Here is a 72,089-nt window from a genome sequence, read left to right on the forward strand (position 1 = left end):
GACAAATATGAGGTAATACATTTTGGAAAGTCTAATACAGATGGGAAATATACAGTAAATGTACTTAAGAGTATTGATAGGCAGAGGGATCTGTGTTTACACAGGTCACAGAAAGTGGCAATGCAGGTGGAGAAGGTAGTCAAGAAGGCATAGGGCATGCTTGCCTTCATCGGCCGGGGCACTGAGTTCAAAAATTGGCAAGTCATGTTGCAGTTTTATAGAACCTTAGTTAGGGCGCACTTGGAATATAGTGTTCAATTCTGTTGCCATGCTACCAGAAGGATGCGGAGGCTTTGGAGAGGGCATAGAAAAGATTTACCAGGATGTTGCCTGGTATGGAGGGCATCAGCTATGAGGAGCGGTTAGAGAAGTGTGGTTTGTTCTCACTGGAACATCGGAGGTTGAGGGGCAACCTGATAGAAGTCTACAATATTATGAGGGGCATGGACAGAGTGGATAGTCAGAAGCTTTTTCCCAGGGCGGACGTCAATTACTATGGGGCAGAGGTTTAATGTGCGAGGGGGAGGGTTTAAAGAAGATGGATGAGGCATGTTTTTCACACAGAAGGTGGTGGGAGCTTGGAACTCGCTGCTGGAGGAGGTAGTGGAGGCAGATACAATAGTGACTTTTAAGGGGCAACTTGACAAATACATGAATAGGATGGGAATAGAGGGATATGGTCCCCGGAAGGCTAGGGTTTTATTTCAGAGGAGCAGCATTGGCAGTGCAGGCTTGGAGGGTTGAAGGGCCTTTTCTAATGCTGTAATTTTCTTTGTTCTAATAGTAGCACAGTGGTTGGCACTGTTGCTTCACATTGCTGGGGACCCAGGTTTGATTCCCAGCTTGGGTCACTGTTTTTGCGGAGTATGCACGTTCTCTCCGTGTCTACGTGGGGTTCCTCCAGGTGCTCTGGTTTCCTCCAAGTCCCAAAAGACGTGCTTGTTAGGTGAATTGGACATTCTGAGTTCTCCCCCTGTATACCCGAACAGACACCGTGTCGTGGCGATTCGGAGATTTTCACAGTAACTTTATTGCACTGTTAATGTAAGCCTACTTACGACACTAATATAGATCGTTATTAGAAACTAAGCTGTTGAAGACATTGATACCACTGATCGTCAGCCAGTCCAGAAATGCATTGATTTAAATGCAATTCTGGACTTCATGCCCTAGCTTCTTCTCTGAGAAATGGGATGTGAAGAGGCATGGAGATAGTGTACAAGTGACCTGGAGAGAAAATTGGTCGATTAAATTGTGCATTCACATAGCAGAGTGCCTTCCAAACAATTAATTACACATATTGCCCTTCCTTTGTTTGGGGAATGTTGCTTGTGGAAATGCAGATCATTGATGTGATCAGAATTAAACAACGTCTATGTGAGGTCCTGCGAGGATTTTCGTTGTTCTGCACTGATTACCATCGCTAATTCTTTTGGTACACACTTAAACCCATTAGGACTGAATCCACACTTCATCGCGTGGAAAATAGCAAAGCAGGTGGCAATGCAAGCAGTCCCAGTTTGTTTTCAAGATTTGTTTTCCCAATTCACATGTATGCCAAAAAGAGAACCACTTGCATGACGAGAAAGCCAAACCTTTGGAGAGTGAGAGGAATATTTCTCTGTGACTTGTTCAACAATTTAAAAGAAATGCAATTATCCAACCTAAGGCAACATATTGTGCATTTTCACAAGAATACGTCTGTTCAGCTCGTTGGGTGAGAAGGCAAACAATGGAGTCTTTCTGGACATGGAGTCAGAGGTTTCAGTCTGCAGAGAAATGAACCCCTCCCAAAGTTAAGGAAAAATATGTTTCACATATTGATTGAAGAACGAGAGTAAGATTCTGTCTTTTTCCAACCATCTCACATTCATAAAAGGATATATCAGTTCAAGAAAAGGGGAAAAATGAGAGTGAGGTATGTCACGTGCACTACCTTTTAGGATTGTGTTTGCTCACAATGCTTAGTGATCGAATAACCATGAACCCTGGGATAAATTGTTGACAATCTCTGGTGTTGCCAAATCAAAATGATGCTGCTCTTAGCAGTATTACCAGGAAGAAAATGGCAACGTTCTGTATCCTCAGTCAGAATAAAGCACTTGGGATAGGTCTGTATCTGGGTGCAATGCATACCAATTTCTACCCCTTGATATTTTGTCAAAGGAAAAGGTGAAACAGAGCGGGCTGCATGCAAACGTACAGATCTCTACTCATTTTGTATTTGGCATGTACTGTGGCTGGCATTATCACTCGACTCATAATCTAGAGACCCAAGCTACTGCCCTGGGGAGATGGATACAAATTTCACCATGACAGCTGGTGGAAATTAGAATTCAATTGATGAAAAAAATTTGTAATTGAATGCTAGCCTCAGTAATGCTGATCATAAACTATTTTCATTTGTCATAAAAACCCATCTATTTCGCAATGGTCCTTTAGGGAAGGAAATCTGCCGAGACTGGCTTATGTGACATTTTTTTTTGTTTTGTCACAGGATGAGGGCATCGCTGGTTGAGCCAACATTCATTGCCCATTGCCTAATTGTCTTTGAGAAGATGGTGCTTTCTTGAAACGCTGGCATCCATGTGGTGTGGGTACACCCAGGGTGCTGTGCGAGTGCGCTGGTGCTGACAGATGTGACTTCAGATCCATGTTAATGTACTTGATTCATAACAAAGAACAAATAACAAAGAACAAAGAAAAGTACAGCACAGGAACAGGCCCTTCGGCCCTCCAAGCCTGTGCCGACCATGCTGCCCGTCGAAACTAAAATCTTCTACACTTCCAGGGTCCGTATCCTTCTATTCCCATCCTATTCATGTATTTGTCAAGATGCCCCTTAAACATCACTATCGTCCCTACCTCCTCTGGCAGCGTGTTCCAGGCACCCACTACCCTCTGTGTAAAATACTTGCCTCGTACATCTCCTCTAAACCTTGCCCCTCGCACCTTAAACCCATTCCCCCTAGTAATTGACCCCGCTACCCTGGGAAAAAAGTCTCTGCTCAAGAGTATTGATAGTCAGAGAGATCTAGGTTCTCTTTGGTGAATACCAATGCAAAGTATTCATTTAGTACCTCGCCCATTTCCACTGGCTTCACACATAGATTCCCTCCCCTGTCCTTCAGTGGGCCAACCCTTTCCCTGGCTACCCTCTTGCTTTTTATGTACGTGTAAAATGCCTTGGGATTTTCCTGAACCCTATTTGCCAATGACTTTTCGTGACCCCTTTTAGCCCTCCTGACTCCTTGCTTAAGTTTCTTCCTACTTTCCTTATATTCCACACAGGCTTCGTCTGTTCCCAACCTTCTAGCCCTGACAAATGCCTCCTTTTTCTTTTTGACGAGGCCTACAATATCTCTCGTTATCCAAGGTTCCCGAAATTTGCCATATTTATCTTTCTTCCTCACAGGAACATGCCGGTCCTGAATTCCTTTCAACTGACATTTAAAAGCTTCTCACATGTCAGATGTTGATTTACCGTCAAACATCCGCCCCCAATCTTGGTTTTTCAGTTCCCGCCTAATATTGTTATAATTAGCCTTCCCCCAATTTAGCACATTCACCCTAGGACAGGGGTGGGCAAACTACGGCCCGCGGGCCGCATGCGGCCCGCCAAAGGTCTTTATGCGGCCCACCAAGATCAAGTCATAAAAAAAAAAATTATTTTAAAAAAGTTTTTTTTTTTTTTTTAATTTTTTTTTTTATAAGGTTAATGTGGGGGGCTGTTAGGTTACTGGTATAGGGTGGATATGTTGACTTGAGTAGGGTGATCATTGCTCGGCACAACATCGACGGCCGAAGGGCCTGTTCTGTGCTGTACTGTTCTATGTTCTATATGAGGCGCCCAGAATCATAACCGGGTGAAGCGCCATTTTTGAAAAGTAGAGATAAAGAGGGCTAAAGGCAGGATGCCACCGGGGGAAGCGCTGAGGTATGTGCCGCATGCTAATTGGTTACAACCGGGACTATTAATACTATGTGGCCCTTTAAAATTGTGAATTTCTGAATGTGGCCCTTGCACGGAAAAGTTTGCCCACCCCTGCCCTAGGACCACTCTTATCCTTGCCCACCAGCACTTTAAATGTACTGAATTGTGGTCACTGTTCCCGAAATATTCCCCCACTGAAACTTCTACCACCTGGCTGGGCTCGTTCCCCAATAGCAGGCCCAGAACAGCCCATTCCCTAGTTGCACTATCTACATATTGTTTTAAGAAGCCCTCCTGGATGCTCCTTACAAACTCTGTCCCGTGTAAGCCCCTAGCCCTAAGTGAGTCCCAGTCAATATTGGGGAAGTTAAAGTCTCCCATCACAACAACCCTGTTGCTTTTACTCCTTTCCAAAATCTGTCTACCTATCTGCTCCTCTATCTCCTGCTGGCTGTTGGGTGGCCTGTAGTAAACCCCCAACATTGTGACTGCACCGTTCTTATTCCTGATCTCTACCCATATAGCCTCGCTGCCCTTGATTCATAACTGCCCTCTGAAATGGCCTACAAGAGACTCGGTTCAGGTGCAATTAGGGGTGGGCAACAAATGGTGGTCTTCCCAGTGACACCCATATCCCGTGAAAAAAGTAGCAATAGTGGTGTTATTTAAATCGCAATCCCAGTGTTCGGAGTTTGTGCTTCAAAGGTGGCTAAATTGGACAGCTCCCCAAAACAGCATAGGGAAGACGATAAGCCAGTTCAATGCATGATCCAGGCAGTATGGTATCGTCATGCTACTTACCATTTTGGTTGGTAATCCCTGGGGCTTAATCGTCTGAGTGCATTTCACAATGGGACTGCAGCGACAACAGGGAAAAGCAGCGTTAGGAGTGGAGAACTGAAGCAGGCATTAGGCCTCTTATTAGTAGATGTAAAGGACTGATGCACCATCAATTGAACGCGAGATGAGTTGCTGGACAAAAGTATGGCTTTAATCAGCTAGATGTTAGCCCTGCGGTCGATTACAGTATAAGGACGACCACCGGGAGTACTGGGTATTTATACCCCGCCCTGAAGGCGGGGTTAACTCAGCCTCTCGACCAATCGGGGAGCCGTCACATGACTGGTCTCAACCAACCGGTCGAGAGGCACATGACCGACCAGGGCCAATGGTAAGCCGGTGTTCTGCACCAATGGCAGGCAGCTATGCTAATCATACCACCACAATTACCTCATGTTTCAAGTAATAGGAGAGTCGGCAAGCTTCCCAATTTGAAACCTTCATGGACCAGGCAGTGCCGATAAAACAAACGCTATTTATGTAGCCCACTTTTAGGCCACGGAATTTTCAGGGGGAAGATAGTCAGTCCACCATGTCTAAATTTGTTCTCTAAAAACCTATCCACTTTGTTCCATTCTCCTGTCCTCTCACTTTTTGGGGGGGGATTTTTCATTCAGTTATCCATTACCCATTGAAGAACTGTTATGGATTTTGATTCTGACACTAAAGTGATACCATGCCCAAACAAACATCAGTACAAAGAAACGAAATTCTCCTAATTTCACCTTTCACTTTATGATTTTACATTTACACAAGATCTCACTGGTGGAGATTGAATTGACTTAAATTTGTGTTTCAACTGTTCCTATGTTCAGTGCCGGAAACAAATATCACCAAGTGAGAATGTCACAACCAAAGTAACCCTGCAACAGGAGAAATCACGGTGTCCTGATAATTAATTGTCTGAGTTTAAATTGTATGTCATTCCATTCAGCTCTCTGAGCTTGCTGGCGTACAAGTATGTTATGCAGGAGAATATTCTAATGAGGAATTTCACAGATAGTGAGGTTACTGCACTTCTAAATCATGCATCATTCAAATTCATTTTGCACACTATTTGCATTTGTTTAATGTAAAACATGTCCACCACCTCCAGTCATTATACCAGATCAGTTCCAATTCATCATCATAATGTAGGTACGATGGCCAAAAATGGGTATGCAATCAATTATGCATTTTCTTTGTTCTCATAAGAACAAGTGAATAGCACAGTGAAGCGTGGACAGAATGACAAATGGTGCTTTGTGTTAATCGGCAGTAAGCAGGCACAATCTGAACAGGCAATGCCAATGAAATGGTTACAGAACAAAGTTACAGCTGCACAACAATGCCTTTTGTCACTGGATTCCAAAAGATACAGGGGGCGATTCTCCCAAATGGAACCCAAGTGTTCACACCGTCGCATTTCACGACGGCGCGAAACGGGCACAGGGACGACCGATTCTTGCCCCCAGCATGGCGCTGGAGCAGTTCACACCGCTCCAGCCTCCCTTCCCAGTGCCAAATGGGCGCCGCGCCAACCCGCCCATGCGCAGTTGGGCCGCGCCAACCTGCGCATGCGTGGGGGACTTCTTCCACGTGCTGGCCCCGACTCAACATGGCATCGGTGTTCAGGGGCCGGCTGCGCAGGAAAGTTGGCCTTGGGGGGGAGAGGCCGGCCCGCCAATCGGTTGGCCCCGACTCGACATGGTGTCGATGTTCAGGGGCCGGCTGCGCAGGAAAGTAGGCCCGGGAGCAGGGAGAGGCCGGCCCGCCGATCGGTTGGCCCCAACTCGACATGGCGTCGGTGTTCAGGGGCCGGCTGCGCAGGGAAGTAGGCCCGGGGGGGGGGAGAGGCCGGCCCGCCGATTGGTTGGCCCCGATTGCACAGGCCAGACCCCATCGGAGGCTGCCCCCGGGGACAGAGCCCCCCCCCCCCCACAGGCCACCCCCCCAATCGCTCGTGCAGAGTTCCCGCCGGCAGCGACCAGGGATGAATGGTGCTGGCGGAACTCTGTTGTATCTGTGCGGCCACTCAGCCCATCCGGGCCGGAGAATCGCCGGGCCAGCCGATTCCAGCAGCCTGCGGCCGGTGCCGTGCTAGCCGCGCCGGCGCAAATGGCGCCAATTCTCCATACCTCGGAGAATTTGGCGTCGGGGCGTCGTGGCACGGTTGCGCCAATTCTCCGGCCCGGCATGGGGCTCGGAGAATCTCCCCCATACTATTTCTTCAACTCTGTGGGAGACGATAAGATTGTACACTCCAACGCTTTGATTCATATACATGAACAAATCCATGCAAATGTTCACAAATCTGTAATTGAAACCAACAGTGCTGGATGATTTCAAAAACCATAGCCAAATATTGCTGTGTTTCTGAGTTAGCCAAATTACTTCTGTGGACAAACAAACTTTCATTTGTTGAGTAGGCAGGAGGCTTATTTCGTTTATACCATAATTATACAACCAGTGCCCCCCCCGCCCCCCCCCCACACACACACACACACACACTCACCCATAGAAAGATAGGATTTAGCAATTCTAAACTATGCGTCAAAGCTGGAATTCAAGTCACTTTGATATGCTCAAGCCTACTGTTAACAGCCTCAGTATTTTATTGCATAGGCTGATGATATTGTTGATGTTGCAGCCTTCTCTCTGCTTGGCAACTGATGCAAGAGTAAATATTATAACCACAATGGTGGTCCTGGGAAGAGGGCCATCCAATTTTCCATGACCTCCTCGGAATATGAACTTCCGCTTTAAGGGGAGGGAGCTTCCCCTTTACAAGGAGAGCCCCAGCTGTATAAAATTGTATTGGAATAAATCTTGTTCTCTAATTTCTACCATCGTCTGTGAGTTCTGCTTATCGCAGATTCAACAGTAAACCTATTCTATTCAGGTGTAAATCCTGAGGCCAGATTTTCAAAGTGAAGCATGGGAACCAAGATAATTTCTGGATCCTGACCCTGCACTGCAATTGTATCTGCTGGTGACATTACCTAATGGACCAGGGAAAGGTTCAGTGTCCAATTAAAGGCACCAAGCACCTCCAAATCGTGGTGGCTTCCTGCAGAGGGTGAACTGAATAGACAGACAACTGCCATGATGGGGCCTGTGGCTAGCTTGCTGAAGGGTCAGCAGGCAAAAACCTCATACGGCCAAATGACAGCTAATGTGCGTGATCTGGTGCAAGATCCCGCAGGCCCTGATATATTTTAATAATAATAATCTTTATTGTCCCAAGTAGACTTATATTAACACTGCAATGAAGTTACTGTGAAAATCCCACAGTCACCTGGGGCCTGTTCGGGAACACAGAGGGAGAATTCAGAATGTTCAATTCACCTAACAACATGTCTTTCCAAACCTATTGGAGGAAACCGGAGCACCCGAAGGAAACCCACACAGACACGGGGAGAACGTGCAGACTCCACACAGTGACCCAAGCTGGGAATCAAACCTGGCATCCTGGAGCTGTGAAGCAACAGTGCTAACCACTGTGCTACCGTGCTGCATCAAAAAAGGACTATGGGCCAGATTCTCCATTTCAGAGACTAAGGGAACTTGCCAACGCAGAAATCGCGAAACACGTTTGGGCGGAGAATAGCCTCTAAAGTGGTAGGCGCCGGTTTGATGCCAAATCGGGATGCTCCGGCACCCCAGAATTGGCATAAATATGGTCGGTGCCTTACTGGCCGACCTTGCATACTAAGATTAATAGAGATCCCCTGCCTCTTGCAGGGGTGCCCATTCTCCATCGTAAAAACTGTGGACTTTCACGCCAGAAAATGTGGCATGAAAGGGCCACATATTCCTAGCCCTGCCGTGGGCTAGCCGGGACCTGGTGTAAAACTATCAGCTTTTGCTGCAGATACGGGCCCCCGTACCTCCTGGTCTGAGGCTGCGCATGCGCATGGCGGCGGCCACCAGCGGCCGCGCTATGCTCCATGGCGGACTCAGACCACGAAGCTGGACATTAAAAATAGACCCCCCGATTGGCTGTGTACCCGAGCCTGTCCGACCGCCCAAACATTGCCCTGCTGCGTATAAGTCCCCCACTGCCCTCCTATCGGCCCAGCCCCAACCAGGGCAGCCGCGGACTGAGTCCGCAGACGCCACGCTAGCATCCCGACTGGCAATCATGATATCCACGCCGTCGGGACTTCGGGGAACCAGCACCGGTCCCAATTTTGTGCGTCAAAATGGATCCTCTGCCCCGGCGCCTCCGTCTAAATTTCGCCGTCGGGGTGTGGAGAATCCAGCCCCTTAATTTGGAGGGGTCCTTAGTTCTGGTAAAATGACCTTTTAATGAACATGCTAATGAACGCAAATAAGGTTCCTGCATTGTTCATCGGGAAACCCAACCACTATAATCTACCTTGGAAGATGAGCGAAGAAAATTTGCAAGTCATCCCACCATTGAGACACAAATATTTTGCCTTTCACCAAATTAAGCGCCCCCACCCACCATGATTCCAGTTGCTCAAGTTCAAAATTTCTTTTCATTTTTCTCTGTGCATGTCTATTTTTGGTGCATTATGCGATCATCGAACTCTATTTAAGACACATTCATCTCCAGTAAGTAAGTACCCATCTATCTTAGCTGCTTCCAAATAAAGCAGAACTTGTCTCCTGGTCCGGGTGTTTGGTTATGCAAATTTTAAAAGCTATTGGCATCCAAGACATGGTTTAGATGCAGCAACAATTCAAAGATTTCAGAAAGAAACCAAGCTGGAAATGTATTTGTGACTATTCCGGTAAGATTCCAGGGAAATGTTTCCTGAGGTACGGATTATTGTTTCCATCCGATTTCAAGTTCATTCTTAGCAAAGGAGTATGTGTTGACATGAAGGCACCTTCTCTGAGAACACTCTGGAGATCTGTTGGCCTGTCCAATGAGTTATCAATACCAGCGTGATGCTCAAGAATTATGACTATTAGTCTTTCAGAAGACTTGTGTACAGATGCTTCCATGGGGTTCCTGTCACAATCATTCATGCTCCATTTTTCAGTCATGGGGAAGTAAATAACACAATCTCTTTGAAACATTGCAGCATGCAGTGGCACAGCATGTTGGTACTCCAAGCAGGCTATAGATTGGGGAATAGAATTGATGATGCGATTCTCCATGCTGTAACATCTCAATGTGTACTTTTTCCATCAGGGAGCTTTCATTTTTTCTGGCAGGTTCACCTGCCAGTAAGCGTTTCTCTTTAGGATTGTAAAGTAGCCATGATCTATTTTCTTTAAAGAGATTACCTAACCTTTTATTAGCTTTTATTGGCAGAGGGATTGAGTTTCGGAGCCATGAGGTCATGTTGCAGCTGTACAAACTCTGGTGCGGCCGTATTTGGAGTATTGCGTGCAGTTCTGGCTGCCGCATTATGGGAAGGATGTGGAAGCATTGGAAAGGGTGCAGAGGAGATTTACCAGGATGTTGCCTGGTATGGAGGGAAGATCTTATGAGGAAAGGCTTAGGGACTTGAGGCAGTTTTCGATAGAGAGAAGAAGGTTAAGAGGTGACTTAATTGAGGCATACAAGATGATCAGAGGATTAGATAGGGTGGACAGTGAGAGCCTTTTTCCTTAGATGGTGATGTCTAGCACGAGGGGACATAGCTTTAAATTGAGGGGAGATAGATGTAGGACAGATGTGAGAGGCAGTTTCTTTACTCAGAGAGTAGTAGGGGCGAGGAATGCCCTGCCTGCAACAGCAGTGGACTCGCCAACATTAAATGGTCATTGGATAAACATATGGATGATAAGGGAATAGTGTAGATGGGCTTTAGATTGGTTTCACAGGTCGGCGCAACATCGAGGGCCGAAGGGCCTGTACTGCGCTGTAATGTTCTATGTTCTAACTGATGTTAAAGCAACACACAGAGGAGTTTTGCATGGAACTCATTAACCAGTTAGCTAATTAACCCCCAATCAAAAAGAAAAGGAAGAAAAGATTTATACTTAGATTGTGCCTTTCACAACTTCAGAACATTGCAACACTTTTTACAGCCAATAAATGTAATCAGTATTGTAATAGAGGAAGGCAGCAACCAATATGCCTGCAGCAAGGTCCCACAAACAGCAATGTGACAATGATCAGAGCATCTGTATTTAAATGTTGCTTGAGGATGAATATTGACCAGGATTCCATGAAGAATTCATCTACAAACTGGTGTCGGGGGGTGGGTCCTCAACCTAACATCTCGTGCAAAAGTAAAGCTGCCAACAGCACAGTACTCCCTCAGGACTGCGATGAAGAAACAGTATAGATTTGATTTGATTTTTATCCAATGGGGCTAAAATTTTCAGCTCCCGCCAATGACAGGGTTCATGGCAGGTTGGGGCAGAGATACGATGCAAATAAATACATCAGGTCACAATTTGCGTCCCGACCATCATGGCGGGATAACGGCAGGTCGTCATTCTCGCCAATGGCCATCGGGAACCTGTTTAGCATATCATGGATAGGATTCAAACTGGCACCCAACTGGCATTCCCCATTTGCCACCGGCGTATCACCTGACCCACCAGTGGGAATTTACGCCATTCCGAAACATGGCCGAACCACTGTGGCATTGAGACCGTGAGGACTAACAGGGAAGAGGCAGCCTGGTCCATTCAATGGAAGGTGCATGGCAACTGGGTAATGGTGCGTGGTGGGGTGTAGGGTTAGAGGAGGTTAAGAGCTGGCAAGACTTGGGGATGCTGGAACATAAGAGGGTCGTTGGGACCAGGAAGCAGTCAGGGGCCTCGGGAAAGCAAGGGACAGTGAGGGGCAGGAAGGAACAGTGAAGGGTGTTGGGAAAGGGTTATGCAGGAGGGGACTATGGTGTTGATGGAGGAATCTTTGGTGGAAAACTAAGGATACTGGTGGTGTGGGGACACAGTATCTTTTAGGGGGCAGCTGTAAGCAGCAGGGTTGGAGGGTGAGTGTCCGGCTGCGGCTAGTGAAGTGTCAGTTTAGGTGATTACAGGGCACATGGAGGTGTACATAGATTATTGGGGTGGACAGGATTAGAGTGTGCATGGGGACTGGGACAGGTGTGGGTTCATTGGCATGGGAGGCATGTGCAGCATTACGGTGATGGGCTGCAGGGTGATAGGGTTGCAGGGGGTGGTTAAAAGTCGACAGATAGGAGGATGTAGGCAACACAAAGGGGTTCAATGGTGATGGCGGAAGGTGTGGGTTACTGGAAGAGGTTTAAAGGTGTTTGATATGGTCTGAAAGCTCAGATGCACCGCCCTGAAGCTAAGGCAATACACTAACTCAAGGCCGGCCATGCCCAACTCCAAGGGTCATCGGGTGGGTGGAGCTGAAGGTCAGCTTAACTGGACAACTGAAGGGGAACCTAATATACTGTCCTGACAAGGGAAGTGCCTTTCTAAAGACTCAGAAAGACTGTGGACGTTCCTTGCACATGGCTCACAAGGAGCAATGCCTCCATGTGCAGGCTTGATTCAGGGGGATAGACTCAGCTTAGGTCAGCCCCTTTAAAGAGAGAGGGGGGTTAGAACATAGAACATACAGTGCAGAAGGAGGCCATTCGGCCCATCGAGTCTGCACCGACCTGCTTAAGCCCTCACTGCCACCCTATCCCCATAACCCAATAACCCCTTCTAACCTTTTTGGACACGAAGGGCAATTTAGCATGGCCAATCCACCTAACCTGCACGTCTTTGGACTGTGGGGAGAATGTGCAGACTCCACACAGACAGTGACCCAGCAGGGAATCGAACCTGGGACCCTGGCGCTGTGAAGCCACAGTGCTAGCCACGTGTGCTACCGTGCTGCCCCAGTTCACACAGGAATTTACACAACGAACAGAAAAAAAACCCAGCAGACCTCCATAAAGTGCAATGAATTATATTTACAAAATTGCAACAACTATTTACAATACTTGAGCATCTGGGGTCCCAGAGTGAATACAAAAGTTCTTCACTTTCTTTATTCTACCAGAGCATCTAGGTGCTTCTCAGATGTCCACAGCAGAGATGGAGACAGCCTGATGACCACTTTGCCCTCTTGATTCCAATGACTTTGGCAGGCATCCCCTTGAGGGCACAAGTCTTCTTTGGGTCTCCTGCTCTGGGGCAGGCGCTCCCTCAGCAGTTCTAGGGGCTGAAGTCAATGGGGTCACTGACAGAATGCCTGGACACCCTTGGAGACTCCTGGGTGAAAGCCCCAGGGATATCTGCCTGATGCTCCCCCTCCCACTGGGTGCCCAAGGAAACCTCCCTGACCCCTTGAGGAGATAGGCCACCTGGAGGGAGGTCAAGGTGCCCTCTCCGCCTCTCTAGTCTTTCTTTAAAACTTCTTTTACCAAGTTTTTGACCAATGCCACTGTTTCCTTCCATGGTTAGGCGCCCATTTTTGACTGATTTGACTTATGTGAAGCACCTTGGGAGAGTCATGATAAAGATACTTTGCAAATGCAAGTTGTTGTTGCGAAGTATGACAATTGTTATAATGTAGGGAAACTTATCATCAAATTTATGTTCAGAAAAATCCCACAAATAGTATTTTCCAACTCAGCATGGTCGGACCCGCTGCAGGGCTGGCGGTGAGTCAGCCAAATGTGCTTTGGGTGAGGCAAGATGATCCTGGCAGTGGGCGGGGTCCTGAAAAACCCAACATGATCAATTAAACTATTGTTAATGCTGTTGCTTGAGGGATAAATATTAACCAGGACAATTTGCCTGCTCTTCTTTGAATGACACCATTAGGGTAGTCAGGGCCTGGTCTCACATCTCATCCAAAAGTGGCACCTCCAGAATTGTGACACTCACTCAGCAATGCACTGGAGTGTCAGGTCAGATTATGGGCAAAATGTAATGCCTCATTGGTAGGCGGGTTTGGAGGCAAGAGTGCATTCCCCTGGCCGCCCGATTGAATCTAGGATGGGAAATCTCATGGGCAGCCTTCCAGAAATTAATACCCACTTAAGCGCTACATCAGAACCACCACTGGTATTCAAACAGTGACAGGCAGGGAGGTACCATATGCGGAGCCACAATTGCAAACCCGATGAAATTTGCTTGGGGGCTCCCAGGTTTATGTAGTGGTGGGGTCCTACATTCAAAGGCACTGATTGTCTTATTGGACAATCTGCCATCGGGAAAGGGGTATGGCAACTGAATGCCACATTGCCACTCTTGCCTCCAGCACCCCTTCCCCACTCCCATAATCCACACCCCAATTCCGCTCTCACTCCCCTTTTGGCCTGGGGCCCCACGTTGACCCTGGACCAGTAGCCGCCACTCACAGCTGCCTGACAACAATGGAGTGCAGCCATCTCTGATTGTCCAGAAGTACTCGGGGGTGGGGTTTGGGGGATGGTGCATATTTCCACAGTCGGATTCCTTCAACCAATGGAAGGCCTCGTGACCAATTAATACAACTGGGTATTCCCCAACGGTGATGGAATTGGTTTCCTTACAATTCCTCAGCTACTTGGTGGGACCAGTCAAAGGCATTAAATTCTGTCCCTTACACTTATACAGCTGGAGCGGGTTTTGAACTCACAATTATCTAACTCTGGCACCAATTCATGATTGCAGTCAATCTTTGCTCGCAAATAAGAGCAGTACCTTGGAATGAAACTAACGGGGCAATTGCTGCCTGTCAACTCAAAATTGCCCTGTATGTCCCAGAGTTCCTGACTGCTCACAGAATGATGGAGCAAAGCCTTTTCAGGTATTATAAGTGGGTTATTGTACTTAGGGGGCCTGGATGGTTGCAAAGTTGCCATTGATCTGCTTCTAGAACCGACAGAATCCCTATATTGCAGAAGGAGACCATTCAGCCCGGTTGAAGCATACATTTATATTCTCTGATCCAAAATCCCTGTGGGGAGCTCTGATTTGCCCTTGTGGTACCAAGGTTTGGCTTATCTTTTTATCAGATCATTATGAATTCAAATCACTTCCTTTTCCCTCCTTCCTCTCCTTTGAATTCAATTTATTTACAGTGCAGGAAAAAAATGTAACTTTGTTGTTTACAATCATGCGTCATGTCTTGTGTCTTGAAGTATCACCTGGTGATGAGGTGGGCGATTCTGGTAGCCCCTGCCCCCGGCCACAACCCCAGGACATGTCCAGCGAGGAGGTGGCACCGGACATCAACATGAGCTCCCAACTGCCAGTCCACAACAATTTGGAGCACCAGTCCAGGAATAACATGATGTTCTGTCACAGCTGTCTTCAACACCCTCTACCATCCCAGAGGCACTCACCTCAGTTGGGCATGTTAATGAAGAGGCTCCTGGGACACTATGTGGTGCACACCACATACATGCAGTGGTACGTCAAGAGGAAGTCGGAACCCCAGAGGGGGAGGACAGTCGGAGGGGCGACCAGACCCCAAGGACTAGCTGCCGTCCAGATGGGTCTCAGGTTTCTGGAAACAGCAGTCCCATCAATGCTGAACATGCAGACGCAGAGCCAGATGATAGGATTTTGATTTGTTGATTCATTGATTTATTGGTTTAGTGTCTTTAGGCACTGATTGAGTACATAGCTGGAGAATGGAATTATTCAAAAGGCCATGACTGTGAAAAGATAGTCGTCGTTTCAGACATTCAAACTATCGAACTTCAGGAAATTTGATGAAATTCAGACATTTATTTCAGGAAATGTTGCATATAATGAATAGACCATTGTATTCCAGTGCATGTAGTAATAAGAAAGTATCAAATTAATAGTTATAGTAAAGTTGATGGCTAGCCGCGGTGTGACAATTCCCTTCTCGTAAGACGGTGCATGTAGACACTAAATTATTCCTGATGGATACCTGTCAATCTTAAGTAATGGACAATGTTTAATTAATAATTTGCCCTATTAGTTACAGACATCTATTTGAACGATGCAGGAGGTCTCAGCTGAGAATTAGAAAGCCCCACTGAGAGTAAATGAGGGATTAGACCATAGATAAGGATTCCCATAAAAGTAAGACCTCATGGCCAAAGTTCGTTCCTGAATTCCTGCCTTCCCGAATTCTTGAATCATTCCATTTATTAATCTTTAAGTGATTTCTTTATATTTTATGATTAATGTACTCTTTGCCATGTATTTGAACATTTTGTTTTAAGATTTGATTTAATTCTTATGTAAGTGTGTTGAAGTGAATAATTAGCAAGAAAGTTGAATTATGGACACCTCCAATCAACCGGACAATCGACTCTTGTTAGAACATAGAATAAGAGATCCTACACAGGGACCACATGAGGGGTTGTCAGCAAATATCGAACGCCTGCAGGTACAGTTGGAGGAGTTCAACCACCTGCAGGGGCAGGAGGGGATGCCGACTAAGCAAGCCACCTAGGTGAGCACCACACAGCGGTGTCTGCGGTAGAGGCCTTGGGGGCATAGGTATCGACCATGGGTCAAGATTTACAAGGCTTTGGACACTGTGCAGGCGGTGGCCAAGGCACAGGACAGGGCTGCTCTGTCACAGACAGCCATGTTTCAGGGTCAACCTGGAGATTGCAGCAGCACTCCAGAGCCTGGCCCAGTCACAACGGGTCTTGGCTGCGAGCACCGACAGCATTGTCCTGGCCCTGGCTGACTTAAGCCAGTCATAGAGGGACTTAGCACAGCCCCAAATGGAGGTCGCCTCACCCCTGTGCTCCATGGCTGCTAGCATCGAGACCCTGGTCGAGATGAGAGTGGACCTGCAGGACTGGCAGCGTAATGTGGTGGGGGGGCCCCTGGAGTTCGGTCCGGCAGAATACCCGTCCAAGGAGTAGCCTGGGAGCCATCGGGCACTCAGAGAGGAGGAGGTGATCACCACAGGGGAGGTGCCAGAACACTTCACTGCCTTGGACACCAACCCCCCCCCCCACCCCTCCCTTGCGCATCCAATGGACAGCGGGTTGAACATAGTGGCAGCATGCCACCTGGGATGCCCAATAGACTGCCAGGCTTGTTCAAGCCCAGTCGCTCCAGAGGACGGCCACCAAATGGGTCCCAGATCACGAGGCGGGAATCGGAGCAGGCCACCTCCACACCTGATGTACAGCCTGGGGATCTACCTAGACATGGTGTTAGGGCTTGTAACGCCAGGAAGTTCAACACCAGTTACGTTGGCTTGGGTACATCACACATGATAGCCCAAGAGCCAACCATGAGCCCGGTAGAGCGCTTCAAAGATGTTGGGAACCGTCAAGTGTGCCAGGATGAAGGTGTCATGCAGACTGCCTGGGTATTGGGCACAGAAATGATGGTGTGGATCTTGTGGTCACACACCAACTGCACGTTCATCAAGTGGAACCCCTTTCTGTTTGTGAAGACCCTCCCTTCATGAGCGGGTGCTCGTAGGAGGATATATATCCCACCGATCATCCCCTGGACCTGGGCCATCCCAGCGATGGTGGTGAGCCATCCGGCCGAGGCATCCTGGTGGGCTGAGTCCACATTGAAGCTGATATATTGTACCAAGCGGGCATACAGGTGAAGGGGCAGATGCACCTGTGTACCGAGGTCTGCGTGACCCCAGACAGGTCCCCACTCAGCACCTGGAAGGCCGCTGTGGCGAGGAGGTTCAGGGCGACAATCACCTTGACGGCACTGGAGGGGGGGTCCTCCCCCAAAGCCCCACGGTTCCAGATGCACCATAATATGGCAGATGTGCCATACGGTCCGCCTGCTCAGCTGGAGTCTTTGGCGGCATGCCTGATCCGGCAGGTCCTCAAATAACAAGCGCTTCCGGAACACACAAGGCCGAATGCGGAGCCACCAACCCACCTCCTCCTCGGCCTGTTGGATGGCCAGCTCTCCATCCTCACCAGCTGGTTCCTGTTCCTCTGGGCCAAGCTCCGCTGCTGCAGTGTCCGCCCTGAGCAGCTCCTACTCGTCCAACCTCAGTACTTCCCCCAGGGCAGCAGTGACTAGCACGATGGCTGTCATTCCTAGTTGCATTCAGAAATCCATTGTCTGCAGGGGGTGAAAGACAGACATGTTAGCATAGTGTATCACCCATGTCCAGCCAGGCCCAAAGGGATATATACTGCCCCCACATGTCCCCCTCCTCTCATCCTCCTCCATCTCCACTCCAACCTCCAGTGGGACACCCTGGCACTCTGCCCTTCACACCGCACCCCTGGCCACTTCGGTGCCGGCATCACAGGGGCCTGTATCCCCGGCACCCATCTCTGCCAGCAGCAGTACCTGTGGATGGTACTACCCATGCTAGAGATTCGCTCTGCGGCCTACGTCCGGTGCCCTCCTGCAGGGGCTACCCTGGGCGTTGCCCTTAGCTTGGCCATGTGATGCCCCACCACCAGGTGGCGCCCAGTTGTGAGTGGGGGTTTGTTGGTGGGGTGGAGCTGGGATGCTGGGAGGAGATAGGGGTGGGGTGGCCGGATTGGTGGGGTGATGGCACCCATATGACCTTTGTCGCTCTCCGCAACCTGGGACCATGGTAGGTGGTCACTGGCATGGGGGGGGGGGGGGGGGCGCAGGAGGATGGCTGCCTTGCAGGCCGCAGCAATGGCATTCTGTGTCTGGATATACCGGTCTCAGAGATCTCCCCAACGCCACAGCCTATCCCCCTAGTCACCCCCCGCTACTCGCCCCAGTCCTGGCAGGCGTTTCCCCACCCCCAGCCAGCCATGCCAGTGGCAGGACCAGCGTCCACCAGCCTCTGGGAACATCTCCCACCTTTGCTCTCTCCCTCCACAGCCACTGTGCTTGTTTCCCTATTTTCAATAGCAGGAATGAACCTCACTGTCGGAAATTCCTCCTGGTAGCGGCGGAGCAGCGCGGGAGTGCTGGAGAATACCGGGACACGTCTGTTAATGATATGCCAACAGCGTTTTCTGTACATGCGGCACAGAAATGCATTCAAGCCACTGTCGAGGCACTGGAGCATGGCATTCCGTCGGGCGCCTGACACGGGCCTCGATTTTCAGCTTCAGGGCAATTCTCCGCCCGATCGTGTTTCCCAATTCCGGTATCACTGGATGTAAAATCCCATCAATCTTCTTTAATTCAAAATATGAGCATTGCAATTGAGGAAGTTAATTTAGCAAAACGTACTGGGGGGTTTGTCTTCTGAAAGATATCAATCAGTCTTGAAGACGTCTGGCAGAAATCCATCTTTTCAAAACACTCACACTAAATATCAAACACCAGAAACTGGGAATTAGTTAAAGGGAATAAGAAGGGTAAATATAGGAGATGTGGAAAGAAGTGGTCTCCTTTTCTGCTGTAACATACTGAAGGTTTTGTTTAGCTGTGGTTAAGAAAACGACTGAAATTAAATGCTAGAGTATCCCAAATCCCAGAAGGAAAACTTGGAATGCTTGATCTCAAAGGCATTTTGCAACCTGGTATAATGTGAGGAAAGATGTGAAGACCAGTAAATGATGTTCCAGATATTGTTGCGATTATTTTAAACAAAGCAAATGTTTATTAAATAGTAAAAGCACAGCAAGAAAGCTAACTAAAGTAAATTTAACAACGTTAATGATTATACACGGTGGGTGAGATTCTCCGGTACCCCAGCCGCATGGTCCTCAGCGGCGCGTTGTTCGCTGGCGGTGGGAATCTCTCTTCCCGTTGCTTGTCAGTGAGGCTTCCCATTGAAGCCATCCCACACCGCTTGGAAACCCGCAGGCCGGGATGCGCTGCCAGTGGTAAAAGAGAATCCCAACAGCCGGAGAAATTCCGACCAGTGTCTAAATTTACCCAGTTCCAAATCCCTCTATTTTCCTAACCTTAGATCTAAGCGGACTGGATAGTAGACTACTTCAGTTGATTATTACTTAACTTTCATGAAAATTATCCCACAGGGTGTTTGATACATCGTATCGTCCTCGTGCAGGAACACAGCACCAATGCCAATGTCATCTTCAGCAACAGCCAGCTTGAACTGTTTGTCATAATACGGTGTGGCTAAAACTGACAATGTTGTCAACATTATTGATTCCTGAACGGAGTTTGGCATTCCAAACTAAAGTTTGTCTTTAAGAGTTCTGTTAATGGTGCAACCACATTGTTAACAGTCGGCACGAACTTTCAACAAAATCCATTAATTGCCAGTTGTCTCACAACTTCCTTTTTTTGTTTTAGGTTCTCGTCATTCCCAGATTGTGTTTGTTTTTGCATCTCGAGAGGCCAGCTGGCCACTCCTATAATGTGGCCTGAACATGAGGCTTTAATAAACTCACTCTTTGCCAAGTTCATGATCAAATTTGCTTCTTGCGAAAGATCAAATAGTTCTTTCAAATGTTGTCGATGCTTCTCCAAACTCTGATAAGCAGCATCAAATCATCAATGTACACAGCACAATCACTGACAAACAAAATCCTTAACCATATCTGCTACCTGCTGTTTACCCTGCCCTTGTGTAGGCTGAACACACATTTTCACCTCTCCATCCAGTCGTATTGCTTATTTTTCTCTCTGAATAAATCCTATTGGTTCCTCTTATTCTCTGACTTAGTATTTCCTTTCTTGAGTCCCACAATTCCAACTGGTTTGCCCACTAATAGCCAGCATAATGGCGTGGTGTGGCCAACTTTATTACAATGAAAGCATCTAATCTTTTTATATCCCTTATATCCTCAGCACCTTCCTTTTTATTCTGAGCAGAAATCTCTTTGGGCTCTCCAAATGTCCGTCCTTTTAGAATCCCTACAGTGCACAAGGAGGCCATTCAGCCCACTGAGTCTGCACCATCCCTCTAAAAGAGCACCCTACCAAGGCCCACACCCCCACCGTATCCCTGTAACCCCACCTAAACTGGACATCTTTGGACACTAAAGGGCAAATTATCATGGCCAATCCACCTAACCTGCACATCTTTGGACTGTGGAAGGAAACCCCTGCAGATATGAGGAGAAAGTGTAAACGCCACACAGACAATCACCAAAGGCCGGAATTGAACCTGAGTTCCTCCCACTGTGAGGCAGCAATGCTAACCACTGTGCCACCATTTGCGTGACCTCCTACCCTTCTCTATCTTCCAATTTTCTATCGTTCTCTGATCTAAAAGCGTGTCAGAACAAAAAGCTTTGATTTACAAACTAATTCATAATCATCTGCTAACTCAGCTGCCTGCCTGGCAGTTTTAACTTTTGTTCCTCCACATAAGTTTCACTAAAGGCAGCGCATCTTTAAATTCTTCCAAAAGAATCACTTCTCCAAGGGTTTTGTAGGTTCTTCCTATCTTTAATGCTCTTATTCGCCTTTCAGAATTACTGTTTAACTCTTTAAAATGCAATATAGTTTGACTAGACAGTTTTCTTATATTTCAAAACTTCTTTCTATATGCCTCTGGTACCAACTCATAAGCACGAAGTACAGCTTTCTTCACTGCATCATATTCCCCAGATATTTCTTCTGACAGAAAAGTATACATTCCACTCGCCCTACCTACTAGTCTACTCTGTAAAAGTAATGTCCAGATTCCCTTGGGCCATTTCATTTGTTTTGCTATTTTCTCGAATGATTGGAAAAATATTTCCTTGTCATTTTCATCCGATTCTGGAAGAGCCTATATGTACTTAAACATCTCCACCCTGGAATCGTTTCTGGGAATAAGCCATTTCACACCTTCCACTGGTGTCCCTGGTTTTAAATGATAGCTTTTAAAGCTGGAATTATCTGTCTCCCTCCCTTTCTTGTTCTTCGATTGCTATCTTCTCTATTTCCAATTTGTTTCCTGCCTCTGTCTCTCTCTTTCTCGCTTTCCTCTCTTCTCCTTTATTTTTCTTCACCTCCATTTCTTGTTTTTTTCATTCTGTTCCTCTTTCTATTTATTTTTCTTCATCCCTCTTTATCTATCTGTTTCATTTGTAGCTGAAATGTAGCCAATTCATCAGCCTCCCCTTTTGGAGAACTTGAGCTCTCAGATGTGCTTTGCAATTTCAAATGCTTAGTTACACTTTCAATTGAGCCTGCTTGCTTTGCCTCTGTGCATAATTCCAGTTGCAACTTATCTGCCAATTCCATTAACTTAGCTTTAGTTACACTTTTCAAACCCTTCGTGGCCATATCCTCCACTCCCAAATAAGTCGTAGCAATAGCCAAAGCCAGTTGGCGGTCACTCACTTTAAAATCTCAAATATTCCTGCTGGTTCAATACTATCTTAACTCTCGTTACTTTTAAAAATTGTTCATTCCAATACAATTCAGGAATTATGCTTTTAATATCCTGCCAAGAGCTCCACTATTGTTAAGAGCACAACTGATGTTAAATGCTGGGGTATTCTACATCCCAGAAGGGAAACTTGGAATGCCTGCTCTCAATTATAATTTGCAATTTTGTATAATGCGAGGAAAGATGGGAAGACCAGTGAAGGCCAGAATCGGGAAAGGCAATTGGGCGGAGAATCGGTTTTAATGCTGAAATCGTGGTGGCCGCCGGGTTCACACCAAATCGCGATTCTGCGGTTCCTCAACAGAAGCGTCAATGCATTCCACTCCGCATGTAGTAAAGGCTGTTGGCATATCATTAGCGGGCCTGACCCGTTATTCTTCAGGGGCGTCAGTGATCTTCCTCCTCCACCAGGGTGAATTCCCCAAAGCGAGGTTCATTTGTGCTTTCAAAAATCATGAAACAGGCGCTGTGGCTGCTGAGGGGGAGAGAGGGGGTACATAAAGTGTACAACATTGCCATAATATGCTGAAACTTGTGTCGCTGGGTAGGGGGCATCTTCCAGGGCCAGGGGGGAGTAGCGGGCGCTGACCTGGAGGTGGCTGTGGGGTCGGGGTAGATGGGCATAGAACACCATTGCTGCAGCCTGCCAGGCAACCATGCAGCTGTGCACACCACTAACTGCCCACTGTAAACTCAGTGCCCCCTCGGCCAGCCCTTCTAGGTACCATCTGGTCCCAGCTGACTCATCAACGGGACGAGCATGCTCCAATGCAACCAGTGCAGTCTTGTTGGCTGGGATGAGTGTGTGTGGGGAGTGGAATGCTCATCTTCCGCTGCAGCTTGTCAGCCCCTCGAGTGCCAATCCCGACCCCAGTGAATCCAACACTGTGTTCCATTGGAATCGATCATGTTCCACGTGGCACTGGTGCTAACCCCTCGACGGTCGGTGAATTGGTCCAGGTGTGGTGCCAATATTGTCTGTTGTGGAACTCCATTAATCCTGCCCCGCCGTCAACAATTAGTCTCAGGAATGGAGAATCCAGTCCCACTGGTTTTAAATCTATAATCAAAACCCAGCAATAGTTACCACAACAGGCAGCTATATTTTTTCGAATTACTTCTGCCTCAGGATAGAGATAGCTGGCTTTGCAGGCACAGCTTGTTGGGAATTGACACAGCTTCCTGCTGTGAGCTATAATCTCAAAAACCTCCCTTTCATAGCGTGAAACTGCCTCCGAAATACTTTTTTTTCCTTTTGATCTTCTCTTATGTGCATTCACCTTCTTAGAATTTCCTCTTAATTACTGTTACTACGTGCGTTCACCTTTTCAAGTGTAAGTATATCAAACATATCATCTCTTTTGAACTTTTACCATCTTTATTTTAAAACTAAAATTTCAGTTGTGATATTCTAGTGATTATGTCAAAGTGTCTGTGAGAGTCTTATTCCAGATAATAAGGCTCACCTGGGGAGGGGGGGTCTCCCAGGCCATTAAACCCCCGGATGTTCGGGGACAGGGCAGTGCGGCAACCTGGCTCTTCATCTAGCACCTTAGCATCATGGCACTGCCAGACTAGCAGGGGCATAAAGGGTTGGTATGTTAAGGTCTCATGAGGAGGAATGGCATTACCCTCTTTAGATGACCTTGCACACACCCTTGGGAAGAAAGCCATTGAAAGCCAATGTCTTCATTAGCAAGATCTGCTGGTTATCCATGGTGGTCGCTACCATGGATAACCAGCAGATCTTGAGGCACTCGCATCTCGGCGCTACCACACCAGACAGAATGTGGATGGATTCCTATATCGTTCACTCTCGCCTTCTGAGTGACTGTTGAATCTCTGCCTGATGTTCCTCCGCCTGCAGATGCATGTCCAGCATTGAGATTGTGGCTACTTCCAGAACCTCATCATCTGACTGGGACTGAACAGGTCACTGGTCACCTGTAGCCCTCCAGGTGCTGGAGGCCTGGGCTGTTGCTACCTCCAACTGCTGTGAGGAAATGTCATTGTGGTGTTCTTCAGAAAGTGACCCTAAGACTAATCTAGAGCGTTGCCCACCAAGGTCTGAGCCTCTGTGCTGGCAGAGGATGCAAGTGAGCACTTTGACGGTTCCTCCAGAGCTTCCTCTTTGGTCATGGTCTGGGGGTTTCGACCTGAGCTGGGATGCTTTGTAGGCCTCGATCTGCTGCTGCCTTGAAAATATAGGATAGAGTTTCAGTTGAAAAGCATGAGCTATACTAGACGACTGTGATTGTCAGGCTGGGATGAAGTGATTGAACTGTGATCCATGCTAGGTTGGTCAGACAAACATGACAGATGGGAAATTGGTAATATGGAAGTGTCCATGAGAGAATGAGTGGTGATATGTGTCTCCTGCTAATGGCTGTGTGATATCTCTGAAGAGAATAGCTGTTTGCCTGCATGGAGCCATGATGAGAGGTTGACATTGGAGAGGGTTGAAGGATGACTTCCCTTGGCAGAACAGAAAAGATAATTCATCCTCTTCCTGCACTGGTTGGGTTCGGCACTGTTACCAGCTGTGCTAGCCTCCTCTGTGATGGTTTCCCAGGCTGGATAGACTAGCATGCTTCATGGAGACATTCCTGTGATATAGGACATGTGTGTGTGTCCACATGCAGGGTCAAGATCCCCAGAACCTGGTGGGTGAAATTGGTTGCTTGCCTTCTTCTTGAGGTTGGAAGACATTTGTAATGGCCTCCTGGACACAGCTGGGCTGGAGAGAATGCCTGTGTTTGACAGGGTTTAAACATGGTGCCCTTCCTTCCACCCTGCCAGGTGATTCACCCTGAGCTTGAATAATGAGCTTCCAAGAGCAGAATTGGGGGTGAGTTCCCACCCTTCCGAGCAGCAGGGAGAATGTTGCTGCCAGTGCACCTAATCTCATAAATGGAAAATTCCACCCAAAGTCTGTTGTGGAAATTGTTCTCCAGCTGTTGAATAAGTTAGAAGCAACTAGTAAAGACATTACCGCAGTGGATTTTAAATTTACTGGTCTCATCTGAGCAGCGTCACTTTCCTGAGACTCACAGGACAGGACAGGACAGTTTGAAGTGGTTTTTAAGGTAGGTAAGATTGTTGCTACTTTAATTTTCTTCGTGGAAGAAAATTTGTGGAATATCAAAGTTTGGTCTTGTTTATTTTTAAAGACTCAGCCCATTGAATAAGACTAAATTGTTTTCAATTGATTTGTAAAAACACACTCGCTGAAAGAACTTACATTTTATGTTCAGTTCATTTTTTTAAATTCATTTTTTAAGAGTTGTGGACTTCGCTGGCTGGCCCAACATACGTTAACCATCCCTAATTTCACTTGAGAAGGTGACAATGACCTGTGTTTTTGAACCACTGCAGACCATGTGGAATTGCTTAGTTCTGTCTATTACTTGCTGCTTTTGCTGTTTGGCACACAAGTAGTCCCGTGTTGTAGCTTCACCTGGTTGTTACCTCATTTTTTTGGTATGCCTGATGTTGCTCCTGGCATGCCCTCCTGCACTTATCATTGAACCAGGACTGATCCCCTGGCTTGGTAGTAACAGTAGAATGGGGGGTATGCCAGGCCATAAGGTTGCAGATTGTGGTTGATTACAAATCTGCTGCTGCTGTTGGCCCACAATGCCACATGGATGCCCAGTCTTGAGTTGCTTGACCTTTTCTGAATCTATCCCATTTAGCACGGTGGTAGTGCCACACAACACAATAGACCGTATCCTCAATGTGAAGAGGAGACTTCAATATATTCTTGACATTCATTCTGGGTTCCAGTATTATTGGGGGAGGCTGGTATCAGCAGGAGGAAGCCCTATCTTCACATCATGAGATTCCAGGTGTACATCTGGCACACAGATGGTGACAGAGGGAGCGTCAAGTTGCGCTTCAAAAGAATACTGAAGAACCACCAATTCACCACAGTAATGGTGCTGCCTCAAAATGAAAGCAGGAGCGAATATGATCGGGTTGGTCTGAGGCAATGTAGGATGAATAAATTGCTGGGTTAAGAAACCCTTTCTGGGACACCCACTAACTTGTTGATGCTGCAAGAGTGACCAGGATTCTGCTTAGAGAGAAAGGAGGAAGGCCTCCTTGGGAAGAAAGCCATTGAAAGCCAATGCCTTCATTAGCAAGATCTGCTGGTTATCCATGGTGGTCGCCAAACTTTGAGGCACTCGCATCTCGGCGTTACCACACCAGACAGAATGTGGATGGATTTCTATATCGTTCACTATCGCCTTCTGAGTGACTGTCGAATCGCTGCCTGATGTTCCACCGCCTGCAGTTGCATGTCCAGCATTGAGTTTGTGGCTACTTCCAGAACCTCATCATCTGACTGGGACTGAACAGGTCACTGGTCACCTGCAGCCCTCCAGGTGCTGGAGGCCTGGGCTGGTGCTACCTCCAACTGCTGTGAGGAAATGTCATTGTGGTGTTCTTCAGAAAGTGACCCTGAGACTAATCTAGAGCGTTGCCCACCAAGGTCTGAGCCTCTGTGCTGGCAGAGGATGCAAGTGGGCACTTTGCCGGTTCCTCCAGAGCTTCCTCTTCGGTCATGGTCTGGGGGTTTCGACCTGAGCTGGGATGCTTTGTAGGCCTCGATCTGCTGCTGCCTGGAAAATATAGGATAGAGTTTCAGTTGATGAGCATGAGCTATACTAGACGACTGTGATTGTCAGGCTGGGATGAAGTGATTGAACTGTGATCCATGCTAGGTTGGTCAGACAAACATGATAGATGGGAAATTGGTAATGTGGAAGTGCCCATGAGAGAATGAGTGGTGATATGTGTCTCCTGCTAATGGCTGTGTGATATCTCTGAAGAGAATAGCTGTTTGCCTGCATGAAGCCATGATGAGAGGTTGACATTGGAGAGGGTTGAAGGATGACTTCCCTTGGCAGAACAGAAGAGATAATTCATCCTCTTCCTGCACTGGTTGGGTTCGGCACAGTTACCAGCTGTGTTAGCCTCCTCTGTGATGGCTTCCAAGGCTGGATAGACTAGCATGCTTCCTGGAAACATTCCTGTGATATAGGACATGTGTGTGTGTCCACATGCAGGGTCACGATCCCCAGAACCTGGTGGGTGAAATGGGTTGCTTGCCTTCTTCTTGAGGTCGGAAGACATTTGTAATGGCCTCCTGGACACAGTTGGGCTGTGGAGAATGCCTGTGTTTGACAGGGTTTAAACATGGTGCCCTTCCTTCCACCCTGCCAGGCGATTCACCCTGAGCTTGAATAATGAGCTTCCAAGAGCAAAATTGGGGGTGAGTTCCCACCATCCGAGCAGCAGGGAGAATGTTGCTGCCAGTGCACCTAATCTCATAAATGGAAAATTCCATCCAAAGTCTGTTGTGGAAATTGTTCTCCAGCTGTTGAATAAGTTATAAGAAACTGGTAAAGACATTACCGCAGTAGATTTTAAATTTACTGGTCTCATCTGAGCAGCGTCACTTTCCTGAGACTCACAGGACAGGACAGGACAGTTTGAAATGGTTTTTAAGGTAGGTAAGATTGTTGCTACTTTAATTTTCTTCGTGGAAGAAAATTTGTGGAATATCAAAGTTTGGTCTTGTTTATTTTTAAAGACTCAGCCCATTGAACAAGACTAAATTGTTTTCAATTTATTTGTAAAAACACACTCGCTGAGAGAACTTGCATTTTATGTCCAGTTCATTTTTTAAAATTCATTTTTTAAGAGTTGTGGACTTCGCTGGCTGGCCCAACATAGGTTAACCATCCCTAATTTCACTTGAGAAGGTGACAATGACCTGTGTTTTTGAGCCACTGCAGACCATGTGGAAATGCTTAGTTCTGTCTATTACTTGCTGCTTTTGCTGTTTGGCACACAAGTAGTCCCGTGTTGTAGCTTCACCTGGTTGTTACCTCATTTTTTTGGTATGCCTGATGTTGCTCCTGGCATGCCCTCCTGCACTTATCATTGAACCAGGACTGATCCCCTGGCTTGGTAGTAACAGTAGAATGGGGGGTATGCCAGGCCATAAGGTTGCAGATTGTGGTTGATTACAAATCTGCTGCTGCTGTTGGCCCACAATGCCACATGGATGCCCAGTCTTGAGTTGCTCGACCTTTTCTGAATCTATCCCATTTAGCACGGTGGTCGTGCCACACAACACAATAGACCGTATCCTCAATGTGAAGAGGAGACTTCAACATATTCTTGACATTCATTCTGGGTTCCAGTATTATTGGGGGAGGCTGGTATCAGCAGGAGGAAGCCCTATCTTCACATCATGAGATTCCAGGTGTACATCTGGACCACAGATGGTGACAGAGGGAGCGTCAAGTTGCGCTTCAAAAGAATACTGAAGAACCACCAATTCACCACAGTAATGGTGCTGCCTCAAAATGAAAGCAGGAGCGAAGATGATTGGGATGGGTCTGAGGCAATGTAGGATGAACGAATTGCTGGGTTAAGGAACCCTTTCTGGGACACCCACTAACTTGTTGATGCTGCAAGAGTGACCAGGATTCCGCTTAGAGAGAAAGGAGGAAGCCCTCCTTGGGAAGAAAGCCATTGAAAACCAATGCCTTCATTAGCAAGATCTGCTGGTTATCCATGGTGGTCGCCAAACTTTGAGGCACTCGCATCTCGGCGTTACCACACCAGACAAAATGTGGATGGATTCCTATATCGTTCACTATCGCCTTCTGAGTGACTGTCGAATCTCTGCCTGATGTTCCACCGCCTGCAGTTGCATGTCCAGCATAGAGTTTGTGGCTACTTCCAGAACCTCATCATCTGACTGGGACTGAACAGGTCACTGGTCACCTGCAGCCCTCCAGGTGCTGGAGGCCTGGGCTGGTGCTACCTCCAACTGCTGTGAGGAAATGTCATTGTGGTGTTCTTCAGAAAGTGACCCTAAGACTAATCTAGAGCGTTGCCCACCAAGGTCTGAGCCTCTGTGCTGGCAGAGGATGCAAGTGAGCACTTTGCCGGTTCCTCCAGAGCTTCCTCTTCGGTCATGGTCTGGGGGTTTCGACCTGAGCTGGGATGCTTTGTAGGCCTCGATCTGCTGCTGCCTGGAAAATATAGGATAGAGTTTCAGTTGATGAGCATGAGCTATACTAGACGACTGTGATTGTCAGGCTGCGATGAAGTGATTGAGCTGTGATCCATGCTAGGTTGGTCAGACAAACATGATAGATGGGAAATTGGTAATGCGGAAGAGTCCATGAGAGAATGAGTGGTGATATGTGTCTCCTGGTAATGGCTGTGTGATATCTCTGAAGAGAATAGCTGTTTACCTGCATGAAGCCATGATGAGAGTTTGACATTGGAGAGGGTTGAAGGATGACTTCCCTTGGCAGAACAGAAGAGATAATTCATCCTCTTCCTGCACTGGTTGGGTTCGGCACAGTTACCAGCTGTGCTAGCCTCCTCTGTGATGGCTTCCCAGGCTGGATAGACTAGCATGCTTCCTGGAAACATTCCTGTGATATAGGACATGTGTGTGTGTCCACATGCAGGGTCAAGATCCCCAGAACCTGGTGGGTGAAATGGGTTGCTTGCCTTCTTCTTGAGGTCGGAAGACATTTGTAATGGCCTCCTGGATATAGCTGGGCTGTAGAGAATGCCTGTGTTTGCCTGGGTTTAAACATGGTGCCCTTCCTTCGACCCTGCCAGGTGATTCACCCTGAGCTTGAATAATGAGCTTCCAAGAGCAGAATTGGGGGTGAGTTCCCACCCTTCCGAGCAGCAGGGAGAATGTTGCTGCCAGTGCACCTAATCTCATAAATGGAAAATTCCATCCAAAGTCTGTTGTGGAAATTGTTCTCCAGCTGTTGAATAAGTTATAAGCAACTAGTAAAGACATTACTGCAGTGGATTTTAAATTTACTGGTCTCATCTGAGCAGCGTCACTTTCCTGAGACTCACAGTACAGGACAGGACAGTTTGAAGTGGTTTTTAAGGTAGGTAAGATTGTTGCTACTTTAATTTGCTTTGTGGAAGAAAATTTGTCGAATATCAAAGTTTGGTCTTGTTTATTTTTGAAGATTCAGCCCATTGAACAAGACTAACTTGTTTTCAATTGATTTGTAAAAACACACTCGGTGAAAGAACTTGCATTTTATGTTCAGTTCATTTTTTAAAATTCATTTTTTAAGAGATGTGGACTTCGCTGGCTGACCTAACATAGGTTAACCATCCCTAATTTCACTTGAGAAGGTGACAATGACCTGCGTTTTTGAACCACTGCAGACCACGTGGAATTGCTTAGCTCTGTGTATTACTTGCTGCTTTTGCTGTTTGGCACACAAGTAGTCCCATGTTGTAGCTTCACCTGGTTGTTACCTCATTTTTTTGGTATGCCTGATGTTGCTCCTGGTATGCCCTCCTGCACTCTTCATTGAAACAGGATTGATCCCCTGACTTGGTAGTAACAGTAGAATGGGAGATATGCCGGGCCATGAGGTTGCAGATTGTGGTTGATTACAATTCTGCTGCTGCTGTTGGCCCACAATGCCACATGGATGCCCAGTCTTGAGTTGCTTGACCTTTTCTGAATCTATCCCATTTAGCACGGTGATAGTGCCACACAACACAATAGACCGTACCCTCAATGTGAAGAGGAGACTTCAACATATTCTTGACATTCAGGTGACCTTAGCAAAATCAAAATCTCAAGGGCGCGATTTTGCGGCCTCATTACACTCGCGCTCAAGCGTAACGAGGCCGGTGAATAGTGGGAGAGGCCAAAAACGGGAACCACGCCAGTCGCCAAACAGTTTGCAATACAACCAGACTGTTCACGGAGACGAATTCGGAACCTCGCAGTAGCATGGTGAGAAAACAATTATCACCGCTTAAGCCCCATTTCCATAGAATTAACGAGAGCCACATGTCATTTACCGGCCTCACTTTTTGACAGCACATACGCAGCCATGCCACCCTGTCCCCCTTGTGCTGCCCCCGTGACGTGGCCTCATTAGATGCGTGGAACTCAGCAGTGCTGGTGGCCACTGTCGCCGCCCCTTGAGACAGATCTGGGTTGGCACTCAGCGCCCCCTTCTCCCAGTCTGTGCCCATAGGGCCCTGGAATGGAGGGACAGCTGTTTCGGGCCCCGGCTGCCCCTGCATCATGTGGCTCTGCCAGACCTGGTGATTTCCCATGTCTGCACCATCGTATCAAAGTCCTCGCCGATGCTTCTCAATGACTGGGACACATTCCCCAATGACCGGCCCATGCTCTGCAGTGCCTGAACTATGCCCACCTGCGTCTGAAACAAGCTGAGGTGCACCTCGGCCATTCCCATCTGTGAACGGGACATGTCCGGAAGAACCCTGTCAAAGTCAGCCTGGTACTAGGTGACATCCCTAGTGAGGCAGACATACTGCCGAGAACCTCACCGATTGTGCAACACCTTCACTCATAGTGCCAATGTTGTGCACCAGGCTCTCCACTGCGGTCGCCACCCAGTAGTGATGGCCTTGGTGCCACTCCTTGCCGACACCATCTCCTGCAGCCATAGCCTCTGGGACACCTCCAATCGGTTATGGATCTGCTGGATGACTGGAATGACATCTCGCTCTTAACGTCCCGACCGCTCCCTATCGTCTCCACCAGCTCCGGGAAACCCTGTACTACATGCTCAGCACCGGGCTGGGACCCAGCTGGGTTCAGCGATCCCGCAGACCTCTAAATGCTGGGCAGCACAGTGGCGCAGTGGTTAGCATTGCTGCTCCACAGCGCTGAAGTCCCAGGTTTGATCCCGGCTCTGGGTCACTGTCCGTGTGCAGTTTGCACATTCTCCCCATGTTTGTGTGGGTATCACCTCCACAACCCAAAAGATTTGCAGGGTAGGTGGATTGGCCACGCTAAATTGCCCCTTAATTGGAAAAAATGAATTGGGTACTCTAAATTTATTTGAAAAAAAAAGACCTCCAAATGCTGTCTCACCTGGAGGTTCCTGCTTCCACCAGATGTACATCATCAACTGTGTTGTGCTCACCAGATTGTACCCCAGAAGCCTGACAAACATTTCCCACCGAGGTGCGTGTATATGCACTGGTGGAGGGTAGGGATGACAGCTGTGCCGCGATTTAACAGTTGCATCCTCGGAGCTCTCCTCCAAGATGTTCTCCCTGGAGTCAGAAGGGGGTGCCGCCCGGTATGAGTAGTGTCATCGGCTGGAAGACATGTGGGAGAATTGCTAGGTGGTCAGTGTGAGGGTTGGGTCAGTCAGTAAGGCAATAACAACTCACATTTGACAGGTCCCCAGGGTGGAGCCTGATGGTTCCTCACCTATGCGGCATCCGCCAGCCTCTGCATTATGGACCGACCTGTCCTCGGTCACGTCAGTCACCTCCAGGTCCTGCTCCTCTATGGAGGTTAAGATTCTCAAGTCCGGCGTCTGATTGCCAGACTGGGCCTTCTTCTGAGGGGACAGAGAGAGGGCATTGTTAGCCACCCCGCGCGGTTCACCATTATTTGGGGGGGTGGTGTTGGGGTGGAGGGAGGGTTGAAGGGGTGGGTGGAGGGAGTGCTGAAGGGGAAGGGGGATTGAGGGAGGGTTGGGGGTAGTCTGGGGGAATGCCCCCTTGGGGGGTTAGTGCCTCCTCACACTGGCTGCCCGGTGTAGGTCATTGACATTTTCTATTGCACCTGAAACAAATGAACTCGTTACATTTGCATCTGCCTTGGGGATGGTCTCCCCCACAATGATAACAAGCTTTGTGACCAGTGGTTTTCAACCAATGTGCCATGACACACTGGTGTGGCATGAGAACTGTACAAGTGTGCCGTCAGATTTTGGTGCAAACTGTCCACAGTTTGAGACAGGCATAGTTTTACTGGAGAGGGAGTTCCGGGTCTGGGTCTGGGCTCCAGGTCGGGGAGTCTGAATCGGGTCTGGATGGAACGCAGGAACTGACCGATCGCATGTGAAATTGGAAATGTGTCAATGGGTCAGCCAATCAGTGTGCCAGAGCCACAGGACCCAACCCCGTTCCATGACTAGCAACACTCAGCCAATAGCGACTCAAGAAAGGGGATGACATCACAATGCCCGGCCTCTGGCTTTAAACTGGGGTTTGTTATATTTGCGCCAATTCAACCAGGAGAGGTTATCCAGATTGGAGTCTCCACCTCCCCCACCTCCGGTTACTGGGAGTGGCTGTGGGCTTGTCCCCAGTGCAGGGAGCTTACTTTACAACCATTTTAAAATGGATTATAAATTCAAATTCCTGAGGTGAAATTTCCCATTGTGGCTCTAAATTACAACTCTTCCAGGCAAACCTGGACTCTTTTCCGAAATACTTATGTATGAATTGCTGGCAATGTTACATTAATCCATGTAAAATGCATCCCTTCAAGTAGAACAGAGCAGAATTTGCTGCACTTGAATAACCAACAGCAATCGTAACGTCCTACCTGTGAGCAACAACTCACAAAGCACTGGGAAGAGCCAGAGCTTGCAAACTCTGGGATGCTTCCAGTTTGCATGTAAGCTGGGGAATCACTAACAGGGTGCTCTCTGCATTTCCTCATGATAAATTATGCTCTGCCTTGGGAACGTTCCAGCCAAGAGATTATTGTGAAAACCCGTTTTCAATCTTATTCTAGAACTGCTTAAGATCTTGAGTTTTTAGCCAATTTCCTCGATCCGACTTTTTCTTCATTGCGTTTTATTAAACAAAAACACTTGGGCCAACAGCCCCTTGAGAATTTGTAATCCAATTTTGCAACTGAAGAAGCTGCCATTTTACTCTGAATAGTTAACATTCAGGAAGGAAAACCAAAAAGCAAATCCAATCTGCTGCTGCACCAACATTATTTCTGGAAAAACGGGTTTCAAACTGAAACAGATAAAGGTCTTGGGTGTGTTGCGTTCTCAACAGCGATATGACACAATGAACTGTAGGCGTGCTTCATGAAAGAATGTGTCGATACTGAAGCCAGGACTGGAGTTCGTGTCACTCACCCACCCCCACCCTGCCTACCTTTTGCCAACCTGTATAGGATAAAGAAAGCGCAACAAGAACCCACAAGTTCAGGGCTAAAGTAATCTCCACCCCATCACATGGTAATGGAGACTGAAGGATGATATTTGGAACTGCTGCTCACTGAGTACTTTTGATGCTTCACTCAACAGGTAGAAAAACATCGAGTTTATTTTTTTCCCCTAAAACTAAAACAACTTCTATCATTGTATAGCACAGCCCTACTGGAATTACTCAGATTCCATTTTTATACCTGACCACTAGGGTCTGAGTGGGTGCACAGTGGAAATGTTTGTCTCGTTGAAGTGTACCAAGTAAGCTGAAAAGGGTGGGAACCACTGCTTTAGGCCCTGTGGCTGACGGTCACTCTGCTTTTTCTCAGGCTCCACTGCAGCCTCACTATGGTTACTTTCAGCGGCAGCCATTTCCTATCTTGCTTTGCATGCCTTGCAGTTCAAAAGTCTGTTCAACTTTCAACTTTGTTCAACTTTGATCAGTACTTTCAGTCACTTGAGTTAACTCAACCGCTTTGTCGAGGGATGTTCTGTTTTCTGGCAGCAACTTCTTCTAAATATTCAAGTTATTTATAGCACAGAGCAGACAGCCACATAATATATCACCAAGAGGCGGACTGAATTTGCAGTGTTCAACCATCTGTCCAAGTCCGGCTACCAAAGCAGAGGCTGTTTCCCCCAGGCCCTTATTGGCTGAATGGAATTTATAGTTCTGCATTATAATGGAGGGCCGAGGATTAGAATTGTCTCTCACTAGTTTCACGAGTTGATCAAAGGATTTGGTGTCCGGAGTTGGAGGTTATATATTTGTGGTCTGCAAACTGTGAGTAATATCATTTTTTGCTTGTCTTCCGCTGTGATTTAATTGGCAGTGAAAACGTATGAATGCCTTTCAACCTCCCCCACGCACCGCTCTCCAAAAGTTGACAACTTTGCCCTTTTTCGACTGGTCCGATGTATTCTTGTCCCTAATGTTGTAGCGCGAGGTAATACGATGAGGCAGAGTTAAATCACAACAGTGAGTTATTAACAAGGCAAGAACTTTATAGATACAGATCAACACAAATCCAACACATGTCTATTGGTGTGTCAGTTGCTTCCAATATTTCTACCTAAGACATTTTACTGTCAAATGGATAAAATAATTTAGGATTATATATGGGCTAATAAAATTCCATGAATTCAACGGATATTTTTACAATGGAATTGGTAGGTGGGATGGTTGGCACTGCCCAATCTTTTGTATTATTATTGGGCAGCTAATAGAGAAACAATTCGGCAATGGTGGAAAGAGGAAGAAGCGGAATGGGTACAGGCGGAGGAAGCATCGCGTAAGGGGTCCAGCCTGAAGGCTTTAGCTGCCGTCTCACTCCCATTTATCTCAGAGAAATTTACAGTAAGTCCAGTAGTGGCATTATCCTTTAAAATCAAGAGCCAATTGAGACAACGTTTTGGTTTGGGAACCATAAATAGGGGCTATTTATGGAAACCACCGGTTCACCCCGACAAGATTGGATATAGCATTTGAAAATGAATGAAAAATGAAAATTGCTTATTGTCACGAGTAGGCTTCAATGAAGTTACTGTGAAAAGCCCCTAGTCGCCACATTCCGGTGCCTGTCCGGGGAGGCTGGTACCGGATTTAAACAGTATCATAAAGAGGGACTGAGACAGGTAAAATGCTTATTCTTAGAAGGTAGATTTGCAAACTTTGAAGAATTGAGGGAAAACACAAAACGCAGAAGGGGAATTTTAAATATCTTCAATTACAAAAATTGGTGAAAAAGGAGTTCTCCTCTTTCTCTCGTCTAGCAAATAACAACCTGCTTGATAAATTGCTCTTACCATATGATCTGGGAGATGAAAAAGTTATTAACATTTATAGAAGGCTGGTGCACACAAAGAAAACACCGATTGAAGAAATAAAACTAAAGTGGGAGAAAGTGTTGGATATGGAATTGGAATGGAGACTATGGAGTGAAAATAAGCACAGTGTCAATACTTAATCTTCATGTGCTAGGATGGGCTTAATACAATCGCAGATGGTACATAGGGCCCATATGACACAACAAAGAATGAGCAGATTCTTCACAGAGGTAGAAGATAAATGTGAGAGGTGTAAAGGAGGACCAGCTAACCACATGTGCATGTTCTGGTCATGTCCACGATTAGTGGGGTTTTGGACCTCGGTATTTAAAACATTATCAAAACTTGTAGAGGTGGAAATATTGCCGTAACCTCTTGAGGCACTTTTTGGAGTGTCGGATGTATCAGGACTAATAGAAGGGAAAGAGCCGATGCAGTGTCCTTTGTCACATTAATTGCTCGGAGGCGGATTTTAATTAGAATAGAATTCAGAAGATCCTAAAAAAGTATCGACATGGTTAGGATATCTTGTGGAATTTCTTAAACTTGATCAAATTAAATTTGCCCTTCATGGCTCAGATGGGAAATTCTGGACAGGATGGAAGCTGTTCTTGTCTCTATTTACAGATCCGTTTGTTGCCAGTAGGTAAAGGGCGGGGGTGGGGGGGGGTAGAGATGATATGGGGTGGAGATAAGAGGGAAAAAAATCACAAATTAGGAGAATTGTATTTTGTTTATTTTGTTATTGATTGTTTATATGTTGTTATGTTTTTCCTTATTTGCATAAAAATATTTTAAAAAACATAAATCAAACATTGCCATACTGGTCCGAGCTCAAAACAATTCTTTTTGTTATTGTCCTTTATTTAGATTATTTTATTTTCTCAAAGATAACGCTACCATGTTGTGCCTCACATTTTCTCTGTTTTGCATTACAGAATTATCGAACAGCGTTGTTAGGCTGACAGGTTTTCTTAGTGTTCAATTTATTTCTTGCAAAAACAAACTTTCTTTTTTGTTTTGATATACAGAAACCACCTAAACTGTTTTTTCATTTGCCTTCAATAAATTTCAATTTTGAAAATGATTATTCCCTTAAACTTCAAGTAAATTCCCCTTCCATAGAATCGCTACAGCAAAGAAGGAGGCCATTCGGCCCGTCGGGTCTGCACTGACCCTCCAAAAGAACACCCTATCTAGGCCCACTTCCCGGCCCTATCTCCCTTTTCCCACCTCTCTGGACATTAGGGTGCAATTTTAGCCTGGCCAATCCACCTAACCTGTGCACCTTTGGACTGTGGGAGGAAACCAGAGCACCCGGAGAAACCCACGCAGACACAGGGAGTAAGTGCAGACTCCACACAGCCACCCAAGGCTGGAATTGAACCCAGGTCCCGAGCGTTGTGAGGCAGCAGTGCTAACCACTGTGCCACTATGCCGCCCCTTGAAATATTAACTCATCAATTTATTTTATGAATTCCAATTCAGAATCAATTATGTTAGTCTTCGTGATTTTAAGTGGTATTTTTATCATCAGAGACAAAATTTATTGCAATATTTATAAGTAACTTTCACATCTCTCATTCTCTAATACTTTATCTTGCAAGATAAACACTTGCCTTCAAGAGAGAGGGGACCGGCAGGAAAGATACACAGCAGGGGTACAGATAAATACATCTTGAGGAATGAGGCCTCCAGCACCTACCTTTAAGAGAGAGGCAGAGAGAAGACCAAGAGCGCCCTGATTTGAAAAAAAAACTGAACTGCAACATCACAGAAAACTCACAAGGTGTTTGGCTGGTGAGTATTGCTGCTTTGGGACTAAGTCTACATAACTGGGAGTTTAAAAAATATTTTAAAAATTAACTATTAAGTACACGAAACAAGTGAGTAACTGCCAAGTCGAATGTATTATTCTTAAGTAAGGTTTATTACCACTAGTAAGGTGTACTAACTATTAGTGGACTTATCAATATTAGTAAGTTTATTAATATTACATAAGAACAAATTGATAGGAGCAAAGGTAAACCATTTAAACATGGTTTCTGTTTCAAATTCTACATTTCCATCTACCCATGAAAATGTATGATTCCCTTGCCTCACAAAATTTATCTACCTCTGCCTTAAAACTATTCTCTGACCTCACCTCCACTGCCTTCTGAAGTAAAACATAATAGTTTTCATAAAACTTTATTAATGTGGGCCAGGCGTATTGCCAGTAGTAAGTTTTATTGCCAGTAGCCAGGTTTATTGACAGTCAGAAGGTTATCAGTAAATAAACAGAGAAATGACAAGGCTGCTCCAATGTCAGCAATGCACATCCTGTGCTATGTGAGCACTCCAGAATGATCCTCAGAATGGATCTGGGCCAAATATATTGGAGCAATGGTTGGCAGGATAAATGGTAGCTGATCAAGATAATTCGGGCACAGTCAAGGCACATTCCCTCAAACAGGAAAGGGGCTAAGAGGATGTTCCCTCATGGGGGAGAATCTAGAACCAATGTCACCCATTTAAGGCAGTGATGAGGAGGACTTTCTTCTCTGAGCATTATAAAGCGCTAAAATGCACTAGCCCAGGCTGACAAATCTATTTGACAAGTTGTCTGGAAGAGCAAGTCTAATTCATGGGAAGTACTGCAGGAGGCACTCAAATTACTCAGTTGGGAGAGACTGCAATGACCCGCTCCACATCACTACCTGCTGGCCCGACCCTGTAACTACAGTATTTCCATTCAAAGATGTTTTCATTAGCAATTTGCGTGTTAAAATTTGATATAAAGGCACAACCAAAATTCACGACCACAGGAGGTTATACGGAAGAATATGGTAGCAATGAGCAGCAGCCAGTTAATGGATCCTCATGTTGCTCCAAATGACAAGCCTCCTTCGCCAAGAGCTGCATTGAAACACCAATATCTAACAATATCACACACTAAATGATCTCTAATTGTGTCATCCAACGAATTGGCAAATTCACAAAACTCTGCAAGTCGCTTGAAGGTTGCGACAAACTGCGCAAAATTTTCACCTTTTAACTGATTCCTTCAATAAAAACAAAACCTGTCCGTGATAACAAGTGCTTTGGTCATTAATGATCTTCTAATATTTTCACCAGTTCTTGAGATGTCTTCTCTCGGGGGATCTCTGGCTGAACTAAGCTTCTTAACAAATTAAAAGTTTTGCTTCCGATCATACTTATGAATACAGGGACTTAATCTCGTCCGAAAATTTGTTGGTGGGATCGCTCTGAATATGACTTCCAGTTTTCTGAGTCCTCATCAAAAGAGCCCATTGCCCCAAATGGTCATGCCATTGTTCATGGTATCAGAATGCTCTCCCCCTTCATTCAGTAGTCTAGTTCATTCAAGGTGGATTATCAATTTGTAACAGCCTTAACATTCAGCAGCATTTACTTGCAATAGCTTTAACTTGCAACAGCTTTAACCTTTAACAGCTGCAACTTGCATCCAAGTTATGGTAATATTACGATAATATTGTGTAGTTTGTTACAATCCTCAAGCGATTACATGTGGCAAGTCCCCACAGCCTGACTCCTCGGATTGCCAGTTTAAAAGTGACAGGCCCTTCCTTTGAAATTCTGCCCCAAAGCCTTATTAGTTCTGATGCCAGTGATTGCTCACCTTCTGTTAATCAATTGCTTGACTGATCTGTTGAAGCTGCTCAACTCCAACAATTTTTGAAAACTAAAAATTTCCTTTTACCTTCTGATACCGGTCTCGTCGCCAGTTTTTCTTTTTTCAAACTGCTGTGCCTTTAGACTATCAGTACAAAATAAATAATATTGCAGAAGCACTGGTGTTTGGTGCAAGATTAACAGAGGTTCAATGGTACAACATCAGTGGAGAGAGAACGAAGCTAGCTTTTCAAGCCTGGGTGACACTTTGTCAAAGCTTTGACGAAGAATTATCCAGGCTTGACATATTAGCACGTTTCTCTCTTCATAGATGCTGTCAGACCTGCTGAGATTGTCCAGTATTTTCTGTTTTTGTTTCAGATTCCAGCATCTGCAGTAATTTGTTTTTATTTTATTGAATAGGTCTTCACCGTACAAGGTTTGGCACTATACTCCCCCAAAAGCCCGCAGAGTAGCCAATGACAGCACGTAAGTCACGTGACTCAGTTCTTAAAGAGACATTGCACGCAACTACAATAACCCACATGTATAACAAGCTCCGTGATTGTTCCTAATGGTAAAGTTAGGAGTATGCCAGGTCGTGAGGTTACAGATTGTGGACAGGCTATATTAGGAGACCTTAGAAGACGTGTGGAGGCTGTCGGGTGCCAAAGTGGACTGGGTGGAAGTCCTACCTTGTGACTTTGGCACTGAGTCCAAAATTGAATAAAAACCAAGAAACAAACCTCCAGTCCTCAACCGTCAACCCCTCACTTCCCTACATTCTCTCCATATCCCATCTATGCCACCTCACACCTCCCAGCCATCCCCGTGGCCTCTCATGTCCCCATGCCAAGGTATGCCCCCTCCTAACCAACCCTCTGGTATTTCACGGCCCTCCAACAGCCCTTTATAGCCTTTGTGCCAAACTATGTCCCTTCACCCTCCCCCATGGTCAATTAGAACCAATTCATGTCAACTGATTCACCCTATCCTTCACCTTTTGCCCTTAAACCGTCACATCAAGTCAAAGATTATTCACCATGGGTAGACCTGAGGACCCAGGCAGAGACGATATAAAGTTGTATAAGATAAAGTTCTAAACCTTTAAAATTTTGAAAAAAAAGTTTGGAATGTTTCAAAATTGTCTGCTTGCTATCTGTTGACATAAGCCTGAATGCTTCCCATAATAGAAGGAAGCGGGAGGAGACCGGGGGGCATTCAGATCTCCGGGCTCTCACCCCGCTGAGCAGAGGGCATTATCCAGGAAGGTGCAGGAGAGGGCTATCTCTGAGGCGGAGGTCGGCATGCAACAACCAACTGAGCTGCTGGTGCAAAATGATGCCCATATAGCAAGTGCGTCACCCCGCTCCTCCAGACTACTCCTTCCCAAGATCTCACTTTGTGCCTTGGGAAGGGTTCTCCATTTCGGAGACTAAGTGCTGATGCCAGGACAGAATTGGTGGACATCTACGACAGCAAAATTAGCGCAGCTCCCAGAGCAATTCAACAACCATTAACGGGCTAGCACCGGTGCCACGTGGAACACGAGCGATTCCAATGAGAAACGGTGTCAGGTTCACAAGAGCCGGGATTGACACTCGAAAGGCTGACAAGCTGCAGCCGCGTATTAGCATTCTGGTCCCCACACACACTCACCCCAACCAACAAGATGGCAGCACAGAACGCGGCACTCCAGTTCACGGACGCAGAGCTCGAGAACCTGCTGGAAGCCGTGGAGGAGAAGTGGACATTGCTGTACCCCGGGGTGGGAAGGGGGCTATCACCAGCTGCAGTACTGGGTGCAGGTGGCAGAGGCTGTGACCGCCGTGAGCCCCATCGCTAAGACTGGACAGCAGTACCACAAAAAACTTCACAACCTCTGCAGGGCGGCCAGGGTCAGTAGGCAGCACTGTGCTCCTGGCACCAATGCCCACCTCATGCACCCGTAACCCCGCCGTCCCGTCACCAGGAGGACAACCGAACCCTACCCACCAATGGTGTGCGTGCACTCCACCCTGCACTTCATGCCGCAACCCATACCGGCCACCATGGCCGGTTGCCCTGGCCATGAAGGCCACCAGCTACCCACCCCTGTGCTGCATGCATGCGACTGCCTGACACTGCATTGCTTTCTGTCTTCCCTACCCCCTCCAATCAGGAGAAGGTGACCCAGAGCCATCAGGAGAGGGAAAGGTCTGGAGGGGGACCGGTAGCCCCTCACCACAGTGGTGCAGTGAGCATCAGGCGAGCAAGTGACCCCCCGATGACTTGTGCTTTCCTCTGGCACGTGTGTTGCCCCCCCCCCCCCCCCCCACACACACACACACACACACACACGCCCCACACTGGTGGTCACACACCAACTACACATTCAGGGAATGGAAGGCCTTCCGATTGATGAAGGTCACCCACCTGATGAGACAGTCTTGTCGGACATGTGTACCATCTATCAACACCTGGACCTGGGGCATGCCAGCGATGGTGGCAAATCCTGTTGCCCGCGCATCCTAGTGGGCTTGGTCCAGATTAAAATTTATATAGTCTGTTGCCCAGGTGCATAGGGCATCCATCACAGCGCGGATACCCCTGTGTGCCTCTGTGATATCCCAGACAGGTTCCCGTTTGGCCCCTGGAAAGACACAGTAGCATAAACGTTCAGGGGGCCCGTCGCCTTGACGGCCACCAGGCGTGGGTATCCACCTCCATATCCCCTGGTGCCAGGGGGGGCCATCATCTGGCACAGGTGACGCACAGCCTCCCTGGTTAGCCAAAGTCTTTGGGGGCACAGGCAGTCCGGTATCACCTCAAAGGACAGGCATTGACAGTATACACATCACCTGATACGGCACCTCCTTCACATCTCTGCCTTGGCCTTTTGGGCGGCTAGCACTCGAGCCTCACCGGTTGGCCCCTGCTCTTCTGGCAAGAGTCCTCTTGTGCAAGGTTCACCCTGAGCAGGCCCTGTGCCTCCAGCCTCCGTGTGTCCATACTGGAAGCTGCGGCCTGATAGATAGTGAGCACTGCTGACTGGACTCTGAAATTCATTCTCTGCAGGGGCGAAAAGAGAAGACATGTTAGCAAGATGAGTATTTTCTTACCCATCCAGATCCAACAGGCTACATGGTGACCCTAAGTTGCACTTCAGCTCCACCGTCCACACGTTCTCCCCAAAGCCACCCGACCCCTCAGCCACCCCACCCCCCCTCCCCCTGCTGATATTTGGCCCTGTCCCCACTGCACCCCTGTCCCCGTCAGTAAGTGGCACCGGGCCTATGATATGGGGAGCCTCTATCCTCACCATCTGTCCCTGTCAATAGGGGTGGCGGTGGCTGCCACAACCCACGGCAGCGATAGGCTCTACGTCCCCTGTCCTGTCTCCCCAGTGGGTGTCCGAATTGGGTGGGCCGTGTGTTATCCCACCAGCAGGGTGGCACCTAATTGTGCAGTGGAGAGGGTCACAGTGCGCCATCGATCGCCTCCATGCTTCGAGGCTTGTGTGTGGGGAATGAACCTTGTTATCGCCACCAGCGAGGGACCGGAGCATGACGCCATATGGTGTTGGGCACGGACCTCGATTTTGGGCGGATGCCCGATTCTCCACCCGATTGCAGTTCATGTTTGTGGCGTTAAGAGGTGGAGAATTACACCCGTGGATATCCTTTGTACTTACCTTACATTGGAGTACTTCATTTATTACCTGGACTTCCAAACCCAGCCTCCTCAGAAATTTGGTGTATAGAGTCCTCCTTCATAGTGTAGGAGGATCAGGGAAAGTCAAGCCATGCCCCTTTTTACAGCACTAGCTGCCATACTCTGGTAAGTTTCAACGACCCAAAGCCACTTTGAGAAGCTAAAGAGGGAAGGGATGTGTGTAAGGTAAGTAGGTGAGAGGATAGGATGTCAGGTGGGTGGGTTAGCAAGAAAGGTCCGTCGGGAGCAAGTTCGAGGGGTAGTCAGGTGGGGCAAGTAGTTGGGTAGTCTAGGGTAGTCGGGGGTTGAGAAGGTAATTGGTTGGGGGTATAGTCAGATGGGGGATAAGTCAGGGTGGCGATGGTCGGTACGTAGTTAGATGGTCAGGAGAGTATTCAGAGTGTCAGGAGTGTTAGTTGGGGGGTTGTGTGAATAGTCAGGGGATAGTTGATTGGGGGGTTAGTCAGGTATGGGGAAATCAGTGAGTTGGGTGGTTAGGGTGTAGTCTTGCATCACTGGGATTAATCGGGGGTTTGTCTGCATTGCTAGCGTGTCAGGGATAGTCGAGAGATAAGGGAAGTTGGATGGGCGTGTAAACGGGTGGGGGAGTTCGAACTGTTTTTAATCCTTCTCTTGGGTAACTATTCTGTAATGTAAACCAGAACCATACGAACGTTTGGACTCTTTAACTCGGTTTCAGAGGATTTCAAACATAGAGGGCAGAATTCTCCATCCAGTGACACCAGAATTGCGAATCGCAATCAGGAGGCGAATCACGTGTCTACCGAAAATCGAGGTAGACGCCAGGCACCCAATGGAATGCCATGCTCTGGTGCCTCGATAGCAGCGTGAATGTGTTCCACGCCCCGCGCTGGCCTGGGCATGCAAATTGTACAGTAACAGTCATTAACATATCATTAACATATCATTAATGGGCCCAACCAGTTAGACTCCGGCCTCCCTCAAGGCTCTACCTTAGCCAGATGGAAGTGAGGCCGGCGAGGTTCACTTGTGGTATTTAAAAATGGGGACCGGGTGCTGTGGCTGCTGAGGGAGAGAGTGGAGGTAAGGAAAGTCAACAACAGTGGGAGGACAATTGTGCCGCTGCATAATCCACTGACTGCACACTGTGGCCTACAAAATGTACAGAGCACCACCAGCCATATGGGTGCCCCTTCCCCGGACCCCCCCCCCCCCCCCCTCTAGGAACCCACAGAGTCCAGACGCTCCACCAATGGGATGGACATGGCACTCTTCCATGCACCCATCCAAGGCACTGCCCTATTGCAGGGGGTGCAGGTGAAGAACAGAGCACATCCCAAACAGCGGACTCATGCACCATGGCCTTTGCCACCCACCCTGGCACACTTCCCCAGGGCAGGTGCCCCGCCAATGGCACAACAGCTAGCCCACTCAGTGGGACAATGAGTCATCACCAATCCCCGCCTGTCCACTGTACCCCTACTCCCATCCATCCTACCCCCGGACAGGTAGGCACAACCCACACAGGACCCAAGGCACACTGCAGCTACCATCCCAGTGGGTCAGCCTCGTCCCCACTCGTGTCACTAAACATTGTGCTGGTCGGTGACGCACGGTACCCCCTTCCCCACAATCAGGTGCCACCCTGCTGGTGGGGTAGCATGCAGCCGGTCCAAGGAAGACTCCCTCAGTAGACCCCACAGGAGGGTACAAGACAGAGGCCACAGAGCATTGTGCTGGCACAGGGAGCACAGTCAATGGAAGCCCTGCCAGTAGGGATGGGTGACGGGGTTAGTGGTGTGGGATTGGGAGGGGAGAGGGGCCAGGGCTACCATGTAGCCCGTTGGACCTGAATGGACATTTGGAGTTCTCACCATGGTAACACATCTGCCCTTTATACCCTTAAGCTGCTTGAGGGGTCCCTGCAGGGGCAAAGCCTGCCCCAGAGGAACAGGAGCTAGCTGATGAGGATAGAGAGCTGGTGGCACAACAGGCTAAGGAGGAGGAGGTGGGAAGGAGGCGCCGAATGAGGTCTCGTGTCATTCGAGGATCTGCCGGAGCTGGCATTTTGACAAAGACTCCAGCTGAGCAGGGGGACTGTATGGCATATCTGCTGGATCATGGTGCACCTAGAACCATGGAGGTATGGGCGAGGACACCCACTCTTGTTGGCCATCAGGGTGACGGTCACCCTGAACATTTATACCACGGGGTCCTTCCAGGTGCCAGGTGGGGACCTGTCCAGGATCTCGCAGACATCCGTTCACAAGTGCATTCACGCTGTCACAGATGCCCTATATGTCCGGGTGGCACAATATATCATTTTGAGTCTGGACCGAACCCACCAGCTTGCTCAGGCAATAGGATTTGTCCCCATTACTGGCATGCCCCAGGTCCAAGGGGTGATGATGGGACGCATGTCCCCCTATGGGCACCGATGTACGATGGAGTGCCCTTCATAAATAGGAAGGGCTACCACTCCATGAACGTGCAGTTGGTGTGTGACCACCGGCTGCACATTGTGCAATATCGTACAGGAAAGGGGCGACATGCTGGAGGAGGAGGAGAAACGCCAGGCCACATCCGACAAGGATGATGTGGAGGAGGGGCAGAATGGGCAGCACACGGGGCTCAGGCAGGCACAGGCAGCTGCATGACATGTGCGCCAAGGCCGTCGCGCATGGGACAACCTGATCGCCCCCCGATTCGGTGACGAGGAGGCCTAGCCACCGGCAGCATAACTGTCCCGTCCCATCCCCACAAAACCATCACCCCGAAATCCCCCCTCTGTATACTCCACCCCCCCAACCCCAGCACCTCCACCTCCCCTCCGAGCTTCCCACCAGCTGCAACACAGTGTGTAGGCCATAGGTCACCTGTATCAGCGGGTCAGGTCCGTGGAGTGGAAGATGATAACAGCCACATTGCGATGAACTCTGCTGGTCCGCATCACTTGACAGAGTCTGACCTCTGCCCCAGTGTCCATTGTCCACCCAGGTGCTCCCAGATTGCGTGTTATCCATTCCATCACATGGGCCCACATACCTTCAGGGGAAGTGGAGGAGGGGATGGAGATGGTGTCCAGGGTGAGCGGGGGAAGGGGGTTAAGAGGTGGTTATGGGGTAGTGAGTTGAGATTGGTCACTCACCGGGTAAGCCTGACAACATAGCGCCCCCACATCTCCGGCCCTGTCTCCGGCAGCCCTGTGGGGTACCCTCGTGTGTCCTTAGGGCACTGGGCCATACCGTCCTCCAAATCCCACACCCCACATCAGCGGCCTCATACACACTCACCCCCCTGCCACCTGGCCGAACCTCTGCACCCAACCCATTCCACACACACTTAGGATAGAGGACCCAAGCAGTTCAGAATGTCGGTGAGCAGGTGTTTATCTGTGACAATGCTATGTCTGATAACTGTGCCCTAGCTCCTAACGTTATCCTATCTGCTTCACCTGTACCACCATCTGGTGTCCACCTTTCTAACCTTACCTGGATGGGCCCGGCAGTCTTCCAGGTGTCAGAGTTTGCGTGGTGCCACCCTCTTCTGCCCGCTACCCATTGGATAAGCCAGTGACAGGTTGGGGGGATTCAGAGGCGCTGCAATGTTCCAACATCTCCCCCCATGTAGTCCCTGGGTCTGCGCTTGCATCTCCAACATTGATCGGCCTGCCTTTTCCAGAAGCCTGAGACATGTCTGGATGGCAGCTAGTCCCTGAGATCAGGCCACCCTCTGCCCGTCCGCCCCTCGGGGATTCCTACCTCAACCTGATACACTGTTGCATTTTTGTGTCATGCGCACCAGATAGTGTCCCAGGAGCCTCTTCACTAAAGTGCCCAATTGAGGTGAGTGTCTCTGTTACGGTGGACGATGTTGGTGACAGCAGTTACGAAAAGTTGGAGTCATCCCCAGACATTTGCTCCGGGGTGTTGCGGGGATGCGGCGGGGGTGATGGACCCGGAATGGACCCGCCTCATTGCTAGGTGAGTCACAGGAGGCAAGGGGCACCAGTCGGTCCTGACTCATCAGTAGGCAGTGCTACAAGACACAAAACAAGATGCATGTCTAGATCGCGGGTAGGCATGGTGTGGGGGGGGAAGGGTGACTCACGTGCCATAGGGACATCACAACGCATTGGAGGCTCACTTGGTTGTCCCATGTCAACCTCCGCCTCTGCGACTGCCCGCTCTCCCACCGCACCGACCAGGTTCATCACCCTCTGCTCCGTGATTGTGAGAGCTGAAGGCCCAAAGGGCCCACTTCGGTCTTCTCTCGCTCCCTGTGGTTGTGGGAGGTCTTCTCCTGGGGGAACAGATAATGCACAGTGTAAGGCACTTGGATGTGGGCAGCACTGGGGTTCCGCAGCTAGTGGCCTGTTTGTGCAGGGCACCCGGCCATGGCGGGCAGTATGGGTGTTGGCATGTGGTGTAGGTGGGGTGTGCGCAGACTGCCGGCAGGTGGGATTCGATCTCCTTCCAGGAGGGTTAGGTGGTTTACGAGTGTGTGGGACGGGGTTGGTGCTTGGGGCATGGAGCTGGTGACTCACCTGGGCTGCCCTGAAGAGGCCATTCAGCTTCTTACCCCACTGCTATCAGGCCTCAATTTGGGGCCCACGGTGCTCATTGGCTTTGCGGCCTTGGCCCAGGCTCGGTTGGCATCGTCTGGTGACAGCCTCCTACCAACCCCAGGGAACAGGGTATCCCGCCTCTCCTTCTTGGCATCCAGCAATATCTCAAGCTCTGCGTCTGTGAATCGCAATGCCGCTCTCCGTGATGCCATCGCCTTTGCTGGTTTGAGAGTGTGGGGAGTGGAGTGCTTATATGCAGCTGCTGCAGCTTGTCAGGCTCCCGAGTGTGATTCCGACCCAGCAAATCAGGCGTCAGTGTTTGTTGGAATTGCACTATTCCCGCGTGGCATCAGTAGAGACTCATTAGTACGTCCTGAATGGCTCCCGCAGCTGCACCCCCACCAGAATACCCGCCATTCAGTCCCAACTTAGTCTCTCAAATGGAGAATCCACCCCAGAGTACTTTCACATTGGAAAGGACATTGCAGGCAATTCCAGGGTTGTCAGTGTGTCGTTATCATGGAGGTATCTCCCGGGTATAAACTTCCAGAGGTTGGAGATTCTGGGCCTATTGACTTTCAAACATTGGCAGAAGTAACACTGAGGGGAAGAATGATGCCATTAGTTGAGCTCATGTGACTGTATAAGTACTGAAAACACATTATATTCACAGAATTGAACCAAAGCAACGAGTGAATCTGTTTAGCTTCTCCATTTGTCATCACTAAAATAAGTGGTTTCCTTCTACAGGAACAGCCGAGTGCCCAGATTTCCTCAAAGCAGAAAATGAGTGACAAACGCATTCTGGAGAATGGCTCATGTGAGAGCATTGGCAACTTTAAAACTAACATCTACGTACCAACATATATCACTGTATTTATTTTGGGATTTATTGAAAATGTATTCTGTTTATATGTATTTCTGAAGTTATACAAGAAGAAGAATGCATTCAGCATTGTTATGGTGAACCTGGCAATGTCGGATCTGCTCTTTGTGTGCACTTTGCCCTGGCGTGCGTATTATTATTGGAAACACAATTGGACTTTTCCAAATTGCTTATGCGTAATTCTGATTTATGCCCTGTACTTCAACATGTACAGCAGCATCTACTTCCTGACTCTGATGAGCATATTGCGCTATGTCGCTGTAGTGCATCCAGTTAAAGGTTTGAAGTATAGAAATGTTAAATATGTGCAAATCATATGCATTGCAATATGGGTATTTGTTGGAGTAGCAAGCATTCCTTTACTGGTAATTGGAAATAAGGAAGAACAATGCTTTGAACTCAGTAATGGGATTGATGTTATGGATATAAAAATAATCTTTACCATGGATTTAATTTCCCTGGTACTGGGTTTCATTATTCCCTTCTTTTTCTTCACTATTTGTTACATACTTGTTGTTAAGGCTTTGCTAACTTCAAAGACAAATCCTCACAAGCAGCATAGCTCCCGGAGAAAAGCTATTGCCAGGATTGTTGTTGTAATGGTTATATTTATAACTGGGTTTCCGATTTATCATATTGTACGAACTATCTACCTTACCGAAATTTCGACCAGGAGAAATGTATCTCACGTCAGCTGTTTGCTTCAGAAAAGCGCGGTGGCTACCCTGAGTCATGCGGTGATGAATCCCTGTTTGGACCCACTTCTATATTACTTTGCAGCACAGACCTTCAGGGATAAGGTGAGAAACACAATCAAGAACGCATTCAAAGGCTGTCCTGCCCCAATGCAGCAAACCTGATCCCTTCATGCAGTTCATTTTGCATGACTAATTGTCATGGTTTAAGACTGATTGGAGTGCAGGATTTCTTCTCTTCCAGAAAGGTCAAAGTTCAAGTGTGGCGTTGTAATTTCTTTTCTCACACTGAATAATTCAATTTGACATACAGACACGCCAGTTGTCACCTGAATGCAAGTAGTTCCTCATACAACCTTTTTCTATTGAGTACAATCCCAGACTGAAGGGTTCATCAAGACCTTCATGTCTTTGCAGAATAAATACCGTCTTATTGCAGTCTTATTCCATCTTACCCCAATCTTTTTAGTGGTTTTCCATCAAACCCTTGCAGACTGCGCTGATCTATATGTTTCCCTTCTATCCTGCGGCCCCATATTCCTGTATGATAACTACATTCCTCCAATGCTGGCCTATTGTATCACCAATCGCTCAATCATTGCTGGTAGTACTTTAGCTATTTAGGCATAAGATCTGCAATTTAATGTCTCTGCCTTGCTCCCTCTTTTTCCTCGTTTAAGACCTTACTTCTTTAACGCCGCGTCTGATCATTTGTCCTAATATCTCCTTATTTGCATCAATGTCAAGTTTAATTTGACAAAGCACTTTGGGAGATTTCATTATGTCAAAGGCATACATAAATGTAAGTTTTTATTGTTGATCAGAAAGCAATTTAATTTTCAATTCAATGCTTGAGAATGTATCAGTCCCTCATACCTTGTTATCTATTTATAATCTTGTTTCTTATTAGTTCCTCAGGCCTTGAGGCTTACTAAGGCCCATCCGGCTGTGCCAGCAAAACTCGAAAAAAAATTCTACTCAGCTAATAAATTGTCAACAAAACCCATGATTCTTTTCAGAACATGTCAATGATCTAATTTTGCGGCATTCTGATTTTGCTCAAATTGATAACTCAGTTTTTCTTTTACCAAGTAAACAAGGTTTCAAATACATTCTTTCAGTCTTGTTTTAAAATAAAGTATTAAATGTCCGCATTTGAAGGCCTACAATTCTTCAGTAACAATATTATAGAGCATGCAAATCAGGTTTAAAAAGCTGAACTGTGGTGCAATACTGATTGGTAAACATCAGGGAAATCCCAGTTAAACCCTTAGACATAGACATAGAATTTACAGTGCAGAAAGAGGCCATTCGGCCCATCAAATCATCATCGGCCCATGGAAAGATCACCCAACCTAATCCCACACATCCACCCTATCCCCGTAAGCCTGTAACCCCATCTCACCTTTTTGGACACTAAGGGCATTTAGCACGGCCAATCCACATAACCTGCACATCTTTGGACTGTGGGAGGAAACCGGCGCACTCGGAGGAAAGCCATGCAGACATGGGGAGAAGGTGCAGACTCCACACAGGCAATGACCCAAACCGGGAATCAAACCTGGGACCCTGGAGCTGTGAAGCAACTGTGTTATACACTGTGCTGCCGTGCCGTGCTCTGTGATTTAGCCAATCGCAGCCAGCATATTGATTATTGTACTAATTTTCTTTTCGGGCAGTAGAGGGAGTAAATATTATAAAGGTATCCATAAAGTAATAGGGTCTCCATGGAAAGCATTATGCTCACTTTGAGGGACAACTATGAAGGGAGCGTCATGGAGTTAATAGGACACAGACGGAAGCCATTCTGTCCATTGACTCCGTGCTAGTTTCTGTGCAGAAATCCAGTCAATTTCATTTCCCTGCTCTATTCCCACTGTCCTTCGAATTTATTTCCCTCAACTGCCTTCTAATTTCTCTTTGAAATTACTGAACATCTTCTCTTCCATCACCCTCATGTGCACTAAGTTCCAGGCCATTACCATTCACAGCGTAAAAAGGTTCCGCCTCATATCGCTACCCCACCCCCATGCCTCTTTTTCAGAACCTTTCATCCATACCATCAACGAATGTCGTTCCTTGCCTACCCCATCTAGACCTGTCATAATCTTGTACACCTTGATCAGATGTCCCCTAAACCTCTTTACCTTTGCAAAGAACAAGCTCAGCTTCTCCAATTCCGCCTGGTTGAGGGTTTTGCCGGCGGGGGTGGGAGTACTGTTGTGGTGAGGTTCCGGAGGGTCATTCCGGTGCAGGAGGACTCCTCCATCCTCCCTAATTTCATGTTTGGTTCTTTTATCCATCCCCTCACTCTCTCGGCTGTGGCTGCCCAATGGTAGTATTGCAAGTTCGGGAGGCCCAGGCCTTCCATGCTTCTTCTCCTTTGAAGTGTAGTCTGAGGGATTCTTGGATTCCGCACCCCCCCCCCCCCCCCCCCCCCCACCCACACACACAAACACCATAAATCTACGTATTGTAAAAAGGCCACGGGGAAGATGATTGGTATGGATCTAAACAATTAGAGGAAACTGGGCAGAACATTCATCTTGATTTTCTGCACCCTTCCCGCCAGGGAAAGCAGGAGTGCATCCCATATCTGTCGGTGCTTTTTAACTTCCTCTGCCAGACTGGACAGTTTCTACTTGTGGATCCGTGTCCAGTCGTGGCTATCTACATCCCCAGGTAGCGGAATTTGTTTTGGGGTGTTTTAAATGGTAAACCCTCTGGCTCTGCCCCCATCCCCCCCATTCGAGTTCACCGGGAAAACCTCACCTTTGCCTTGATTGACTTTGTTGCCCGAGAATGTCTCAAACTCTTCCAGAAGCTTCATGATTTTGTTCATGCCGTTTTGGGGATCCGATATGTAGAGGAGCAGATCATCCGCATAGAGTGAGACTCTGTGCTCTCTGCCTGCTCTCCGGATTCCCTTCCAGCCTCTTGCGTCTCACAGGGCGATTGCCAGGGATTCAACTGCCAGGGTGAACAGGAGTGGGGACAGTGGGCATCCCTGCCTGGTGCTTCTATGCAACTGGAAGTATTCAGAACTGGTGATGTTGGTCCTAACGTACACCTTGGGGCATTGTGCAGGAGTTTCACCTGTGAGGTGACCCCCATCCCTAGCCCAAAACGCTCCAGTATCTGAATGAAGTACTGCCACTCGACTCTATCGAAAGCCTTTTCTGCACCTCTGGTGTTCCTTCCCCGGATGGTGTCAGTATCACATTCAGAAGTTGTCTGATGGTCGCAGTTAGCTATCTACCCTGAACAAAGCGTGTCTGTCACTCTGCAGCCACCTCTGGTACGCAGTTCTCCAGTCTCTTGGCCAGGACTTTTCAGAGTGTTTTCATGTCCACATTGAGCAGTGATGTGGGCCGGCATGATGGGCATTCCGTCACATCTTTTTTTTGATTATCTGCAATATGGTGGGCTGTGTTAGCATTGGAGGCGGGGTGTCCCTCGCCAGTGAGTCTGTGAACACCTCCCGTAGGTGCGGGATGAGAGCTCGTGCGAATGCTTTCTAGAATGCTTTGAAGTCCGCCACAAACTTGTCAGATCCCAGCACCTTCCCCACCTGCATGGAGCTGATGACCTTTTACAATTCTTTGGTGCTTCCAGCTCCCCCCCCCCCCCCCCCCCCCTCCTGTCGTTCCCCCACAACTGGCATGTCCAGTCCGTCGAGGAACTGTTTCATCCCTGAGTCCCCGTTGGGGGGGCTTGAAGGTATAAAGACCCCGGTAAAAGGCCTCGAACGCTTCATTGACCTTTTCTGGTTTGGCTACCAGTCCGCCTCTGCTATCCTTCACCTGCACTATTTCTCCTGGTGAGCAAGCAGGCAGCTAGCCTTCTCTCCGTGTTCATAAAAGGTCCCTGTGCCTGACAAAGTTGGTGCAATGTCTTCCTGGTGGATAGCAGGTTAAAGTCCATTTGTAGCTTTTTCCTCTCCGCCTGACACACTACGGTCGGGGCCTCGGAGTACCTCATGTCGACCTCCAGGAAGGACTTGATCAGCTGTTGCCTGGCCACCATCTCTTCCCCATCTGTACAAGCTTTCTGGGCTATAATTTATCCCCTGTTCACGGCCTTCAGTGCCTCTCAGAATGTGGAAGGTGAGACTTCCCCGTCCTGTTGTTAGTACATATTCGCCTATGGCCTGTGATATTTTCTGGCCCAGAGGGTTGTGTCCAACCTCCATGAGGGGAGTTGAGCATGACCCATCTCCAACCTCACATCTATGTAATGTAGAATGTGGTGGGAGATTACAATGGTGGAGTATTCCATCTGACTATATCTGGAAGCACCGATTTCCCCACTACAAAGAAGTCACTGCAGATATAGACCTTATGTACTGATGAAAAGAAAGAGAATTCCTTCTCACCTGGCTGCAAGAACTGCCATGGGTCCACTCCTTCCGCTCAGTGGCCATAGAACGCAGGGGGTCACCTTGGAGCAGAGGGGCAATTGGTTTGAGCCCTGGTGGCTCACCATGGTCCGCACCATTGTGTCGATGCCCCTCAGTGATGGTCCTCATTGACTGGGACATGCTCTGCAGCTTCTCAGCCATGCCCATCTGCCACTGGGGCAAGCTCTGCAGCGCCTTGGCCATGCCCATCTGGGAGCAGGACATATCCCGCAGAACCTCAGCAAGGTCGGCCTGGTACTGGGTGACATCCTCAGTGAGGCGGTAATTCTACCGAGACTCTCAGCCATAGCTGTCATTAACTGCGCGACCACCTTGAACACCTTCACTAATGGTGCAGACATCGTGCACCAGGCTCTCCACTGCGATCACCCTAGCAGTGTTGGCCTCAGTGCCACTCTTTGTGAGTGCCATCTCATATGCCTATTGCCTCTGGAACTCCTTCAAGCGGCTATGGATCTGCTGGAGCGACGCTGACATCACCCTCTGAATGCACCGGCCGCATCCTAATGTCTCCATCAACTCCGGGATGACCTCTTCCACAGGCTCAGCATCAGGCTGGGGCCCAACTGGGTCCTGGGATCCAGCAGACCTCCGACTGCTGTCTCATCTGGGGGTTCCTGCTTTCACCTGATGTACGTCAGCAGCAGCGTGGTGCTCACCAGATTGTGTCCCCGAAGCCTGACCACTAACATTTCCCACCGAGGTGTGTATCTGCGCTGGTGGAGGGTGGGGATGACATCTCTGCCGCGACTATAACAGTTGCATCCTCGAAGCTCTCCTCCGAGATGTTCTCCTCGGAGTCAGGAGAGGGGGGGCCACCCGGGATGGGCCGGCTCCATCGGCTGGAGGACCTGTGGGATAATGGGCATGTGGTCAGTGGGACGGATGGGTCAGTCAGTAAGGAATAACAACTCACGTTTGATAGGTTCCCCGGGTTAACGCCGGTGGTTCTTCACCTCTGCGGCTTCCGCCAGCCTCCATGTTGGTGGCAGCCCTGTCCTTGGCCAACCCAGTCACCTCCAGGGCCTACTGTTCGAAGGAGGTGAGGATTCTTAAGTCCGACACCCCACCGCCAGTCTGGACCCTCTCCCGCCGATTGTGGAGAGCTTTTCCTGTGGAAACACAGAGAGGGCATCGTTAGCCACACGGGTGGTTCACAGTGATGGAAGAGGGGGTGTGAAGGTGGGGATGGAGTTGAGGGGGGAGGGAGAAGGAGGATTGTGAGTCGCCGGAGGGGGTCGTGCTTCCCGGTGTAGGACGTTTTCCTTTTTTCGGCACTGAAGGCCAGTCCTCCTGGTCACACCCGTGAGCTCACATCTGCTGCCACCTCATGCCAGGCAACACTGGTTGCCTTATGACTCGCCCTTCGCGACCCTCGGAGAACAGGATGGCCCTCCAGGCCTCCACCGCGTCTAGGGGCCTTCCCATGTCAACGACCCTGAATCGTGGGGCTGGTCTCCTCAGTTGCGAGCTGGCTGGGGTTGGCTGAGCAAGTGCAGATCAACTGCTGTTCGATCTTTTTAGCAGGAGCCTGGTGAGCGCTTTCCCTGTGAATCACCTGACATGCCGCCATTTGCAGCGAGAAGCCCGTGGAGCCTTGTTCAGTGGACTCATTAACATTGAATTGTGTTGCCAGCCTTGCTGGACCGAGCACTGGGAAGCTCACGGCAATTCCCACTGGCGACCACACTTACAAGTTTTTCTGGAGAATTGCGCCTTATAGCTTCACATCCATTGTTAGCATCTGGAGAATTGCATCCAAGGCCTGGAAAGGTTTACAGGCAGTTTTAATAAAGTTATGCTCACTCATTCAAAACCTAACACAACCTCAGGTAAGAAATTTAACTTCAAACTTCCACTTCAGAACAGGAGCCCTAACTGCTGAACGAAAATCACAGTCAGACAGAATGTCGCTGGACCCTTGTCAGTACCATTTCCCAGCTAAGTATGCAACAGACTGAAAACATACTAAAAAAAAACAAAGCTGGGCACAATTTAGCTGACCAATATGCAAAATATGCAGACACATTCCATACACCTGCAACATTTTACCGACTCCGGTACACAGGAGTGTAGTTTAGTCGCCAGCTAATGCCAACCTTGACGTGCAATTGAAATCCCTTGCGGTACAGGAACAAACTTAGCTGATGGAGTCCATGTAGCCACATGGCAGAGACAGATGCTTAGGGATGAATACCTTAGAAGAGGGGTGGATAGTAGCGGGGGAGATGATGAAAAAAAAAGATGCGTTCTTGAAGGACAAGAGCCCCGGTGTGGGGCGACAATTCAGAATGGAAGGAATGAACATGAGGCTTGTCGTGGTAAAGGAGGGCGTACGTCCGGGTTAGCTGAGGGAATGATGAAGGATGCATTGGGTTTGTTAGTGATGCACTGAACTCAAGAAATAATACAGATCCCGACGCTGAACACAGTAGCTGGACATGCCACCCAAAGAGAATTTTACAGGTTTCTGACTGCAAACTCCCCCAACTACACTGTGGCCCAGAGAGGTAACAGAGTCCATGGCACCGGCTTCTACATCAGCCTCATGTGGCCATGTACTGTACTGTAGTGAGAATTTAGCTGGAGAGAGAATGGAAGAAATGGTCTGACGATCTTTGGAGATCATTTTTGGTGACCTTTGCCAACCCATTCTACACCATTCCCTGACCCACCTGCAGGTCGCGACCCTCTTTGAAAATCACTGCCCTAAATTATAGTTTGTTTCTCGAGTGAACCTTAAGGCTCTGATGCAGAAGTGCTATCACTGAGTGAAGGCTGATACCCAAGTAAGTCATGGCAAATCTGCACCTCAACTCCATTTACCCAGCTTTATTTCAACAAATCCCTCACAGATTGATTTACTCCTTCAAACATATCTGAGTAAGTTTCTTAGATAAATGGAACTATGACCTAAGCTGCTCCATCACAATTCGCCTACAATTCGCTGTAATTTGGACTTGACTCTTACCCCTATGAATGTAATACCGACAAATCACAAAATGAGATGAGTTAGACTAGAAAGGTTCAATAATTTGGCCATCAGCAAAAGAGGCAATCAAATCAAACCTGAGTTATGTGTTGTAACAAGGTCAGAGAATGTTGTGGAATGGTTTCAGAACACGTATAGGAAGGATGAATTCAATCTGTGGTCAGGCGACATAGCTTTGAGATCAGTACTCAGCCAATCAAAGCTAGGTGATGCGTGCAAAGGAAGTGCATTAAATTCAGATTAGATGAAGCTGAGTCAGATGTTTCAAGTGCTTTATCATAGGGTGGCTCCATAGGAACCGATAAAATTACCATGGGATGGTATCTAAAAGAGTGCATGGGAAATGGCTCAATGTTGAGGAGATATTCAGGAAGCAAGTTATAATTTGTATTGCTTCAAGCATGTACCAATCAGGTACCAGTTCAGATAATTACTTAGAAGCACTCTTGTCAATGTTTCAGTTCCACATTAGCCATACATTTGAAGGTTTTGTCAGTTCATATTAGGTGTCTAAGTGGGAATGCAATTCAATGTAGTGCCCACAGCTCTTTCTTCAGCTTGAAGTTTATATTGGAAACGGAGACACAATGAAATCTGCCAGCTACAAGAAATTGTTTCGATGCCACTGCCAATGATAAGGGAAAAGATGAAGTATAAACAAGTGTAGAATGTTAAAACATTTGATGAATTAATTTATTTCAATTCCAATTAAGGGGCAATTTAACTTGGCCAATCCATCTACTCCACACATCTTTAGGTTGTGGGGGTAAAACCCACGCAGACATGGGAAAATGTGCAAACTCCACACGGACTGTGACCCAGGACTGGAATCGAACCCAGGTCCTCGGCACCTTGGGGAGCAGTGCTAATCACTGTGCCACCATGCTGCCCTTTGATGAATGAAATAATTAGCCATTGTAAGCATCACATGACTAAATCATTAGATCCAGGTCACTTGCAATTCATAAAGAGAATTGTAACTAAAAGTGGAGGTTACATTGTATTTGACCATGATGCTTTGACACGCCTTCAAATGAGATAAGGGGTGGTGAAGTGTCATTGTGGTGGTAAAGGTGATCAGTTTTCCATCAGACTACTGAACTTGTTTTGAATTTTGTGAGTGCTTTTCTTATTTCTATGGTTATTCATTTGATTGGAACTTCCTGTTGATGTATTGGGTTTTCACAAAGTCTTGGACAAAAGACTTCCCGATATGTCCCAAGTGAACATCATTGTCTGATTTTGCCTGAGCACAGCCCACTTGTCAAACATTGCTTCAGAGAAAGAGGATTTTGGGTTCAAGACTTCCTCTAGAGGTTTAAGCACGCTATCTAGGCTGAAACTTCAATGCAGTCATGAGGGAGCGCTCCGCTGTTGGAGGTGCCATCTTTCAGATGAGACATTAGACCAAGGCACTGCCTTTCCTCTCCGCTGAATGAAAACATTCTCGCGGCACTATTTGGAAGACAAACAGGGCAGTTTTTCGGGTATCCTGGCTAACATTTAACCCACAACTGACATCACTAAACCGGATTCCCTGATCATTTATCTCATGGCTGTCTGTGGGATCTTGCTTGGTGCAATTTGGCAATTGCATTTCATACATTTCAAAGATGCCTCACTGGATGCAAAGCAGCAATCTGAATGCTAAATGGGCCTTCCTTAACCTTGCCTATAACTCTTATGTGCCTTCAGCTATTTCTCCCCAATCTCAGTGTTGGTCTGCCTCTTTCCTACATGAAGCATCTGTGAATATTGTATTAACGTTTTTATTAATAGTGCTGTATTTATGCAAGTTAGTGTTGGAATACGGGATTCACCCTGATTCTCCTTGTATCATGAATTGCTGGTTTGTTGATGGGGTTCAGATCTATGTGCTGTGTTCCATTAACCCATTGGTTCTGTGCTAGATTTCTGATTCATTCATGGGATGAATGGGGCAGCAGGGTAGCATGGTGGTTAGCATAAATGCTTCCCAGCTCCAGGGTCCCAGGTTCGATTCCCGGCTGGGTCACTGTCTGTGTGGAGTCTGCACGTCCTCCCCCTGTGTGCGTGGGTTTCCTCCGGGTGCTCCGGTTTCCTCCCACAGTCCAAAGATGTGCGGGTTAGGTGGATTGGCCATGCTAAATTGACCGTAGTGTCCTAATAAGTAAGGTTAAGGGGGGGGGGGTTGTTGGGTTACGGGTATAGGGTGGATACGTGGATTTGAGTAGGGTGATCATGGCTCGGCACAACATTGAGGGCTGTTCTGTGCTGTACTGTTCTATGTTCTATGGATGTGGGCTACTGCTGATGTTGTTCAAATATATCAATGTGCTGAGTGATATAAGTTGTCTCACACAGTGACTTTTGTACATACCAAGTAAAGTTTATTTCTGGCGGAAAATACTTGGCATATGGAATTATGTAAAATATAAAAATATTTGTGACACAAACAAATTGTATCTGTGCCTTGAATGTTATGATATTTTACTGCAATTATTAAGATGCCTTTTACTTGTTGAGTTTGAATATTATCAATTCTTAAAATATAACTTGAAAATCAAAAATATAAGGCGGGATTTCCCGGCCATTCTCTCAGGCGGGATCTCCCCATCCCGCCGACGGCAACCTCCAGCTCCCCACCACCGTGGGTTCCCAGCAGCAGAGAGGATGAACAATGGGAAACACTGTTGACAACAGTGGGACCACTGGCCAATGGCTGACTGCCTCTGCCACCACACAACCCACCGCGGATAATCCCACCCAGTGCCCAACAGTCCACAAACTTGGGTTTTATTGGAGGAACAAGATGAAGCTATCCACTCTCTTGCGCGTATCATTTACACTTTTTGTTGAACCTTGGCTACGTGATGGAGGATTTCAGTTGTGTGGCGGGTTGAGAGAAGTTGGGGTTGTTCTCCTTCCAGCTGAGAAAGTTAAGAGGAGATTTAATGGAGGTTTTGAGCACCATGAGCAGATTGATAGATGGAATGGGCAGGGGAGTCGAAAACCAGAGGACACAGATTTAACATGATTGGCAAACAAACCAAATTAGAACCATTTTTACACACCGAGTTATTACAATCTGCAGTGCACTGACTGAAACAATGGTGGAACCAGATTCAATTTTGAAAAGGAAAATCGATATACAGTTAAAAAGAAAAAGATTGCAGTGCCAAGGGGAAAGAGCAGAGGAGTGGAACAAACTGAATAGCTTTTTCAAAGAACAACCATGATCAGAATGGGATGAATGCCCACCTTCTGTGCTGTTTCATTCTGTGAATCACAAGGAATCTACATTAATCCATGGCTTGCCTTCCAATTTCCAACCATCCAATGATATGGCTCACTTCTCACTAAACGTTGACCTAACAATGGTCTCATCAGCAGCCTAAGACATAGTGTAAGATCATTGACCCATAATCTGTAGTCCAAAATTGCATGTCTGGGTTCTTCAAATGGAGTCCACCTCAACAATCTATTTAAAATTAACGATGAAGAAGCCTTCTTTGAGATTTGACTGAAATTGAAGACCAAATTTTGAGTCAAAAGGTGTTGGTTACTTACATTTGAAGCTTTACTGGTGTATGAGTCACCTGAGTCATCTCAACCCATCTCAGCTGTATTAAAGAAAAGGGCTTCAAAGTGCACTCACAGTGAGCTATGTGCACGAGCAGTGGAAAAGACCACATCCGGAGTGAGGAACAGCCAGAGTGAGTTTTAAACTCGGGAATTTGAAACAAAGTGGAATTGAATTGGCAAGTCTTTCCCTCTTTCAAGTTTTTTAAAATAAGTTTAATAGTCTAGTTAAAAGATTAATAAAGAGCTTCCCTGCCCAGATAGTGGAGCGGCAGTTGTCTGCCCACCTGAAGCCTGACTAGGAGGCAAGAGGGGTTGATTATTTACGTTTGAAGCTTATCTAGTGTGAGTCACCTGAGTCTGCCCAGCCCACCACAGCTCAAGAAGGTGTGTCAAAATGCACTCACAGTGAGCTTTGTGCATGATCAGCGAGACACATCACACCCAGAGTGGGGCACAACCAGAGTGAGTTTTAAACATGGGAATTTGAAACAGAGTGGGAATCCGGCGCAGAGCAGGAACAGGTGCTTTTTGCTCTTTCTCCTCACTTTGTAACCTTTAAATCTACAGAGAGTGTTCTTGCCCGGTTGCAGATGAGGCTACAAGGGAGAGAGCTGATTGGTAAGTAGTCGGTAAGGTTGGTTGGTCTTTACAACTTTTACCACTGATAGTTGAGTATACTTAGTGTGGCTTACAAACTGTAAGGGCTATAATTGCTAGTAATGAGGACAAGGAAAGAAGGGCCATGGAGAATTGGATTCAATCTAATATCAGGCATCTTCCAAAGTTTTAATTTAAAGGTGTAAGTCATGCAAGGAGATCTCAAAGCCTTGGTTTGCTCCATATGGGGAGTTGGGAACATTTCCAGTGCTCAGGACCAGCATGTGTGCAGGAAGTGTCTCCAGCTACAGCTCCTGGAAGCCTGAGTTTCAGAGCTGGAGTGGCAGCTGGGGACACTGAGAAGCATCCGCATGGCAGAGAATGTTGTGGATCGCATGTAGAGAGAGGTGGTCAGACTGCAGGCTCCGACTCCGCAGCCAGGAAAGGAATGGGTGACCACCAGGCAGAACAAAGAGTTAGACAAACAGTGCAGGAATCTTCTGCGGTCATTCACCTGAAAGACAGATATACGGCTTTGGGGAAATGCTGGAAAAACTCAGCAGGTCTGGCAGCATCTGTAGGGAGAGAAAAGAGCTAATGTTTCGAGTCCAGATGACCCTTTGTCAAAGCTTTGGCACTATAGCTTCAATCCAACAATCTATTCATTTACCTTGGACTGAGCTATATTGAAGTGCCCAATTTAGAACATAGAACAGTACAGCACAGAACAGGCCCTTCGGCCCTCGATGTTGTGCCGAGCAATGATCACCCTACTCAAACCCACGTATCCACCCTATACCGTAACCCAACAACCCCTCCCCTTTTAACCTTACTTTTTAGGACACTACGGGCAATTTAGCATGGCCAATCCACCTAACACGCACATCTTTGGACTGTGGGAGGAAACCGGAGCACCCGGAGGAAACCCACGCACACACGGGGAGGACGTGCAGACTCCGCACAGACAGTGACCCAGCCGGGAATCGAACCTGGGACCCTGGAGCTGTGAAGCATTTATGCTAACCACCATGCTACCGTGCTGCCCCTTTATTTTGTTTTGTTTCAGAACATATTAAACATGCATTGGGACCATCAACACTTCTTTTTAACAATGATTTCCACTGAGACCATCCCAGATTTGTTTCAATGCTGAATCAGTGAAAATTTATTTCCTCCCAAATTTCATGAAGAAAACATAGATTTCCCACTGGTATCTTGTCAACAACTAGTTCAGCAATGCACAGGGATCACATATATATGGCATTCAAGACAAAGAAACTTGCAACCAGACTGCATCTTTCACAACTTCAAGTATTCAACAGCAAATCAAGTGTTTTATTGAAAGGGAGGCACTGTTGTAATGTAGGAAACACAGTGGGCTGGGTTTCACTACAGAGGCAGGACACCAAAGTCAGGATTGTTTCCTGATCATGAACTTGCTCTTGGGAAGGTGGGGGGAACAGTCACTCAATTGAATCTTGACAAAGGCGCAACACATCATTGGCTTGGGGACAGGTTCTGTAGCCAATTAAGGGCAATGGGCTGGTTCAGAAAGTTGGAAGGCCAATCAGAAGCCTTCTGGCCTGAGAGGAGTGGGAGTTGGTAAATGATGCACCAGCAATTGGACACGAGACGAAGATGTGATCCAAACAAAAGGCTTTAATGCACAAGATGTGTGCCCGGCAGCAGACGTACAGAAGAATGGCCGACTGTCGGGGAACACGGGTTCTTATATCCCGCCTTGTAGGCGGAGCTACGTACCTCTCAGCCAAACGGCTGAGAGGCACATGACTTACCCGGGCCAATGGGCAGCGAGTCCTCTGCATCAATGGCAGCTCAGGGGCAGCACGGTAGCATTGTGGTTAGCACAAATGCTTCACAGCTCCAGGGTCCCAGGTTCAATTCCCGGCTTGGGTCACTGTCTGCGTGGAGTCTGCACATTCTCCCCGTGTGTGCGTGGGTTTCCTCCGGGTGCTCCGGTTTCCTCCCACAGTCCAAAGATGTGCAGGTTAGGTGGATTGGCCATGCTAAATTACCCTTAGTGTCCAAAATTGCCCTTCGTGTTGGGTGGGGTAACTGGGTTATGGGTATAGGGTGTGGGCTTGGGTAGGGTGCTCTTTCCAAGAGCCGGTGCAGACTCGATGGGCTGAATGGCCTCCTTCTGCACTGTAAATTCTATGTCTATGACTCACCTCTGAGGTACCGTAATACCCCTAGTCATACTACCACATTCACCCCTTGTTGAAAAGGAAGCCGGGGGTTGGGGGGGAAAGCGGGCATGAGGGGGGTGGTGTCCTGTGAGTACGTGAGACTGGTAATATGACTAGAGATGTTCAGGCCATGCCGTTGCATCGATGGCTGCCCACTGACCCGTAACTAATATGCAAGAGGAGAAAAGAACAAAAACTACATATCCTCCAATCGTGCGTTGGCACCGCCGTGTACACGCTCATAGAGGACACGACAGACTATGACGCAGCTATGGACTTGCTAAAAGGACATTTCTTCCGGCCGGTGAACCAGGTCTACGCACGACTTGCTGGCCACGAGGCAGCAATTCCCTGGTGAGTCCTTAGATGAATTCTACCAGACCCTCCTTGTTCTGGGGAGAAACTGCGCCTGCCCACAAATTTCTGCGTCCGAGCACACCGAACTTTTAATTCAAGACGCTTTCGTGGCGGGTATTCAATCTTCCCAGATCTGCCAGAGACTCTTGGAGAAGGAAACTTTAAGCCTCGCTGAGGCACGGGCCATCGCCTCCTCTCTCGATATCGCTAACCGCAATGCCCGTGCATACGCTCCCGACCATGCGGCGGCCCCCTGGGCGGCATGGAACGCAACCCCCCTCACCCCCGCAGACACTGACCCCCTCCCCAGGCCTGCGCCGCAGGGCGTCCCGATAAACCCACAGGGCCCCGCTGCTACTTTTGGTGCCAGGCCAAGCACCCCCGCCAGCGCTGCCCGGCACACACCGCAACCTGTAAAGGCTATGGCAAAAAGGGCCATTATGTGGCCGTTTGCCAGTCCAAGGCGGTCGCTGCAGTCCCGAGCAGCGACCGCGGGTCCCCCCCCGCGCTCCTCATGCGCCCCACGCGGCCCACGGATCTCGCTGCCCCCACCCCCCACCGCCACAAGTGATCATCGGGTGCTGCCATTTTGGGCCCCCGACGCCACATGTGATCCCCGGGCACCGCCATTTTGTTCACCCCCCACCACGTGCGGCCGACAGGCGCCGCCATCTTGGATCGGCACCGAGGACCCCGCAAGTGACCACTCGCTGCCGGATGACGACTCAGAGTTCCTGCCACGACTCGCCTCAGTAACGTTGGATCAGTCACGGACCTGCACGCTTTCCACGGCGACTACGAAGATCCTCCTCAACGGTCATGAGACGAGCTGCCTGTTGGACTCCGGGCGCACTTCCCGTTTATCCGGTAAAACAAAGAATCGCTCTGGCCTCCGGTTCGCACTCGGTCCAGATAACAGGGTGCTGCATAGCGGACCTCACGGTCCAGGGGAGGGTGTTTAAAAACTATAAGCTCTTCGTCCTTCCCCACCTCTGGGGCAGCACTCCTGGTGTTAGATTTCCAGTGCAACCTCCAGAGCTTAACATTCAAATTCGGCGGCCCTATGCTCCCCCTTACTGTCTGCAGCCTCGTGTCCCTCAAGGTCGATCCCTGATCCTTGTTTGCAAACCTTACCCCGGATTGCAAACCCGTCGCCACCAGGAGCAGACGGTACAGTGCCCAGGACCGGACCTTCATCAGGTCCGAAGTCCAAAGGCTTCTGAAGGAGGGGGTTATCGAGGCCAGCAACAGTCCCTGGCGAGCCCAAGTGCTGGTGGTCAAGACCGGGGAGAAAAATCGGATGGTCATAGACTACAGTCAGACCATCAACAGGTTTACGCAGCGGGACGCGTATCCTCTCCCACGTATCTCTGGCCTGGTTAACAGGATCGCGCAGTACAAGGTTTTTTCCACGCCTACCACCAACTCCCCATCCGCATGAGTGAGCGAAAGTACACTGCGTTCGAAGCGGATGGGCGACTCTACCACTTTTTAAGGGTTCCTTTCGGTGTCACGAATGGGTTCTCGGTCTTCCAAAGGGAGATGGACGGAATGGTCGACCAACACGGTTTACGGGCAACCTTCCCGTCTCTCGACAATGTCACTATCTGCGGCCACGATCAGCAGGACCACGCCGCCAACCTCCGCAAATTCCTCCGTACCGCAAAACTCCTTAACCTGACCTACAATAAGGATAAGTGCGTGTTTAGCACCGACCGTTTAGCTACGTAATGCGTAACGGAGTGATAGGCCCTGACCCCGAACGCATGCGCCCCCTGATGGAGCTCCCCCTCCCCCACTCCCTCAAAGCCCTCAAGCGCTGTTTGGGCTTCTTTTTATATTACGCCCAGTGGGTCCCCAATTACGCCGACAAAGCCCGTCCACTCATCTAATCAGCCATGTTCCCCCTGTCGATGGAGGCCCACCAGGCCTTTAGCCGCATCAAAGCAGACATTGCAAAGGCCACGATGCGCGCTATCGACGGGTCCCTCCCCTTTCAGGTCGAGAGCAACGCGTCTGATGTAGCTCTGGCGGCCACCCTCAACCAAGCGGGCAGACCGTTGCCTTCTTCTCCCGGACCCTCCACGCTTCCGAAATCCAACATTCCTCAGTCGAGAAGGAAGCACAGGCCATATAGTAGAAGCTGTGCGACATTGGAGGCACTATCTGGCCGGCAGGAGGTTTACCCTCCTCACAGACCAACGGTCAGTAGCTTTCATGTTTGATAATACACAGAGGGGCAAGATAAAGAACGATAAAATCTTGCGGTGGAGGATTGAGTTGTCCACGTACAACTACGACTTCTTGTATCGTCCTGGGAAGCTAAACGAGCCTCCCGATGCCCTATCCCACAGCACCGGTGCCAATGCACAAGTGGACCGCCTTCGAACCCTCCACGCGGACCTCTGCCACCTGGTGGTCACCCGCTTTTTCCATTTCATAAAGACCCGCAACCTGCCCTACTACATCGAGGAGGTCAGGACAGTCACTAGGGAATGCCACATCTGCGCGGAGTGCAAGCCACACTTCTACTACCCTGAACGAGCGCACCTGATAAAGGCTTCCCGCCCCTTTGAACATCTCAGCATGGACTTCAAGGGTCCCCTCCCCTCCAACAACCGCAACACGTACTTCCTCAACGTGATTGACGAGTATTCCAGCTTCCCTTTCGCCATCCCCTGCCCTGACATGACCACAACTACCATCTTCAAAGCCCTGCATACCATCTTCTCCCTGTTCGGTTACCCCGCATACATTCATAGCGATCGGGGGTCCTCATTTATGAGCGACGAGCTGCGTCAATTCCTGCTCAGCAGGGGCATCGCCTCCAGCAGGACGACCAGTTACAACCCCAGGGGTAACGGACAGGTCGAGAGGGAGAACGGTACGGTCTGGAAGACCGTCCTGCTGGCCCTGCGGTCCAGAAATCTCCCAGTCCCCCACTGGCAAGATGTCCTCCCAGACGCCCTCCACTCAATCCGGTCACTTCTCTGTACCGCCACTAACCAAATGCCTCACGAACGTCTTCTTGTTTTTCCCAGGAAGTCTTCCTCAGGGACCCCGCTCCCGACCTGGCTGGCTACGCCCGGGCCCATCCTGCTCCGGAAGCACATCCGGGTGCACAAGTCGGACCTGTTGGTTGAAAGAGTCCAGCTACTCCACGCGAATCCGCAATACGCGTATGTGGAGTATCCCGACGGCCGACAGGACACGGTCTCCCTCCGGGACCTGGCACCCGCCGGATCTCGGCCACACCCCCCAGCACCAGCCACCCCCCCCCCCCCCCCCCCCCCCCCCCCAACACCCACTGCCCCCAGCAACGACGCACCCACAGCTCAGCAGACAGGGACCCCTCCCCCGGCCTGGCCCCCGCTAGCTCCGACCAGGGGTACAGACACAGAAACAAGATCATCGCTCCCGGAGTCACGGACGACCACCGCTCCGACGTCACCGGCACCACTACGCAGGTCAAGCAGGACATCGAAGGCGCCCACTCAACTAATTGAATCGATGTGACCTACGGGTGGACTTCTGTCTGCGGATGGACTATTGAGATTTTTTGTTCTTTAATTATTCACCCATTTCCCCCCCCCCCCCTCTGATTATGCAAACTATACATAGTTATTGTTCTTTTCGCCTCTTGCATATTAGTTACGGGTCAGTGGGCAGCCATCGATGCAATGGCATGGCCTGAACATCTCTAGTCATACTATCAGTCTCACGTACTCATGGGACACCACCCCTCCTCATGCCCGCCTTGTCGGCGGAGCTACCTACCTCTCAGCCAATCGGCTGAGAGGCACATGACTTAGCCGGGCCAATGGGCAGCGAGTCCTTGCACCAATGGCAGCTCACCTCTGAGGTACCATAATACCCCATGTCATACTACCACAGACCACAACTGTTACGGGGTGAGGGAGGGTCTTGTTTCAGGGTGGCCTCTGCTGCTCTTGCATCTGGGCAGACAGGCAGTTCCTCAAGGCCTGCCTACAGTGCTGGCCACTCAGCCTACCAAGCTCCTAAACTGAACACCCAACACTGTGGGGAAAACAGGAGGTTGACAGGAAGATCCCAGTCAAGTTAATTTAATTGCCAGTAATGAGTTTCTTAATGAGCCTAATCAGCTATCCACCTCTTGGGGGATATGCTGCCACCTCTGAATAGGGTTACCAACTTCGGCTGGACATATTCCAGGAGACCTCGGCAGAAAATAAGTCACAGAATCTTGGCACAGCACGAGCAAGTGAGCCGACCTTGGGAGGCGGGGGTTCAAAGTTTAAAGCCCCGGACACTAACCTGTGAACCTAGGCAATGAGTGCAGGCAATACTGTGACTATAGTCTATCTTCCCTGGTGTCCCTCGAACTGAAATCAGACAGTGGTCCTTTGAAGCAGCCACTACTGAATCATAGTGGTTTGAGTCACTGAACTGATAAACCACAAACCTAGAGTAATGCTCTGGCATTCCAGGTTCAAATCCCACCATGGTAGATAGTTGAATTTGAATTCTAAAATGAACCTTGCCCCGGCTCAGGCCCAGGTTTCTCTGATTGGTCTATGGCGCTGAGGATTCGGGTTCGATCCCGGCCCTCGGTCACTGTCTGTGTGAAGTTTGAACATTCTCCCTGTGTCTCCGTGGGTCTCATCCCCACAACCCCAAGATATGCCATTTAGGTGGATAGGGCACGCTAAATTGTCCCTGAATTGGAAAATAATTAGATTCTCTAAATTAAAAAAAAAACAGCTTCCACCTCATGGAGGACCCCTCATCCATTCCTCTGATGGTGAACTTGATTATTTTCCAAGGGAAGGAATATTGGAAGGTCCTGTACCAAGATCCAACACTTGGCAGTTCCAAGGTCCGCCAGTTCAAGAAAATTCTCCTCCGGGCTAGCAGGGAGGCAAATGCTTCGGCTTTTCTCCCCATCAGAGCACCTAGATCATCAGGCACTCTGAAGATTGCTACCCAAGGGGACGGTGTGACTTCTATCCCCAATACCCTTGACAGTACATCGGTAATACAACACTAGAACCTTCCAACTTTGGACAGGCCCAGAACATATGGGTATGGTTCGCCGGGGACCCAGCACACCATCTGCATTGGTCGTCTACTCCCGGGAAGCATTGGCTCATCGGATTGGATTGGATTGGATTGGATTTGTTTATTGTCATGTGTACCGAGGTACAGTGAAAAGTATTTTTCTGCAAGCAGCTCAACAGATCATTCAGTACATAGAAGAAAAGGGAATTAAACAAAATTCAAGAAAATATATGAGAATACATAATAGGGCAACACAAGATATACAATGTAACTACATAAGCATTGGCATCGGTTGAAGCATACAGGGTGTAGTGTTAATGAGGTCAGTCAATAAGAGGGTCATTTAGGAGTCTGGTGACAGTGGGGAAGAAGCTGTTTTTGAGTCTGTTCATGCGTGTTCTCAGACTTCTGTATCTCCTGCCCGATGGAAGAAGTTGGAAAAGTGAGTAAGCCGGGTGGGAGGGATCCTTGATTATGCTGCCCGCTTTCCCCCGGCAGCGGGAGGTGTAGATGGAGTCAATGGATGGGAGGCAGGTTCGTGTGATGGACTGGGAGGTATTCATGACTCTCTGAAGTTTCTTGCGGTCCTGGGCTGAGCAGTTGCCATACCAGGCTGTGATGCAGCCCGATAGGATGCTTTCTATAGTGCATCTGTAAAAGTTGGTAAGGGTTAATGTGGACATGCCCGAATTTCCTTTTTTAGGATAAGTGAGATGGAGGCTTGCAACTGCATGGAGAGAGCATGCCCTTCCCCAGTGCTTCATTGTACATCTGCACTAGCAAGGCACCAGGGTTTGTAGAATTCGGCTGGGTATCCATCTGGCCCAGGGTTTTCCCAGACTGCATCGACCCAACACACTCCACCACCTCCCAGAAACCCCTGTGCCTGTTCTACCTGTGGAAACTGGAAGCCATACAAAAAATGTCTTCCAACCTTGTTCTCTGATGGATTTTCAGACTGGTATAATCTCCAATAAAAGGTTTTAAAATTCCATTGAGCCCTTCTGGGTCTATTACCTCCTTGCCCCCCTCATCTTTCAACCTATCTATCTCCCTTGCCGCCACCTGTTTCCTCAATTGATGAGCAAGCATCCTATTGGCCTTCTCCCATACTCCTTCACCAACTCTTTAGCTTTACGTAATTGTCTCACTGACTTTTCGGAAGAAACCAGTGTAAACTGCATCTGGAGCCTCTGTTGCTCCTTCAGTAGCACCTCATCAGGTGATTCCGAGTATTTACGATCAACTGCCTCCACCAACCTTGACTGATCTGCTTGCTCCACCCTCAATCTATGCACACGGTTCAAGATGAACTCTCCCCTAATCACAGTTTCAAGTGCCCAGCACTCCACCCTGGCAGAAACTTCACCTGTGTCATTCTGGTCCACATAATTTTGAATAGCTCCCTCTATCCTTTCACAAATCCCTTTATCTGAAAGAAGACCGATGTCTCCCCTTCACGGGAGCCTTTGGGTGGGGGGAACGCCCTCTCAGCTCGTAGATCCACCCACTGCGATGTGCGATCGGACAAGACAATCACCGAGTACTCCATCCCAGCTACTCATGTCATCAATGTCTTATTCAAAACAAAAGTCTATCCGGGAATAGCCCTTATGGACATGGGAAAGGAAAGAAAACTCCCACAGATCCACGCCCCTCATAAGCTGCATAAACCCTGACAGTTCCCAAGCCACCGCTGTCACCTTCCCGGGTCCAGAGCACGAGTGGTCCAGCTCCCGGTCTTGCACTGTGTTAAAGTCCAATCAATCTGTGAGTATCCAAATCTGGGATCAACATCAGAGCCCGCCTCATGAAATCCACATCATCCTAATTTGAGGCTTAGATGTTGTTAGATGTTCGATAACCCTCCAAGCACCCACTCACCAGCACAAATCTGCTGTCCGGATCAGTCACAATCTTTTTCATTGTGAAAGCCACCTTCTTGCTGATCAACACAGCCACCCCTCTTGTCTTCATGTCAAGCCATGAACGGAAGACTTGACCGAACCTTCCCTTTCTTAGTCTTGTCTGATCTTTTATTTTATTCATTCTTGGGATGTGGGTATCACAGCTGGACCAACATTTATTGCCCTAATTGCCCTTGAACTGAATGACCATTTAGTGGGGGACAGTTAAGAGTCTACTACATTGCTGTGTGGGTCTGGAGTCACATGTAGGCCAAGCCGGGTAAGGATGGCAGATTTCCTTCCCTGAAGGACATTAGTGAACCAGAGGGGTTTATACGACAATCAGCAATGGTTTTGTCATCATCAAGGGGCTGGTTTAGCACAGGGCTAAATAGCTGGCTTTTAAAGCAGACCAGGCAGGCGAGCAGCACGGTTCAATTCCCGTACCAGCCTCCCCGAACAGGCGCCGGAATGTGGCGACTAGGGGCTTTTCACAGTAACTTCATTTGAAGCCTACTTGTGAAAATAAGCAATTTTAATTTCGTTCATTTCATTTCATTTCATCATTAATCTCTTAATTCCACATTTTTCTTAAATTAATATTTCACCATCTTCCATGATGGGACTCGAACTCGGGACCCTGGGTCTATGGATTACTAGTCCAGTGACAATCCCACTATGCCACTGCCTTCCCATTTCCGCCATTTTCAAGTGAGTTTCCTGTAGAAATATTAAGATTGCCTTTAGATTCTTTAAATGCGCGAACACACGCAACCTCTTAACAGGTCCATTTAGCCAACATTCCAAGTCACCAATCGAGTAAGGGAACACCCACCTCCACCAACCCTTAAATCAACCATATTTCTGTTTAAGCCAATCACCCCAGGTCATTGTTTCTCACCCCATGAGGCCTCCATATAGTGTCCACCACCATCGACCGACCAATTGGGGTTACTGGGTTGAAATATACTTCCCCATGCAGGAGCCACCAGGTTCGTGACCATCTACAACATGGTCGCCCCTGGAGGTCCCTGTCAATTATTATTATCCTACTTTCCCAATTTCAGGTCGGCAAGCACAGAAATCACCACAGGGGCTCCAAAATTGCCCATCATTTCCGATGCTTCCTTGGTGTTGCAAAGCCAACTTCCCTTTTCAAACATTGCCCCACACTGCTCATGTCCCATCACCACTGTCAGTGCGTGCATCCCTCACAGCCTAACCCAAGGGTAAATAAACAAATAGTCTGTTAGCCAGCATTGAGGACTTCAATGTGATTTTTGCAAGTACTTCATGTCCATATGTTGAATTCAAACAACATAAAAGTGCTTGAAAAGTATTGTAGACACAAAGCAACTTTTTTATCGGGGGGAATTCAGAACAAAAGTGCGTGCATAATCTTAAATTTAGAGCTATACTATTGAGATGTGAAATCAGAAAACACTTCTTCACACAAAGGTGAGTGTAATTCTGGAGCCCACTCACCCAGGTACCACAGTGGTTAGCACTGTTGCTTAACAACTTCAGGGACCAGGGTTCGATTCCCGAATTGGGTCACTGTCTGTGCAGAGTCTACACATTCTCCCCATGTCTGCGTGGGTGTCCTCTGGGTGCTCCAGTTTCGTCCCACAAGTCCCAGATGACGTGCTTGTTAGGTCAATTGGACCTTCTTAATTCTCCTTCAGTGTACCCAGACATGTACCTGAGTGTGGTGACTAGGAGATTTTCACAGTAACCTCATTGCAGTGTTAATGTAAGCCTACTTGTGACACTGATAAAGATTATTATTAGAATGCTCTGGAAGCTAAGTTGTTTCAAGTTTTCAAACCT

At 48.2% G+C, this 72,089-nt stretch overlaps 1 protein-coding gene across 2 annotated transcripts; it reads left to right on the forward strand.

The window, feature by feature from the left end:
- Positions 1-33,823: 33,823 nt before the first annotated feature.
- LOC119968628 (cysteinyl leukotriene receptor 2-like) lies at positions 33,824-50,326 on the forward strand. 2 transcript variants are annotated; one of them, XM_038801248.1, is made up of 4 exons: positions 33,824-33,985; positions 37,321-37,513; positions 39,773-39,838; positions 48,342-50,326. In XM_038801248.1, the coding sequence occupies exon 4, from the start codon at positions 48,378-48,380 to the stop codon at positions 49,335-49,337; it is 960 nt and encodes a 319-aa protein (XP_038657176.1). In that variant the 5' UTR covers positions 33,824-33,985; positions 37,321-37,513; positions 39,773-39,838; positions 48,342-48,377; the 3' UTR covers positions 49,338-50,326. The 2 variants fall into 2 exon arrangements, with proteins under 2 accessions (XP_038657176.1, XP_038657177.1); XM_038801249.1 differs by lacking the exon at positions 39,773-39,838.
- Positions 50,327-72,089: the final 21,763 nt, after the last annotated feature.

This window comes from Scyliorhinus canicula, chromosome 7 (genome assembly GCF_902713615.1).
Source record: "Scyliorhinus canicula chromosome 7, sScyCan1.1, whole genome shotgun sequence".
Classification (NCBI taxonomy): Eukaryota; Metazoa; Chordata; class Chondrichthyes; order Carcharhiniformes; family Scyliorhinidae; genus Scyliorhinus; species Scyliorhinus canicula.

Bases quoted from the DNA above. Each gene is read 5' to 3' on its own strand.
- LOC119968628 (XM_038801248.1), top strand. From the start codon at position 48,378: ATGAGTGACAAACGCATTCTGGAGAATGGCTCATGTGAGAGCATTGGC.